Source organism: Manacus candei, unplaced genomic scaffold, assembly GCF_025592945.1.
Source record: "Manacus candei isolate 608988 ecotype Guabito, Panama unplaced genomic scaffold, ASM2559294v1 h1tg000067l, whole genome shotgun sequence".
NCBI classification, from domain to species: domain Eukaryota; kingdom Metazoa; phylum Chordata; class Aves; order Passeriformes; family Pipridae; genus Manacus; species Manacus candei.
In genome coordinates this window covers 4,196,026-4,268,114 of record NW_026138115.1, presented here as the reverse complement: position 1 = coordinate 4,268,114, position 72,089 = coordinate 4,196,026, and the positions used below count along the sequence as shown (strand labels likewise).

General features: G+C 41.1%; 1 protein-coding gene across 1 annotated transcript; it reads left to right on the top strand.

Moving 5' to 3' along the window:
• Positions 1-27,133: 27,133 nt before the first annotated feature.
• On the top strand, positions 27,134-38,316 carry CALM1 (calmodulin 1). Its single transcript, XM_051806657.1, has 6 exons — positions 27,134-27,334; positions 30,333-30,363; positions 31,320-31,463; positions 33,475-33,581; positions 35,057-35,192; positions 35,423-38,316. Exons 1-6 carry the CDS (start codon positions 27,332-27,334, stop codon positions 35,449-35,451), a joined length of 450 nt encoding a protein of 149 aa, XP_051662617.1. The 5' UTR covers positions 27,134-27,331; the 3' UTR covers positions 35,452-38,316.
• The last annotated feature ends 33,773 nt before the right edge of the window (positions 38,317-72,089 follow it).

Here is a 72,089-nt window from a genome sequence, read left to right as displayed (position 1 = left end):
AGGTAATTATATTGTATAATACTGTAATTACATTTGATGTATCATATTTTACCCTCAAAGTACTTATTTTGCAGGTCAGTATGTATATGCTTTCTAGAGAATTTTATACAGAGATTTTGAAAATTACCTTATAAAAAATGCAATTCTACCACCTTCTTCTTACAATGTAATAAACAGTACCTGAGTAAAATCTTGGCAGTTTAAATTATTAAGAGAACAAGAATATAAAATTACATGAAAGAAGTGCAAACATTTTTCCCTCAACAGATAAAATTAAACAGAACTAAACACATATAAGTTGATCTTATTCAGAGATGCATTACTGCTAATATTTTTACCAGTGCTGTCAGGCCATCTTTCTAATGCTTTAATAAAGCTGGTGGTTTATTTACTGATCCAAGTTCTATCTGTAAAATCTTCACTTATGAAAAGCTTTCTGGGTTATCAAATGCTTGTTGGATAGATCAGTTATTACACGTATGTTTGTGATGGACATATGTAATAAAGACAACTGGTTTAGTTCAGATATACACTCTGATGTTACATTTCAAAAATCTAAAGGAGATTTTTGCACTTGATTTTTCAGGCTGCATGGCAGCACTGGCCTTGAACTTCCAGCTAAAACCATGGTCAGACTGGCTCAGTCGGCATGTATGAAATAGGTATACACCATTCCATTATTCAAAACAGAAACAGCAACAAAATTAATGTGAAAAATCTGTTTCAAAGCCATACTCTAGACAGGCCTATTAGGTGTTTAGACATAAACCTCAGACTTGTAAAGTATTATAACTTCTGCTATACATGCATGTATGCATGTGTGAATATAGATCTGTATTTCCGTATAGATTCCAAAAAAATTAGGGCCTTGATATTGTTCCCAGTACATTTACTGGAAATTTAGCAGTGACTAAAACTACGTCCAGAAGAGGAAGGAGGTATTTTGCAGACATAAACAGGGCATTTTGTTTGCTAGAAAGGCCCCCTAGCATTTTATACAAGCCTTCTCAGGATGAAGACTAGAGAATATTAAGAAATTCAGAACGATCAGAATTTACTATATATATATCCAGACCCATGCAATTTTATCCAGTTTCTTTTTGCAGAGGAACAGAGGCAAGGAGTTTTAGTCCTGAAAAAACACAAACCAAGTCAATCAAACCCACCCCTATTTTTGGCCTATTTTTATATTTTGTATCCTGTAGTTCAACCATCTTTCTTTTTAAAACAACACAGGAATAGATCCTCCTATAAGAAAAGTTCATTTGACATACTTCTTATTTTCTCAAATCGAAAGAAAACATTCAACTTACTGCAACGTGTTGAGGTAACTTTGTGGCTTCATCGTGCAGCCACTGCCTTCCAGTTACTGTAACGAGGTGGTTTTTTTGGTGTCTTAGGATCATAGGATCAGATGTTTTAATTCGAGGAAGAGGTAGGATTCTTAATGAACCTTTCAAAATGCAGCCTCTGAAACAGCATGCTTAAATAGTCAGTATTTAAAAAATAGACTACACTAACAATCAGGATTTTCCATTTGCTATTGTATTAAGCAATGCTTCTCCATTTTCCATTGTATATAGCAATTCTTCTGGATTTTCCCTTGATTTCATGATTTCTTATGTAAAATTCATGCTACTTTCTCATTAGATTTTTCCCCCAAATAAAGTTTATCTCATCATTTATGCCTAGTCTCTAAACTTTTGTGAACATATGCCTGGAAGGGATGGTCTGAGTCACTGAGTTCAGCCTTCTCTGCAGAAAACCTTACCACATAAGTCTATTCATAAATTCAATTTTGAAATTTGTTGGGCTTTTCTACCCAGAACTCCTGTTGAGAGACAGGTCCAGAACCACGACGTTCCAATGCTTAGACGCATCCTGACTTCCTCCTTAATTACGTTCATGTTTATATCCATCTGTTTCTGGGCCAGCATTTTCCTGTGGCTTAAAATAACTCCCTGCTTCATGAGGGTGCTAACCTGGATGTAATCTACACACAGACAATAATCATATGCCACTCAGCCTTTCTGCCATTAAGCAATTTTAAAATTTTGCTTGCTCAGTCCACTGATTTTTTTACACTTTTCTCAGTTCATATTCTGAACTGGAATTGTACACAATATTCCAGAGATGGTGGTACTTCTCATTCTCTACTGGTAATATTCTATAGCCCTGAATTTATCATTTAGTTGGATGAATTATACTAGTGGCTCATGACAACATGATCAGTAATTACAATTGGGCATTTCCAAACAATTGCTTCCCTTGGATGAATCCCTCTATTATACCAGAAAATCTTGTTATTAATCCCTAAGGACATGGCCTTGTATTCTGTATTAAATTTAACTTTACTTCCATTTCTGCAGGCTGTTAGGTCACCTGTTTTATAGAATTGAAATTTTTTATATGTCTTCTTGTGAGCAAGGCCTTTGTTTTTGCCATCAGGAAGTTTAATTATTTTTGTGCCATTGCCTTTGTTCAGTAATATTGGCCAAATGTCGGTATAAGGAGCTCAAGTTGAATTCTCTCTCTGGTCTCATAGTCACCTTTCCAGCATAGATCTACTGTCATCCCTCTTTTAGCCACTTTTTTATCTAACTTACATTTCTTGTGCTATTTCCCATTTCACCTCATAATCTCACAAGTACTACATTGTCAAATGCTTTACTGAGATAAATATCAACTGGATCTACCAGGTTTCCATCCATAAAAATTCTACTTCCATTAAAATACACTCAGGGTTTACCTTTAGTAAACCTGAACTGCATTTTATACCACCTTCCATTTATATCCATAGTGTTCATTATTTTCAAATTCTGTTTTAAAGCTTTGTGTGTGGTTGTAGACTAACAGAATAAATGCAAATATATCAAATGTTTATAAAAATAAAAGTGAAGCTTGCTATATAGCACCACAATAGCACAGATGGATTAAAATCTCTACCACAAGCCATAAAACTGTGTGCCCTAGTTCTTTCACTAGTCAGTAATGCTTCCCCCTTTGAGCATGTTGAGCTCTCCTAGTTTAGCTTCCATGCCACAGTTCTTATTACTTTGTGTATATTCTCTTCTGGCTTTGACTTTACTTTCTAGATCTTTGTCTGTTCTGAAAGGTGCAAAAATTACTCGCTGGGCTAGGGAATGCAGCTAGATTATACAAAACCTTTAGGGCTCCCCCTTCTTTATGTGCTAGTTGCAATGTGCTACTTAGATCACTAAATAGTCTTGCTTTTTGTTTCACTCTTTTTCGAGATCTAGCTCTGGGTTAGGTTTGGCAAATCTCCTCCAGTCCTGCACCTCCAAGTCTCCAAATTATAACTTTCTTCATTCATTCATTTCCCTTCTCCATTCTATACAGACCTTTTCCTTGTTTTAACTCTGATGTTGGGGGTGGTTACTCAACCTACTTCCATACTTGGAATGTGAATTCCAGGCAGTTTTTGTATCTGAGTTAGATAAATTCCAGATCTCTGTCATGTTTAAGCCTCTGATTTATTCAGTCCATTCAAATACCACGTCTAATCCATCGACATTTGTTCTTATAGTATTAAAAAAGCCCTCTAAAACTTTAATTGTTGGAACAGCTTTGTTTATTCTTCCATTCCATTTGGATTTTTCAACCAGGTGGGAATGGAGAGGGAACTGCTCTGTTTTTACTTTAACACAGCTTTCTCCCCATCATTACTACCTATGTAAAATTAGTTTAAAATAGCATCAGTTTGTGGTCAGAAAAAAACCAAACAACAATGCTCTGGTTGTCACTTGAACAAGTATCTGCACTGTAGTGGCATTATTAGCCCATGTTTTCCACTGTACAGCTGCATTTTTTAATTTCTCTTCAACTTTCTCAGAAATCTCCCTCATCCCTATGTTTCACCAACAACTGAGCTGTGATGCTGGTAGATTTTCCTTTCTCCAATTTTCATTTCTGCTGCAAAATTACATTAATTCAGCTGCCAACAAGACCGCAAACTTTCCTCCAGTTTTTTAGAAAATTTCAATTTGTAAATAGTATCACATAGGTATCCATTATTGGTATTGAAAAGTTTTATTACCAGACAATTTGTATAATGTTTGAGTTGTATGCAATGTCACCTCTCTGACAGAATGCTGACTGCTGTCACTAGACAACTGATATGACAGGCATTGAAGCCAGTTGATAAATACACAGTTAAAAAAAACTCCTACAATATAATGACCTGGAATCCTGCTGTCCTCAACTATTACACTGTTCTTTCAGCACACTGAAGATTATTATGCCTATAAAAAACCCAACCTAATATACCTAAATTAGGGATGGCATCACTAAGTCACAATACTATATAAACTGGGACTAAGCAATTATATATTTATTAAAATCAAATCCTCAATGTTACTAGCAGTGGAAGTCCTTTTATGCAGACCGAAATTATTCTGCTGAAGTGCTGTTATTTTTGATCTAAAAAGCAACAGTATGCTGCACAACCTTGAAAAGAGGAGAATGCTTTGTAAGCTCTATAACAGCATTATGAAATTTAATTTTCATGTAGAAAGGAAAGGACATTAATTTTATTTTTATGGTCCTTCCTCAAAGGTATGACCGTGATTCTTCCATGTACTTCTTTTTCACCTTACTTGTCCCTCAGTGTTCTGCTACACCCATTAAATTATATAAAAGCAGATGTTTTGGGTCAGAATGCCGGAAAAAAAAAAAAACAGTTGCACATACATTAAATGTATTAGGAGGAAAAGTAAGGATGATGGCAATTCAAACCTAGTTCTTAGTGCAAGAAGAAGAATAGCCTAAGCCAGAATAATTGAAATGCCCATGTAAGAGTGAAAATAAATAAATAAATAAATATGTATGTGTCTATACAATTTTATATTCCATAGCTTATTTTATACACACATACAGGAGTGGAGCACTTTGAAATTTACAAATTTCCAAGAAAATTGAGTATTTAAAAAAATCCACTACTCAGTCTGTACCACAAACGTGAACATGTACAATGTTATCAAACTGTTTGCAGACATTCCCATGTCAGTAGAAGGGTACTAGAAGATCTGAAGGCCCTTCCAAGCTGTCCCATGAATTCTGCCTCCCTCTAGAATTCTCTCTCTCACAACCACTATTCCCCACCCAGACGCGCAAAAAAAACAGATGACGACCCTTTGTCAAAAAGCTTGCAGCATAGATCTGTCTCTCATATATACTTACTCCCTTTTTGGTACCCAAACTCAGGGTGATCATCACCACATATCACCATCTGTTCACAGTGGCCAGGCATATATTGTTCTTTTTCCAGTCTCTCAGTATTGCACAACAATCACTTACGTCACTGTCCATCCCAAATACTCTTTTCTCCCTTAATAAATGTTACTTTCTTTTTTAATTTCCCACAGAGTCTTCATCACTTTCTCTTAGATCATCAATTTTGTTCAAAGCTGTTGGGCTTTCATGAACCCTGACCTGATTTCCACAACTGCAGCCATTATCTGAAATACTTTCTACCCATCTGGCTATAAGGTTTCTTTTGGTCAGAGGACATCTTACCTATTTTCATGACTTCACTTTTGGACATATCACTGGGAGGGAACCAAAGCATCACTAAGACAAAGGAAAAACAACCTTCACATCAGTCCAGGCTAGACCTCAACAGCATGCAAAAGATGCATTATGTGTGGTTCAGATGGGTGAGGAGATTTGATAAACACATGGAGTGTGAAAGATTACCTTTTCCTTATTCATTAGTATCTACCAGTCTGTCTGAGATTATGTTCTGCTTCTCAAATACTGTGTGCATCTCTGCAAAACAGCAAGGTGGGAGGTAGCCATAGTAACCTTGATGGATAAGACCTCTCTAATCATCTAATCATTCTTGAGAGGTCAAGCAGTGGAAACCAAAACCCAAGGCCAACAAATAAAAAGAAGTGTTACAGAGCTCGTAATGAGTGACTCCATGAACAAAGAAGCCCGAAGACTGATTTCTACAACCAGTGCTGCTTGTTTAAAAAATGTTTTCTGCTATGATTGAAATAATCGGGAATACTCTTCCTCAAATTCTTCTAAGTCAATATGTCAATACATTGTCAATACACAAGTCAATATATCATTCTGATATAGCATTTTATCAGAATGATATATTGCTTATATCAATATAAGCATTCTGAAGACCCCTCTCTAATAACACAATCCCAGTTACATTTTTGAGGTACTGGAGTTATTCTAGAATTTATTTTTCACTGTAGATTAAACACTATATATCTTTCATATTTGATTTATTGTCTGGTCTCACTTGTTAACAGATTTAGGATAAAAAAGTGGTATAGCCAGCCTAAAGCATTTCTTACTCACTCAGATGGAAAAGGAGTGCAAGCAAAACCTCCCATTCTCATTTACATTTGTTTGTTATATTAACATACAAAATATAGAAACAGCTTTCTTCTGTAAGGCCCAATCCCATGTCTAGTGTGATCTGCTGTAGCTTTCCCTCTGCACATTTCTTACAGGTAGCACATTCCCTGAAGGACTCTCTGACATTGCACAAGGCCTTAGAAAACTACTGCTCTAACTATGGTCCAGGTTGGTTTAAACTAAGACAACAGGACATAGCAATTGTTTCCCCTAAAATATTAATTGCTCATGGAAAACAATACTTGGATAATAAAGCTTAGGCACACAGTTCATATTATTTTATCAGTCTTGCATTATTGATTTTCCCATTTCCCAAAGAAGCATTTCCAGTTTTCAACCACCACTGGATTCTTTGCCACTGTCCATTGTTAAAAGAAATTTGCAGAGAAAAAAAATAATCTTATCTACTGGTCCAAACCACACTAACAATTTGCTAGAAGCTGGAGAGTTTCTGAGAGATGAAATATCAGAAAATGTAAGCTAATGTGTCTAGCTTAAAGCAAAAATTGGGCATATCTGACCCACAGCACAAATCCAGAAACAAGTCTGTATAGGACATGGTAGATACCTCTCACCATATTTTGTTGCTGAACTTCTGAATACAGAGAGTCCTTCTATTAGACTAGAAGGACAGCAATGGCATCTACCTCTCATCTCAACATCTCCTAACATCTGCTTAACCATCTGATAGATTACTGGTGCAGTGTGGGGTCTGGTTGTATTTCTAAAAAATGAAGCCCCAGTTCCCATTCCACTGAAATTAACATGAGCTCCTCTGCACCTCCATTCAAACACATGAATTCCTCACATACACCTGATGGATCTTGTTTTCAAAATTATCTTGCTTCTGATTACAGATTTGAAGAAAATTAGTTTGTTTTGCTATTTAAGATTTTGTGAGGGAGCAGGTTAAAATATAAAAGGCAGGAAACATTAACCTTTATCCTGCTAAAGGTTAAATACCTCTGGAAACCTATGAGGTTTGATCCCAGAACTTGATAGGACCAAGGTTGTTCATGATTTAAAACACTAGATCAGAAAAAGAATTAAAAGTTCAATTTAGTACTGTCTCCTTTCCTCTTCAAACAAGTGAAAAGTTTTTCATTGAGGTAAAAGCTTTATTGAGAAAAAAGTATTGGGGAAATTACACAATAAAATCCCAGTACTCCAAATGCTATTACTCCTCTTGATCAAAAGTCACCAGAGAAAGAATTGTCCAGTCGTTTCATTATTATCCACATTAGATATAAGTTGTTCTTTGTATAATTTAGCCTAGCAATTACATTAGGTTACTATTCCAAACTAGAAATCATATATATATAAAAAATACAGAAAATCCATATAGAAGTATATAGGAATCCATATAGAAGTATATAGGAATCCAGATAACACAAAAATACATACCTGACCATATTTACACAATTAATCAATGACTAAGAAATTATTATTAGTGTTCATCAGTGTATCCAGAACAACTTCACTAAAGTATAGCCAACCATGGTAGACAATCTTGTACTGGAAGAAATAAAACATTGCAGCTGTAATTCCCAGGAATCATAACCATTGATTCCTGATATTTAGGACTGTTCAAAGTCCTAAAATCCAAACAACATTGAAATAGTATTCTACCACCTTTGCTATCAAAAGGGTGCCAGTGAGTTTTAGAATTAAGTCCTTCTCTTGAGCTAAGTATATCGCTGTTTTAATGAAGAAAGCACACCATATGCTTAAATCAAAAACTTCTGGCACCTTCACACTGAAAGGAGAAGCTGCACTCCACATCAAACTATTTTATGGCCTTTGGCAGAAGGATACAGCAGCCTCATATGAACTGTGGAATCTCTTAACACTGTCAAAGCAGCCTTCATTTAGGAAGAGCTGCATAAAGCAAGCTCTACTAGGCTCATCCGAGTTCATTTATAGAACACTCTACCTTGCATGTGTGAGTTGATATCCCATATTTGTTAGCAAAAAAACCAGCAATGCTATACTAGAAAGGAAAAAACCTCACATTATAGAAGTACTTGAACAGCCATAATCTTTAATGGAAGCCCTGTATTAGAGTACCACTACTGATATATGAACCCTGAAGACTTCAAGACCTTGTCTGTAAAGTATCCTATTTTAAAATGCTAAGATCAGTTTTTCTCTGGCTGCTAGAAGTAATTACTTTTTATTGCTATTTGGTAAATAACTATTTGAAAAAGGTAAATTACTAGGACTAGCAGTCATAGACAAGCCCAGAGAGAAGGACATTCAGATAATCAGGACAATATGTTTAGTGAATTCTCAGGAATGGGAAGGGGTACATGTAGAAACTAAAGAGGAAAGGGAGGGAGGAAAGCAGGAAGAAAAGCTGGAGTTAGAAAATGCCAATAACATAAATTAATAGTTTCCTGGTGATAGAATTTGTCCTTCTCAAGTAAAGAGAAACAGAGCATTTACAGGTGATTTCTGTTGATCGGGGATCTCCTTCCCTGGGATTGGCAGCTGTGTTTTGATAGCCAGATTATGTGGGAGATTCCTCCAGCAGCAGATTCTGACATCTTTTTTCCATGTCAAGAAAAGAGCCTGACAGTCATCAGTATCGTTGCTTGTCAAAAGGGAATCTGTTTGTTCCTTGGCAAAGTGCCTCCTCTCTATTTATTCCCTTTGTTTGGATTTTTCCTTTTCAGTGATGTTTTCTGCACACAGGGATTCTCACCCTCCCGAGGAAAACCATGGTTAGACCTTCGCCTAGAAGGTATTTCTGAAGCCTCATGACCATCAGGCTCCCTCCTTCCCCTCAAGCGGAGTGGAGCAAGAGAGGCAGATGCAAGGATAAGCAGGCACTTCTCTGCAATTTCTGGCCCTGTCACATCAGAGCGGGGGGGGCAGACGGCCCCCGTGGCCACTTTATTTGTAGCCTTTTCTTCACTGAAGTCGGCGAAAGAGATACCTGGCAAACCCAATGCTCTATTGTTTCTCATTCCCAACAAGCCATGAAGTGCACAGTGGTACACGGCTCAGTGAAGCAATCTAGTGTTTCAGAGATTAAAAACCAACCACCCTGCATCCAGCATAGGTATCAGCTGAGGCCCATCACTGTACAAATGTCTCTTGCAAAACTGTGCCTAGCTTGGAAACAATACATGCACCTTCACACAGAGCCAGAGATCATAAATTCTGGCAAACCAAAGTTGCCTCTGTGAAGAAACAGCTGAAGCTTTTCCTCACCATGTCCCCAGAATCAGGAGTGACAGACAGCATGCTGCAGTCACACCTCACCGCTTCCCCTCAGAACAGTTCAAACTCATCTGGGCTTCAGGCCAGCTGCAGCCGCCTTCATGTGCAGACAGCTGAAATGATCCCCAGCAGGCGGGATTATGGGAGGCCTCTTAGGTCAGGTGAATACGATACATATGCATGGATCCAGTTTGGATATCTGACCCAACAAACTCTCCTACAGGGAACTAGGGAGATAGCATTGAAACATCAGCAGCAAGCATCCTGGCCAGTTTCTGGAGGAAAGTATGGGAGCAGAATGAAAAGGCCAAAATGTCATAGGTGACACCACCAGTGAGGCATTTACACTATAAAGTATTACTTGCAAAAGAAAACAGGAAACATTACAATTAGGAGTAGGATGTTGAGAAGCATTCCATCTTTGGCTCAGCTCCAGCCTGGTTGAGCTGGATGACACAGAGGATGCAGCTAAAGTTACAAGGCAACTCTTTCTTGGTTGTCTGTTACAGTGCTAACTGCTTACAAGCACAGTTGTTTCCTACAAACTACGACAAAATAATCACCTCTCAGTCTGGAAATACATTTTAGTGCTACATAGTAGCTTTGTAACTGTATTATTTGCATTGCACCATAAACATGTTTATGATTTTGGATTATTTAAAAGAACATAGTTTGCCACAGAAAAACACACTAACTTACAAGTGAGCACAAGTATTTTTACTCCAGTGTAATGGCTATCACTTTGCCTTTAACAGATCATCAAAAATTCACAAGTAACTATTTTCATTCCTTGCAAATAGTCAGATAAGATCCACAGCTTCATTAAATTGAGTTAGCTTCAGGACTTGCAGTTCTATGTGTTTTGCCTGCCCTATATAAGCAAAGCCAATGAAAGCCAAACAGGCTGTTGGCCTGTTCCTACATTGCAATCTTGTGCAATATTATATTCCCTGGAAGTGTCAATTCTCTTTGGCCCAAAGAGTCACCCAGATTCCCACATCTTTAAGGTTGCTTCCATTAGGAAAAGAAATAGATGAAATTTGATATGATCCCTGTTTTTTTCTTGGAATAATGGGCACTACATCCTGATTTATGGAGCACAAAGAAATTCACATGAATAGGAACAATTTATTTACCTGTAGTTCCCAGACTCTCTGTAGGGACCTGTATTATAAAAGTCTTCCTTCCAGCCTTTCTGGTGCCACACAGACAGAATTAGAGCAGCTTTCTAAGTCCTCAGAAAATCAGCTGAACTCTTTGACCCTACTTTGTCTGCACCTGCACGTAACTCACGATGAGTACAACATTTTCTACTGTCCATTATCTAAATCAAAGTAATTTGTAATTGTTTCTTATGGTCTCTGAATGGAAAGTGTCTCTCAGGGCCACTACTTTGAACAAAATGGTTGAACTGTCCAAAGCCCAACACAATTAGCATGCTCTTCAGACTTCATTTTTTCATATTGTCAAACAGATCCCTTTGGAATTGCACAGAATCTCATAGCTTAGCCAGATATCGCAGGCAATCCCATGTGGCCATCCACTGAAGCCAAGAGATTTACTGCAGGGATGGTTTTGGCATCACAGCACTTTGAACTGATTTCCCTTAAGCAATAAATCAGCACAAATGTACAAATCTAACTGTGTTTGAAGGTTCTGTTTTGCAGCCATCTGTGCAGGCTTTTATTTTGAAACAGGAGTAAAACAAATGCTGGACTAAATGATACTCATTAATATATGCGTTAAGGTAAAAAAAAATACACATAATTAGAAAAGCTGAAAATAACTACAAAAAACTGTTTTGCATTATTAGAACACCCAGAAAACATTATGTTTGAGTAAAACATTAAGCATTCACCTTAAGACAGGTTGACACTGCAACTTAACTCCAGAATCCCAATATGATATCTTAAGCTAAAAGATACAGCCAGCTGAAGGCAGTCTGCTGTGTGTTGATTTCTCAGACAAAACATGAGAGCTGAAATGTTTCCCCTTTTGTAATGGTACATAAAATCTTGCATCCTTTTGGTAAAAGAAATAATGTACTTGATTACTGTTTGCCAAATCAATTAGTGAAAATATGGTGAAACATATTGCTACAGAAACCCACTGAGGTCAAGAACCGAGTGAATTCTAAAAATTTACATGAATAACAAACTACCTGGAGCTGCAGTTGTTCACAATAATTCTGGAAGACTTCTTAGATTTCATGCTTCAAACTTAAGAAAATCTCTTACTTTAACAGTTTAGAATACAATCTTTCATGGGGACAGATTGTTTCCTCTTACCTTTAGCAAGTACTTCATAAAGGACCTGATCTTGCCATACCTGTAGAAAGATACTGACCCAGTCTAATCTCCACTTTGATGCAGAACAGTGTTTTCAACCTCTAAGCTTCCTGTGATGATCTGCTGTTTGGGAGGTGCAGAAAGCAGAGAGGATGCCAATTTCAGTTACTTTTTTGCTATTTTGCTTTATCAGTAAAAACCATTTTAAGGATAAGGTACATAAATAATGACACCACTTTATAAATTTTTTTCTCAACATAGCAACTTAACTATATTTTAATCTCTGCAGTCAGATTTTTTTTTAAAATGCAGCTTTGCACAAAAACTGGATTCACATTCTGCTTTCACCTGTGTTTGGAGCCAGCTTTTGACCAATATAAGCAGGGAAACACAGTGAGGGTTTAAGCACTAAAGTGGTCTCTGATTCAAACAAGATCAATAATCCTGTTAATTAGAGACATTATTTTTGCCTTTTAAACACTCTTTAAACTGCAAAGAAGAACACAAATGAATATACACGAGCTGTGGAGCAATCATCACCACAAAAGTAGTTCTAAGCAGTCACTAACCATTCACACTGCAAAATCTCCCTGTATCTCCAGTATGCTCTGGCATACAGCAGTTTCTCTGAAACCTGGAAGCTCCTCTACCCCTGGAGTTGTGTATGATCAGCAGCTAACACCAGCCAGCTGATGAGCAGTGACTTGCTGCTGTCTACGTTGGCAGCTCTTGGTTCTCCACCGTCATTGCCCTCACTGTAAAAGCCTAGCCAGAGCCACTTTTTCCAAGACTCTGGAAGCAAGACAAGTTAGGAAATGTGATGTGAATGTCTTTTAACAGCCCTTGGTTCCCAGCATAGTAGATACATGCTCTTCAGTGGGTGTGTTAGCTACACAAGCTGTGGTCTTTATGATCCTTATACAACAGCAAGAGAAACCACAGTTTGCATTTACTTGGGGTGGAAGACAATACACCTTTTATTGCCCACCCCAAGGTTTTAGCCATGGCCTCACCTTTGCTCGTGCCATGTTAGCTAAACAGCTAAGAATCAATCATCCTCCCACCCAAAGTAACAATTTTACAGTATATAGATCATAGAATCACAGAATCAACTGGCTAGGAAAAGACCACCGAGATCATCAAGATCATACTGTAACTAGAGGACATGATGAGGAAATGGCTCACTAAAGTATGAATGCTATTGCTCAGCATTTCCTAGAATTAAATATTGGTGTTCTTGACTTTAAACAGCAGGGACCAAGTCCTAGAATGACTGCAAGCTGGCTACCAACAGCTTTAAAAACTTCCATATGAGACTGGCAAGGTACCTGGCACCTTCAGGGACACAGTAATGTATTGCTGTGGTCCCCATTACTAATCTCCAAAACCATATCACAAAAAGCCAGTTGTGCTTTATCTTGTCATTTACTTCAATTAACTGGTATATATCAGGTTAACCAAATTGGGTAGCCACTGAAAATAGTCAAAGACAAACCTTAGAACCAATGTTCCCTGACTCAGTGAGAGGCAAATTCAATGGAGGATGGCTTAAAACTATTTAATATAATATTGAGGGTTATATAATGTAGCTACAAAGGAGTTAATATTCCAATTGTTAGTTAGGAATTTGTCAGATGAGTGCCGCTCATATAAAAATCATACCCTTATGCCAATTTCCTGTCATTCCTAAAGTCTTTAATAAAAAGATATGGATAGTTACAGTAACAGGAGATTGTTTGCATTGTAATAGCAAGACATCAATGAACTTAGTAAACAGTACACTTACTGGCTACTACACTGAGGAGGCATCTGTCCTACCATGCCTAGAGCTCCAGAATTATGCAGTATGAAACACTCCTCTGGTATCTGCATCTGGTAGCATGTCTACAGTGAGATCATCAGCAAATTTGCAGATGACACTAAGCTGGGGGCGAGTGTCGATCAGCTGGAAGGCAGGAGGGCTCTGCAGAGGAACCTGGATAGGTTGGAGAGATGGTCTGATTCCAGCGGGATGAGGTTCAACAAGGGCAAGTGCCGGGTCCTGCACTTTGGCCACAACAACTCCATGCAGCGCTACAGGCTGGGCACAGAGTGGCTGGAGAGCAGCCAGGCAGAGAGGGACCTGGGAGTTTGGATTGACAGGAAGCTGAACATGAGCCAGCAGTGTGCCCAGGTGGCCAAGAAAGCATCCTGGCCTGTATCAGGAACAGTGTGGCCAACAGGTCCAAGGAAGTGATTCTTCCCCTGTACTCAGCGCTGGTGAGGCCACACCTGGAGTGCTGTGTCCAGTTCTGGGCCCCTCAGTTCAGGAAGGATATTGAAGTGCTGGAGCAGGTCTAGAGGAGAGCAACTAAGCTGATGAAGGGACTCAAGCACAAGTGCTATGAGGAGAGGCTGAGGGAGCTGGGGCTGTTAAGCCTGGGGAAGAGGAGGCTCAGGGGAGACCTCATCACTCTCTACAACTACCTGCAAGGAGGTTGTAACCAGGTGGGGGTTGGTCTCTTCTCCCAGGCGGCTATCAGTAAGACAAGAAGGCATGGTCTTATGCTGTCCCAGGGGAGGTTTAGGTTAGACATTAGAAAGAATTTCTTTACAGAGAGGGTAATCAGACATTGGAATGGGCTGCCCAGGGAAGTGGTGGATTCTCCGTCCCTGGAGGTTTTTAAGATGAGACTGGATGTGGCACTCAGTGCCATGGTCTAGCAACCGCAGCGGTAGTGGATCAAGGGTTGGACTTGATGATTTCAGAGGTCCCTCCCAACCCAGATGATTCTATGATTCTATGATTCTATGCTATGAGACATGTATATGGCAATGAGTTTGAATGTGTGTTTGCATCCACCTTCAAAACTATCCACTTTGAAGATAATGTAAATTCTGGACCTGGAAATATTTGCTGCTGTCATTTGATATACAGTTTTTGACCAAATGACCAAATACAGGCTAACTTCTTGTTGACTGAAAAAAGATGTCTTATTTTGTACTGTTTAAGATGCAGTCACACATGGCCTGACCTTTGAGACACAAGATGACTATCTCAAACAAAATGCCAAGGTTGCCCAACATCTGTCTGAAACTGAAAAATCTTTAGATGAAAGACAAATAAAAATTGGTATATGACAATACTGAAGTGATTCAAGGAGTAAAAACCAATTATGCTATGACTTTTATTGTGGTGGTAAGTAGTACTTCACCTCATCAAATTCAGTTGATAGCAACCTAAATGGCAGTTTTTGCTCAGCTACTTTTCCCAGCAAGAATATCAGGGTAGATGTGAATATTTGCAAAGGGTACTAAATTAAGAAAGTATAATGTGGAGTATTTTCCAGTACAGGTAAAACTTGGTAGAATCAGACATTGTGCTAGGTGTTTAGATTCCAGGCACTACTAGATTTTCCAGCAGCTGGTAAAACTCTGCAAAACTTCACTGAATGCTGGACAATTTGCTTATCTTAAGTGTTCCACTACAACATCTAACGGTATCACAGCCATTTAGATTAATTACTTTCCTAACTCACCTCAAACTTTTCAAATGCAAAGTAATAAGGTCTTCCTGAGGAATCCTTTTCACCTAAAAATAAATTTGCACCAGCTAAAGAGAAAATAATGTAAAATAATACTTGATGTACTAATTATAACACTCTTGTGTTCTTGTGCATTTGTTCTTGTGCATTTGTTCTTGTGCATTTGTTCTTGGCTGACCCAAAAGTCACTTATCAAGTTTATCTGACATGAGCTTTTATAAAAATAGAAAATAAAAACAAACAAAAGAGTATCATTTTAGCAACTTTAATAGCTTCGCCAAACTTTAATCACTTGGGTTGAAAATTTCCATGATAATTGTCTGCCTTGGCCTGTACAAACTTAATTCAAAATTGCTCATAATCATACTCTAATAATAACAGCTACAGAAAAGTCCTTAGAGGAATTAACAATTTTGTCTTTAGAATAGGGCTTGACTAGCTTACAGCAAATACAGCACAGTCACACTCCAAACAAAGAGACTAAAGCAAAATTCTGAACAGCTACTCACTAACAGCACCATCTAACCTGAATGCTGAATCAGACAGATCAGACAGTGGTCCCCCAAAAAACTAGGGCATGATGATGTTGCTCAAGGCAGCCATATAATGTAAACAACCAACTTCAACTTTAATGGTTCCCAGCTTTTATATGCTTGAACTTGCAATGCAATGCCTTTATTTGACTGTGTGTTTACATGCATACACCTGCATGCACACATAAATGCAACAAATACACAAATCGAACAGAAACAATGCATTCAAATGCTGTGAGTTTTAAAAGAAAACACACATTGCCTGTAAAGGAGAAATTCAAACTATTCATCTAATATGAACACATAGTTCCACATTCTGTTATTTGGCAGTACCATTCAGGCTCCATAAGATGGCAGACCTGCATACATTTACCAGATGTTGGTGTAATGACATATCTGTAAATACACTGCTTTTAAAATGGTTGCTTTAAATGGATGGGGCATGTTTTCAGTCAGAATGTTTTGAATGTGATATATTTAGAACTGTAACGAACTCTGTTCCACATTGCCTTTGACATACTCTCTGATGGCTTTGGACATGGCCTACACATAAAAAAATAAAATGTAGCATCATCACTCTGAGCTGTGGAAAGTACCGTAACTTGATTAGTGTCACTCTTTCTAATAAACATGTAATTGGTATTTATTTCCATTGATTCATTCTAGAACTTTTGGTCAAAGTAAGCTAATTCTTAGAATATTATTGCTCCCCTGAACACACCAGAGCTCTTGAGGTTATCTTTTTAACAGGCTGCTTTACGGGAGACTGTCTGGAGTAACAATGATTTTCTTGTGAACCCTGAAATTGATATATTTATTTCCCATTGAATGATGATGTCACTTCTAAAAGCTTTTTTCAGGTTCTCTGAAATTAATGTAGTTCTATTATGTGTACAGTCATTATAGTAAATTAATACAACAAATTTGTTTTATGAGTCATATAAGGTTGTTCTGGAGAATACTCTGGAGAATTCTGGAGAATAGTCCAGAGCAAGGTGATGCCTTTACCCCTTTACCAGTGCTTTATACCAATTTCCTTTCCATTTGTTAAGATCTCAAGCTGTTTTAGATTTAAGGTTTTCAAACATAATTTTTTTCAAAACCGTTATCACACTTTAAATCACCAGGTAAGAAACGAAATGATCTTTGCAATCTCACTTTTGTGTTTCACTTTAGCAAACTCGCACTCATTAATGTTATAATTACACAGGCATATAATTTTCCCATAAAGGGTTCATTGCACTTGTTCCACTTGGCTAGGATTACAAGAAGAAGAGGCTAGATTGTGTTTAGTATTTTTAGAGAGTTCTTTGGAAAAAAGACAGTAAGAAGTGTTCATGCCAGCAGGAAAACAGTTTGTACTAGGTAAGGCTGCGAAAAGGAAATCACAATAATTTAAAAATAAAAACAGTTCTACTTCCTAGTAAGCAAATGGAATAAGGAAAATATATTACCAAGGACTCAAAATCCCTCCACTAGAGCATCAGGAACATTATCCTGAAAACTGTATTTAGGAAGAGAACTTTCACGAGAGTCAAGAAATCGAGCTGTAATGTTCATGTGCAAGTTTGCAATTTTTTCATATATAAACATACTCTTTAATGATTGCTTAGCAGTGAAACCTTATTTAAAACACTGCTCCCTGACACATTCACAGGCTTCTTGCTGACTCACTCTTCAAGAATGGGACTTTGAAAAAGAGCAATGAAAACACTCCAGCAGCAGAAATACTGAAGAATTTAGATAATGAGTGTCTGTAACCTACTTCTACCTTTAGACGGTTACTATATCAAACTTCACAGATGCGCCAGGAAGTTCTTGCTGGTTTAAAAACCCCATCGTTTTTAAAGCAGTCCTGTAAGCTTCTTAGTGGCGCAGAGGTGGCTTTATTTGTTTGCTTTATCAATGCTTTATCTAAAAAAAACCCCATACAAGCGTTTATGGTACCTCTGCAGCTCCCTATGGAACCGGGCTGGAGCAGGTTCTGGCCAGGCCCAAGGGGACCACAAGTCCCAGAGGGATGCACACGAACCTCGTATACATCGGCGCAGCTTCGCGGTTCGGGGCTAATTTTGCAGAAGCATCTCTTTGTGTTGAAAGATTCTGCAGCGTTTCAGCAAGATATTTCGGCGCTCAGTCATCACTCCGCCGAGCACATCCTCCCCCAGCTGCCACTCAAGCTGTCACTTGGAGCAGCGGTCCAAGAGACGCTCCTCACACCGCCAGGGGCAGGGCACAATAAGCAAGTTTGTACTGCCACGTTTTGCACCTCTGGCACCCTGTGTTGTGGAAAAGGAATGAGAAAAGAGGCTTTTGACTTTCTGCTGCTTTTTGATATAGAAACACAGCTCTAAAGAGGTCACTGACTGGGGAACAGCTTCTTCCTGCCAGCACTGACTCACGAGCCAAGCAGTTGCTAGCTGCAGCGGCACGAGGAGGCGGGAAATCTAGCGCTGGGCCTGCCGATGCTGCCGGGAAGGGCCTGAAGCCCTGCGGAGCTCCCCAGCCCCCGCGGGCGGTGCGGGCAGGGCCGGCGGCAGGCGGCCATTCCCGACCATTCCCTGCGGGGCCGCGGCCGCCCCCCGGCCGCGCGCTGGCACACGCACCCCAGCATCCCCACTTGACGCATTGCAGGTACCGCGCGGCCAATCAGTGGCCGCGACTCTTACCAGATAACCATTGCGGAGCCCCGTCAGCCAATCAGGCGCGCCTTCACAAAGTGCTGCCTCAGAAGCCACAGCACCGCTTCCGTCGGATGCCGCCGTGCCAGCGAGCGGTAGCCTTCCGCGAAAGGATATAGGTCCCGCCGCCAGCCAACGGGTCGCTGGCGGGAGCTGCCCGTGGAGGGAGGGAGGAAGGGAGGAAGGGAGCTCGAATCGGATCGGATCGGATCGGACCGGACGCCTCAGCGCTGCCTCTCCCTCGCTGGCGTTTCAGGACCTGTCAGGGTGCGGGGTGCAGCTGCCTTCCCCCGAGCCCGGCACAGAGCGCTCCCGCTGCGGCCCCGCTGCCCGCGGGAAAGGGGGAGAAAAAACAGTGTCCCTCGGGAGGCTCTGGGAAAGCGGAGCGTTCTGTGCTGTGCCACCTGGGGCTCTGCTGTTGGTTGTAACATTAATCGCCATCAGCAGTTCCTGCGTGGAGAGCGGGAGAGTCACCAGCGCCGATCCGATCCGAGCCAAAGCCTCACTTCAGGCGAACCCTGAAGTGCCTCCAGAGGAGCTGCAGAGCTGCCTGTGCCAAGTCGGCAAATGGCATCTGCGGGAGGCACAGCTGCGAGCCCTGCAGTGGCTCTCGCTTAATTGCGAATGTCGCCACAGCCTTTGGGAGCGCCGGCAGGACCCGCAGTGCTCAGCGGGGAGAGGTGCAGCCCCAGCGAGGTCTTGCCAAATAACTTAGATCTTCCGTGGCGAACTGAAGCCCCCGGCATATCGACAGTTATTCCTCTATATCCTGCCTTTGGGGTACCTGGCTAAAAATCCACCCCCTTCCCCAGACCCACTGACCAAGAATAAATACACTTCACTTAGAAGCGCAGGTTCGGGTGTTGCTGTGTTTTCGTGCCAACGCAATGCTGCCGTGCGAGATCGCTCTCCAAAGGATGTTCCCTGGCCCCCACTGCAGACGGGGGGATTGGTGCAAGGATGTCAGGACAGATGAAATTCAACCAATAACATTGTTTTTCAAGAATTAAGCTAGATGACTACTTGGCACCCATGGACCCATCACAGAACAGAGTTCGAGGTTTTTTGGATTTTGGGTTTTTTTGCACAAGCTTGTGGGCCAGCAGTACGTCCCTGAGGAGAGAACAAGATGAGACAAACTAAAGAAAGAAGTGGGAGGAGGAGTAGGAAGATATCTATGTTTCAGTGATTTAACCCCATAATAATAATAACAAAATAGTCTATTTTGAGTCTTTTGCTTTTTGCTTATTTGATGCTGAATATATTGTTCAGTTATATTTTAGTTGAGAAGATTGGTGCTCTGTAAGCCCCTAAAATAGAATATGGAGATAGAGACAGCAGAAGCAGAATGGTTGCCAAAATGAAATGATCTGGAGTGCTGAGCACTGCATCAGCCCACACACTGGCCCACCCCGAGGACAGTGATGCAGAGGAGTCTTAGATGGTGCTCCCTGCTTGGAAAAATGATGTCAGTATTGGCAGACCCGAGACTAAACCAAAAGCTAACCAAAATAAACTCATTAAATGTGCTTCTGTATAGCATAAAGAACCCATTCTCTGTGCAGTGCACCTTTGTGTTAGGCTTGTGCTCTTTAATAACAGTGCTGCTGACAGCTTCACAGCCAGCACATAACAGTGCACTTACTAAATATAAGTACTTCATTAGCATCTAACATACTTCTGCTACCACAAAAATAACAACAAATAGCCATACTATGGGGAAGGTCAATGGTGCTTGCCAGGAAAGGTGTGTGCACAAAGTGCTGCATGCCTGGGACAGACTGGATTTTAGACATGTTCTTATTCCACAGAAGCCGATAGCCCCAGAATAAGGCAGGCAGAACAGAGGTTTAATTAGGTAGCTGATGTGAACTGTACCCTCCCAAAAAGGAGGGGAAGAATATCAGGCCCCATGGGACAGCTCTACTTTTCAGGTTTATAAAGAAAGACTTTTTCTTGATACCATTTCTGGAATTTCAACAATGATGGAAGGTGCTTTAGGATGGAGACACAAGCATACTCTAAGGGTCAGACATTTTAAGAGGCTGAACTTCACAGGCACTAGTGACCCCAAAACTAAAAACCTACAGTTCTAGACAAAGAACTGAATCAAAGAGAAACCTTAAGGGGGATATCAGAACCTGTATTCTGGAGGCATCAGTTGTTCCTGTTGTTTAAAATATTTTGTTCACTAAAAGAGATGAACCCTCAGAAGAGGACTTCCTAGGTACTGCCATGGAAGGTTCCCAGGGGAGAGGCAGTCCACTGGCTCTCTGACAATTAGCTACAGAGATTGGAATTTATTTTTACAGTTTCTGGGAACTGATACTAGAAATGCATCTTCTCTTCAAGGTTGTTGAAAACCAGGATTTTTTTCTTCCCCAAAATGGTGATGAGGCAGTTGTTTCATTATGAGGTGGGTTTAGTACTCATGCATGCACAAACAACATAACGTAGCTGGCCGAAGTGTAATGATTCCATAGTTTTCTTCCTGCATATAAGGCAAATGAAGAAGAGTGGCACCTGGCAATGATGCTGGCTTCCAGCATCACTGGTTTGGGATGTATGTATAATACATTCCACCTCAGGCCAGCTCTGTAGCATAGTGGGTTAGAATAGTGGATGTCTCTTAGATACCAGTATTTGACATCCATTTAACTCAGGTGGTTTTGATCTTGTAGCTTTTTATCTTATCCTAAGATAAGATTCTTATCCCAAACTGATGAAAACTCCTTGATTTCAGTGTGCGAGAGAAGGGAAGAATAAATTCCTAACTGCTGCAAATTAACATGGATTTGTTGACTTCAGGGCATGTTTACAGTTGCTGAAAATCTGTTCTAGAAACTATGATTCTGATTTAAAATTATGATCACCCTTGAACCGCGTGTGTGGAGTTGTTGAATTTTTTACCTCTAGCTGTAGCATGAAGACTTACGACAGCTCCACCTGACCCAAAGAAATTTTATTTAACATAGACCTACTACAAAATTACACTTAGTCCATTAGAGGATGTATCTGTGTATTTTACCTACCTATCTGCGTACATCATATATATTCTTATATATTTATTTGTTAAATTTATCTGGGATTTTTATTGCAAAATTGATGTCCTACTTTGCCCCATGGGAGTATTCAGATGAAAATGAGTTACTCATGGACAAAGGAGAGGTGTAAAAAACAATGCAAACAGCTCATTTAATAATTTCTGTTATGTAAAAAAGCAATCTTGAGTGTCTTTGAAGATTTTTTTTTCTGTGTCAAATAGGACAAACTGAAAGGAGAAACAACGTAACTGGAGTTGAACAAACTGATTCTCAGCCTTTTTTCAGGACTTAAATTCTGAAAGCTATTTGTTTACCATTGTTTATTATACCATTTTAAGCTATATGTTGGTTCAAAATCTGTAGCTAACAGCAACAGCTGTTCAGCTTTTATCAGTTCTAATGCAGAAATTTGGACCCATAAAGTAAACCAGTTTTTGGCCCACTCATTTTTCTAGCATATTCTAAAGAAATAAATGCAAACTCAAGCCATTCCTAATAGGGTGAATCTGATAAAAAATTAGTTTGTTTCTTATATTGTATCACTTAAAATTTAGAGGAATCCATCTACTGAAATTAGAAGCAGAATTTTTCTTATCATTAGAATGACTGTTCCCATATGCATCTTTCTATACAGAATATTTTCAAATATATTTATGGTAAAAATATATGACTTTTCTTTGACAGATATATTAGTTGGAGTCATCATCAGGAAATATTGTCCATGTGCATGTGTCTATCAGTGAAGAAGCAAGACCTAAGTATGCTTGACAGTGTTATGTAAAATACGAAATACTTAGCAAACACACACATAAATATCCTTTTCTGCATTTGGTTATTGAAAAATAGTGGATATAGTTTGGCTTTTATCTGTAATAACACTAACGGTAACAAAACATAGAAAAATGGAACGAGTAACTTGTTTATACCATGAATCATCCAATGTTTACCTTTCTGTGAAACTGGCAATTACAAAAACTGGGAAGGAAAATCCTGTTTTCACATACTCCAGTGTTTCTAGAGAACTCTTCATAGGACTATGAAGAAAGGTTGGGGTTTTTTAAGACTGTGAGGAAAAGTTTTGTTCTTTTTAAATTTATTTTACATTTCAAGTGTTAAAAAAAAGAGTAGGAAAAGGCACTTTGATTTAAAAGAATTGTTTTGTGATGTTTAATCTGCAAGATGTATGACTGAGGATATGTGTGGGAGCAGGTTTGTAATTCCCATCTTTCCAAGCCTTTTTTAAGATAGGATCTTTAAAGTTTCCAATTCCAAATACTCTAAGTTTAGAACATGAAACTTTTCAAATTATTGGGCCTCAAGGATGCCAATTTACATAGCTACATGGAAAAGGTTTCGCTGATTTAATTACAATATATAAATAATTTAGTTCTAACTAATGGTTAAATCAGTTTTATATCACCATCTAAAACTTTACGAGGCAACAGACTCTCAGTGTAGGTAACAACCACTGATTATTCAATTACATAGATGGCCTTCTAGCACTAAATGCTCAGTGAAAATCCATAATTGTATGTGATTCTGATGTACACCAGTTGGAATGAGACAAATGTAAAGAAATCACAAGCATGTAAAAGATTGGGGAGTTTGGTTGGGGTTTTTTTCCTCTCTCATAAAAGGAACAGTTATGTACAGGAACATGTATTTGTCCATTTAAAAATGCTCCAAGGTCTGGAACTTTGAATGTTAAGATGAAAGCAATTTTTATTTTCACATCTTGTATAAATGTGGTAAAAATCAATTCTGTTCTAGGTTTTTGTTTCAATGGAGTTCCACCCACTTATTTGCAACCTGTGAAGCTCACAGAGTATTTTATAAGAATACTTGCTTAGATTTTCACAGCTGCCCATGGCATTTAGAAACATTAATTTTTGTGGAAAACACTCTCCCCAAAAAACATTGCTTATATGAAGAGAATTTTATGGAAAGTGTAAAAACCCTATTTTCTGATATACCATCAGAATTCCAGTTGACTTGAAAAGCAGTACAACGAACTTAAACCTAGTTTGGGTAGCTCACATATATAACTGGTATTTTTATAGGTGTGAAAACTAATCATTAATTTTTTTTCCAGTTGCAGAGATGATGCATGCACATATATACTTGATTTTGGCTTCTTGTGCATCTGACTTACTATAAAATGGTTATCTGTGCTTATCGCCATAATATCAGCCTCCCAGCCATGCATTAAATGATATGACAAGCTTCTGTTCATCTATTTTTACATCCATTCTCTCAGGACAGATGTCTGTGAAATGTTCTGATTTATTTTGTTGGGGTTTTTTTAAACTTATGTATACTTAATATGAGAAAACAATTGATACATGTGTGACCGTGTTCTTCAGTGCTTATGTTAACAAAGCCAAAGCAGAAAAGTACACCTTGTATGTAAGTAGAGGGATTTATTATTTTTTCGTGTTCTCAACAGAAATCCTCCTGATATCTTATGCTGCTCCCAAAGAATGGACATCCTGAAACAAAGACCAACACTATAAACTTACTCTCACATTAAGGCAAAACTTAGGAATACTAGGTAGAATGGTTGCAAGTCTTCTGCTGCAACTAATACATTTATAAAATAGTATTTTCTTACTATTACAACTCAAACACAAGTCAACAAGACTATACTTACAGAGTAATTTAGAACAGTAAAGCTATCCAGGCAAAATTCATCTTAACAGCTATTGCATAGCCCTCTGTTCATAGAAAAGCTCTGTAGCAATGAGATGGCCAAGTTGTATAGTGTCAGGCACAAGCACTGAGTAATTCCATGGCCCAGTCCAGCTCCCACTGAGATTCAGGAGATTTTGAATGAGACTGTAGAAGATCCTGGAAAATCATTTGACATTTTATGTCATTGAAATGACAGGGGAATTTCTTGCCTGCCCACAACTGAATGTAAATTTAAGGGAACAAAGAATACTGATCAAGATCTAGCTGTATAATTGAGTGAAAGCAAATTTACAAGTAGCAGGCAGATGCCAGTTTAGATGATTTTAATTTTTACATTAAATAAGCAGCAAAACATTAGTGTTCTGCTTTATTTACATTTATCACTGCCATCTGTCAAATTAGGAAAAAAATTCCCCTTAGTCAGAGTGGTATTTTGGAACATGAGCTGTGAAATATTTTCAAATACAGAATGATGCAATTTAACAGAAACTACTGCAGAACCTAACCGTAGCACCTTAATTGATCATCCTGAAACTTTTCTTAAATAAAACAAGATAACTATATTCCAAACTACTTTAAAAGTAACTTTTTTTTTCAAATTCCATTTTTAATATAAACTAATTATTAATATGAACCATAAAGAGTTAGGAAAAATAGACACAAAAGGTTAAAAAAAAAGAAAAACGCGCAGCAATCCTTCTACTCAAAGGCCCTGTTAATCTTTGGCAACATTCATTGAATGTGACTGAGGGGCTTTCTACTTTGCATTTCTAAGTTTCATCACGTATGTCCAAACACAGTAATGCTGATAGTTTATAAGAGAATCTACATAAATTTTAATTACTTGTCTCATAGTCTCTTCTCAACAGATAAATTTTATCCCTTCGCTTTTTAACAAGTGAAGGTTTGGATCAATGGAAGAACATATTACATGCACTTAAAATTAACTTTAAAGAGACTGAAATAAGGCACCCACATTCTGTCACATTTAAATGTTGGTAAGAATATTCTCCTGATAATACCTTCAACCTTCCATGTTAAAAATATTTTGGCCAAAGACCATGAGACTGCATTCGCTATTTATCTTTGCAAGATAACTGTGCAAATTTATTAGCCCAATATTTATGTAGAATTCAGTGTTTTAATAATAAGATCTTCTTGTGTAAAACCAGCACAATGAGGTGAACAATTTGGACATGAACACTGTTCTTCACACATCCCTGTGAGACTCGGGGAGTTCCAAGATTCTCTTACCCAAGCAAATGCTCACACCAATCAAACATTGTACCATGTTTTCCAGAAAGAAATTAAGCGAGGAAAATGAGGGCTTAAAATTGTTTGTCTGGTTTGAAAAAAAAAAAAAAAAGATCAATTTGCATGTTCTTGCATAGCAAAAAAATAAAAATAAAAAATTCAGCATCACTACTTAGTAGTTAAAAAAAAAAAATTAAGCATCTTAAAAATAGGAGGCCAGGCATTCTGCATCTAAACTGGAAGCTGTCTATAAACCTATCATTTGCAAACTAGCCAGCTGCAAATCGTTTTTCTGACACTGTTTCATATCCTAGTTCCTACACAGATGTTAGAATGATTTGGGGACCAAACTAGGACACATTAAATGTGCTATTTTGTTTGCTATGAGAAATCCTTCTAGATTGCAAACAGGTAACTGTTGAGTTTGCCAACCTATCAGTGCTTTCCAGAAAGGCAAGCAAATAAATTTTAACTTCAGTGGCAGAGCTATTGAAATTGTTAAACAAACAGAACCAAACTGATTTTGGCTTTATTTCAAACACTGAAAGTATGCACTATTTTTCAAAATCAGAAAAACAGGCAAATGAATTTTAGATTTCGTGCTATACTGCAAGCAGGCTTATTAGAATTATGACCTCATTGAAAATACTGCTAGCCTCCCAATCCAGAGAGAGTCCCAAACTAAAACCTTCAGCTAAAAATATCTTGAACTACAAGGAATCTCAAAATCTAAGGGAATTTGTCCTGAATGGAACCAAAATCCTAGATTCCAATGTGGGTCCATGTTTGTTTGTGCTTCCATACCTATTAAAGGAAGTACATTTTGAATGCTACAGTATTTACTTGGGCTGTTACCAGTTGGTGGACAAAATCCTCAAGCCTAGACCTGCCAGAGAAGAAATGAAGAAAACACTTGACATCAGGACACGCTTTTGCTGCCTCTCACTTGCAGGCTCCTGCCGTTCTGATGAGAAGGGGCTGAAACGACACCTCAGTTGTAAGCCATCTGATTCTGGCTTGAATTTTACTGTCATCTGCATTTTGGCGCTTGACAAAAGCCCTGTGATTAATAAAAAGGCAGCTGTGCTTGCTTCAACATTTCAGTTCTACAGTCGCTGTAGCGGCCGCCTTGTCACCGAAAAGAAATTAACGTTATTAACGCTTCTCCCCGTCCCCGCGCCATCACCCTTTCCAGGTGTCGCTCCGGGCTCCCGGGGGAGCGCGGGCCCGCACCACCGGCAGGGATGCTGGCTAGAGAATAAAAAAGCACCAACTCGGCCGAGATACCCTCGCTCCGCTGCTCCCAGCCCGCAGAGCGGCGGGAACCCGGCGGTGAGGGAGCTCCCCGCCGGCTGCGCAGGCACTAGCGTTCAGCGGGGAAGGGCCACTGGCGGGGCCGGGCTGCCCTCGCCCCTCCGGGCGCGCTCGGCCGCGGGGCTGCGGGAGCGGCCCCTCCGGCAGAGGGGCGGGGCCGGGCCGCGGAGGGGGCAGGGCCGCCCGCCGCAGTCACCTCGCACATACCGCGCCGGGAGGAGGGAAAAGGGCCCCGCTCCGGCGGAGGGATACAGCCCCACGTATATAGCGGGACGGCGCAGGCTCACAGCCCCAGCACTCTGCGAGCCGCGCCGGGAGGAGGCAGCAGCCGCCGCCGCCGCTCGTGGTCGCGCAGTTCGTGCAGCCGCCGCCGGGCCCGCCATGGTAGGGGCTCGCTCGCTTCGCTGGGCGCGGCACGGGGCGGCCGGGCTGGTGCGGGGGCAGGCGCGCAGGGGGCTCGATGCGGAGTCGGGGACTGTGGGGTTGGAAGAGCCGGGCTGTCCCCGGGGAGGAGCGGGGAATGGGGTGGGGGGAGCCCCGCGGGAGCCCTTCCCACCCGGATCCCCGCGGGGCGAGCGGGCTGGTGGTTGCGGACGCCTCCCCTCCACCTTCCCGCCGCGTTTCGCGGGATCGCCGCGGGGCTGCGGCCCTTACTCATCCGCCGCTTCCTTCCCGTTTCCTCGGGCCTGCCGTGTTGGCGCCCCGGCCCCGCGCCCTCCCGCCCCGCCTCGCCTCCCCTCCCCTGCGGAAAGGGCCGGGCGCGTCTCCCCGGGGCCGCGGCCCCAGCGCCGGGCAGGGCGCGTTGCGGGGCGGGGCGCGGGTCTGCGGGCGAGGATCCCGCTCGGCTCCGGCACCAGCTGCACTGCGCAGGGAGCGGGGGGGCGGCCGGGGGAGGGCACCGCGCTGCAGCTACTGCGCCCCCCCGTCCCCCAAAAAAAAAACGCAACGGCGGCGGCGAAGCCCATCGCTGTCTGCATTACATCATGTCTCCTCCTCTTCCTCCCGGCCCCCGCGCACCCCCCGGCCGCGGGGGACCGGGGCGCAGTGCGCGTTGCTCGGTTGGAAGCGGCCCAGGGCCCGCATGGGGGCTCGGAGGAGGGGGTGCAGCCTCCCCTCTCCCCGGGGGCTGCGGGGGAAGAGCCGCTGCCTCCGCTACCCGGGGGAGGAAGGGGGATGGGGAGGGAGCCCAGACGCCCTCGCGGCTGAAGGATGAGGACGTGGTGTGGCCCCCGGCTGGAGAGGGAGGGAGGGGAATCGGGGACGCACTGCAGCAGTGGGTGGCTGCTGGCCGGGAAGGGCGCCTGTTGCGCCGGCGGGCTGCGAGCCTCCCGCCCCGCCGGGCCGGCGGTGCCGCCGGAACGCAGCGCAAAGCATCCTCCGGGCGCTGCGGGGCCAGCCCGCGCTCCTCGCAGGAGAGAGCTAGAGGAAGGGCTGGGGTTTTCCCGGTGACTTTTCGCTTCCGATGAGAGCGGCGATACAGTTGCAGGCTGACCTCTAATCGCTTTTTAGCAATCTGGGTGTTCCTCGGCTCTGTCTCTGCATCTCCCCTTCCCGTAGGAGAAGGCTGACATCACCAGGACAGGATCTGATGACTTGGCTGGGTGGGGTGATGGCTCCAGCCCTGGGTACCTTTGTCTTGTAGCTGGAGCGAGCGGCAGTGGCCGTGCCTGTTGCTCGGGAAGGTGAACCCTTGGCGGTGTAGAGTCGGGTTGCGTGCCTCGGGCATCGCCGGGTGTGCGAAGGTTTTGAGGGGTTTTGTTTGGGTTTTTTTCTGTGTTTGTTTTTTAAATTTGAAATGCGATTTTTAGAAACGTTCAACGAGCTCCGACTAATGGGGCAGTGAGCTGGTGCTGTGGGCTGGAGGTTTTTTGCCGAGGTGTGGCTCTGTTTCCTGTTCTGCAGGGCACTGAGTCTGTTATGTAAATTCCTTAGATAATCTTTAAGTAAAACCTCGCATTTTCTGGAAAATCGCAAAGAGTGCAGGAAGTCGAACTGGATTTTGAACACAAGCCTTCTGCTGTTATTAAAGAAGATTTATTAAATTTGAACTCTGTCTTTAGCTGGTACTGTTTCTACCCTTTCCTCCCTCACTCAACACACTGTGCATATAGGGAATTCTTTAGTCGTTACATACAGACATAAAACCAAACAAACACCACCACCCCACCCTGCAACATCTAAGTACAGGTGAAATCTGTGTGTTTCCCTTTACATAGAGAGCAGATTTTCAACCCTGCCCTATTCTCCTGTGCGTGAGCTTAGCAGATTGTGTAGCTGATTAATTCTCTGTTGGATTTGTTGCTCTTTACTGCAGTTAAGTGCTTTTATACTTAAATAATAGTATTTTTTGACAATAAAGGTACCTGCTTTCTCTGATGGACAAAATTCTCTGTTCTGTTGGTAAGAAGTCCAATAAAATGAGTTTAAGAGGAGTTAGTGCCTTGTATTCTCCAATATCTGTGATTAGGTGTGTAAAACCCCCCTTTTCCCCCCTTTCTTAATTACTAGAAAAAGGCATATTTTTCCATAAAGAACTGGTTAGCTCCTTTGAGTCCAAACAGTGGAGCTTTTTGTGATACTCTATCCATAGATAAGGGAGAGGCTTCTGGAAGGATGTGACTAGCACAGTTAAGCTCTGGAAAGCCTGTTTGATTGCCCGCAGGGCTGTATACCTCTGGATGCCGCAGTGGCCTCTTGATGTACAGAAGGTCATAAGCAGGTATTTGAAAACTTACCACCTAAAATTATGTATAAAACAACCCGTATATCACGATGAAGCACCTTAAACTGTTTGGCTGAGGGGGAAAAATATGATGCATGAAAACTGTCATTTTCTTTGTCAGAGGTGGCAAAAATCTGCGTAATACTGAGTTGTAGTTCCTCCTAATATTCCAGCAGAGCCCTTTCTGTGGAGCTCACCAGGGTCGGTGGTTGCTGCGGTGAGGCGGGGAGGGCGGGCAGGGCTGGAGCGGTGGGCGGCCTGTCAGCCCACGCGTGTGCAGATCCCCCCACGCACTGCTGGGGCACTGTACTGCCGGGAGTGACTGTGATGCCAAACCCCAAACACATGTCATTAAGGATTTCATGCCTCTCTGACCAATTGCAAGGAGCTTGCCTGTGTCCTTCACTGGACCAAATTGGATTCACTGAGTTGCAGGATGGCATGGCTGCTGCTTCATATGCAGGTCTGAAAGAAGTTAGCTTATATGCATTTGGAAACAGCTGCATGGTGTAGGTGAGTGGAGTCTCCTTGCAGAGGCAGAATTCCAGGGTTTGCAAGTGGCTTGTGAAGATAATGATAAATCACTGCTGAAATTTAAAGGAAGTGGCTTGACACAGCTAGAGATGAACAGTATTCTAAAATGTTCTATTCTTCGTGTAGGCTGATCAACTGACTGAAGAACAGATTGCTGGTAAGTGTTTTGATGAGAATTTTTTTTTTTTTTTTGCTAACTCTTGTGACTAAAAGAAAATAAATTATCTCAAACATAATGGAAAAAAACATTTTTGACAATTTTACGTCTGTTACTAACACTGTTCTGAAAAGCACTCACTTGAAACCAAACTAGAAAAACAAACAAAAATGTTCTGGAATATTACTGGTTCATTGCCTCTTCATTTAGAGTGCTTGTTCCTTGGACTACAGATAATGATTTTTTTTTTTTTAGACTTTCAAACTTGAGCCAAGTACTTCTAGATTTCCTGCAAACAGAAATAATTGCTAGACTCAAATGCACTGCTTGGAGTCAAAGCAGACCTAGGTACTCTTTAATGAAGTGAAGATAAACTAGAAGTGAAATGGCAACAAATAAATCTCATATGTGTTTATTGCACATTATTATAAGCCAGTGTCTTTTAAATGAAACTTTTAATAGACTACCTGTAATTCAGACTAGTTAGGGAGAAGGAGCGTTATTTGACCTTTTGTAGACCAGTCACCCACTTCTGGCTGACACTAATTCCTGTTGTCTGCTGCCTTAAAAATAGGTGGTAAATGACAACACTTTTGTTCCTATAAGTCTGTTAATGGTAAAGGGAACCCCTTTCACTTACTGCAAACAGCTGCTGTTTATGGAGCAACTGTGCCTCAGGCAAGATGCAGATGCATGGAAATGCGTTATGGAGTTGTAATGCAGATAATAGCCACATGAAATAAGTTTGAATATACTGTGCAAATTGTGTTGGTACTATAAGTAATTTTTTTATTGGTATTTGAGTGTGTTCATTCTCTCAATACATGAACAGTTAGATAAAATGAGAAAATATTTCTTAGAATTTTACCAGATCTTGTCAGTGGAGTGTGTTTTTCATATGTGATTTTTCTCATGCTCGTGATGTTACTAAACACTGGGACTGTTTCTGCCTCTAGAATTCAAGGAAGCCTTTTCCCTATTTGACAAAGATGGTGATGGTACTATCACAACAAAAGAACTGGGGACTGTCATGAGGTCACTGGGTCAAAATCCAACAGAAGCAGAATTGCAGGATATGATCAATGAGGTAGATGCTGATGGTAAGTGTTGGAAAGGTGCTGTGATCATCTTAAATATATATGACCTCCACACCTGGGCTTAGACTGCATAGGGAAGACTGTGACGTTGACCTCTTAAAGCAGTTCCAAAATGCTTGATAGAATCTAAACTCAGAAGGTAGTCAAAGATGCTAGCAGCATTAGTGGGACTGCAAAAAGGGGGGGATGGGCAAAGTTATGCTATTTGTCTTTAATATTTTATGGGTCACAGGCTTCCTATTGCTATCTGGCTTTCCCTGACCTGATGTTAACCTGTTTTTCCATCCATCTTTTCTGTACGTGTTTTTTTCAGCCCATGTTGCTCTTGATAACTTTACTAATATTTGTGGTAAGACTGGTAGGAATGGAATAGTGTTTTCAATTCTTGGAAGTTTAGCACAACAGGAAGAGACTATATAGTCTCTGTAATGTATTAGACCCCCTAATAGATGGGGGTATAGGGGAAGAAAACCCTTCCCACATCAAGACTAACAAAATTATTTTAAATGCATGCCAGAAAGGGTCACTACAAACATTTTGTTTCTGAAACTCCACATGGGCTAACTGTTATAAAAAGGAAAAGTGCTTTTCAACTATGTCAAGCGTTTGGTCTCATGTTGGTTGTGACAGTGATTTTTCTTTAACATCTTTGTAAAAGAAGAGTGAAAGTGTATTGGCAAGAGTATAAATTATCTGAGTATCAGGATATGTTATTTAAACTACTTTCTTAAAAGTGCAAATTGTCCTTAATTGATAAGTCTTTGCAAATAATGAAAAACTTCAGGGTTTGCAGTGGTACATAGAGGATGTGTATAGTGACTTCTCTAGGCTGCAGAGCACAAGGCTATTCTGGTAGATTTAAAACAAAAGGAGACTGAGGACTTCAGATAAGTATGCCTGCTCATCTGTTTAAATTTGGTTTAGGGCAGAATGCTTTGCTGTTATTCTACATGTTCTTTGAGGATTTTTCAAAGCTGAGTATGAGATGTACTCATATTCAACTGGTACATAAAGCTGACCATGATAATAAATAGCTGTGTATGTCTCAGGCTAGAATCCTTAGGATGTGAGAGTTTTCTTAAACTGCATTTATTTAGCTGCCTTGCTGTGTTTACACTATGAGTTTGAATACTTCTTTCAAGCAATGGGTAGCTCTTAGTTGCACAGGATTTAATTCAGTTTTGTGAACTATTTAATATGCCTTTTTGGCATTTAAAGCTGAATCCTCACTATGCAAATCTAGTTTTTTCACCATACTGATTTTCTCCTAGCTTTGAGCAGCTTGAAATTTACATTGTTACTTTTCATTCAAAGCTTAAAAATCTTAGGGGTGAGGCCTGGATGTTAAACAAGGATTTTCAGTTTTGCTGTCAAATACCTATAAGAACACCTACAGCTAAGATTATTGGTATTAACGAATAGTGGCAACTTTTCTCTTGTCATTGGAATTTGCAGATCCTTGTTGCCCCCTTAAAATGGTGCATTGCTTTTGTGGTGTACAGTTTGGGTTGATAAGGCAGTTGATTTTTAGAAAGAAACAACTATTTGTGTGCAGTTTAGTGAAGTGTAGTTCTCCAAAATTTTAGATAACCTGGATTTGTAGTGCCAGCTTTATTATACATTTCCTTCTGGAGTATTCCATAGCAATTGAGAGATTCTAAAGAAATGAAAAGATTAATTTCTGTGGGAGTGATTTGAAGTAAAGATGAGTCTTATCTTTTAAGACTGGAGCATCAGACTGACATTTTACTTGCAGCCTGGGTGGCAAATGGTATGGCTTGACCTGGAGAGAAGGCAACAGTTGATTTCATTGTGCTGAAACAGTGGCTGCTGTGGCTACTGCACACTGTAATACAAAAAAAGGCAGTGGTAGCAATTTAGAGAGAAGAACCAGTTCTTCTATAAGTATAGTTAACAGAGGATCTGTCAATCTTGGCTAAGTAAGATGCCAGATTTTTTTTTATAATAGAGAACAGCATGGAAGTTTAATTTCTGGAAGTTTCTTTTTATTAAGGCAATGGCACTATCGACTTCCCTGAATTTTTAACCATGATGGCCAGAAAAATGAAGGACACAGACAGCGAGGAAGAAATCCGTGAGGCATTCCGAGTCTTTGACAAGGTATTAATAAAAGTACAACTACTCTTTAGAAGCAATAATGTTTATATTTTCCTCAGTGTTTTCTCTCTTCTTATCTAGGAGGAGAAGAAGTCCTCTAGTTAGAAGCAGAGGAATTAGAAACAGAGTAGGGACTGTTCTGAAAATAGAACTAGGACTGTTCAGGCTGGTTCTGCCTGCTTTACACAACAAATCTAAGCTTAAGGCTCATCTATGAGGAAAACTTTTTGGCTTTTCCTTAGGAACAGAGTGGAATTTAATGCTTGGGGAATGTTGGGGGTTTTTTTGAGGGGTGTGGGTGGAGGATTTTTCTGTACCTTTGGACTTTGGGGGGTGGAGTGGGGAAACATTTGCATGGATGCACAAGGTTTTTTACTATTTTATGGAAGCTTTTAAAGTCAAGATGATATCATCAGTATTTAGAGGGACATGAAGTGTTGCATGTTTTGTTTTCAACATGTGAACTTTGAAGTTGCTTTCATAAAAACTTATAGAGGTCAGCTTCCTCCACCTTGTTTAAGGGTACTTGAGCATATGTCAGTTTTCCAGAACAAGGGTTCCCCCTTTGGATTGTTAGGATATGACATGTTATAAGGGAATTGTGTTGAGTAGTGGGGCTGGTGCAGCTGCGAAGCTGATGCACACACATGTGTGGAAGAAGGCCTTACTACTACTTTTTATAGAAAAAAGTGTTAGTTTCTAGTACTTAGCTGAAAATGTGCTAGAAGTTACTTGATTAGTACTTCATCTACCCTGTGGGGTTCTTTCTGCAGACTAGATTAGTGTTTAAAGCCACTGAGGTAGGTTATCTGCTGGTGATGGCCATGTCCTGCTCTCAGATAATGTATTCTTCCAGTATATGGGATTTCTGAAGTGACTGAGGATGAGATTAGGTTTAGGTATTGCTAATGGGGACACTAGCTTAGAAGTGTCATTCCCCCTTTTTTATTTTCCCCACAAAACTTTGCACAACTCCTTATGAATAAAGTTTAAATACTTTCTTTGATTTCATTCTATATTATCTTATCCAAGAAGCCTGACATAACACTATCTCTACAACCAGAGTGCAGGTGGCTAACACAGAAGAGAAAGCTGACTTTATTCCTGGTGGCGAAATGGGTCTCTCTTTGGCCTTGCTTAGGCAGCAGAGACTAAACAAAAACTTTGTTTCTTTTTGTTTCTGTGTTTATTTATGAAAGCTCTTTAAGAGCATTAAAAATACCTTATCACAAGGACAAGTCAGGCATGTAGTTGTTATTACAGCACAGTAATTGTATAGAAGGATATGGTGTCATGCATGCCTCATAAGGCAGTGGGACTTGTACATACTGCAGTATGTACAGTGTGCCAGGTCTGTACATCTGTCCCAGGTGCCATGAGGCTAATTCAGAAGCAGTTTCTGGAAACTTAGATGTAGTTTCCGAGTTAATCAATGTTGGGATTGTCGTTCATGGTCTTGTGCAACTCTTCTCTCATAGGATGGCAATGGCTATATCAGTGCAGCAGAACTACGTCATGTTATGACAAACTTAGGAGAAAAGCTAACAGACGAAGAAGTAGACGAAATGATCAGAGAAGCAGACATTGATGGGGATGGGCAAGTCAACTATGAAGGTAAAAAGATGCTTGTCTTGACTCAAAACCATTACTCAGACTGAGGAAGGCCTGTTGTATAAGGCATTAATTTTTAATACTTGAGACACTGGTTTTTTTGCTTGTCCACTTTTGTGGACAAAACCTTGGATGCAGTGAAAGGTGCTTTTTTATGCCAATTGTATTTAAGACATTTTTGAGTTGAAGTACTCTAGAGACACTAAATCACAGTGACTTTTTTATCTTTTCAGAATTCGTACAGATGATGACTGCAAAGTGAAGAGACCTCCTTTACACCTTTTTTCCTCTAGAAGAATCAAATTGAATCTTTTACTTACCTCTTGCAAAAAAAATGTTCATTTATTCATTCTGTTTCTGTATAGCAAAACTGAATGTCAAATTACCTTCTGTCCACAAACTGCATGTAATGGTTGGTGGTCCTGTCCCCAAAAGATGAAGTTAAACATCAGTTTTACAATATAAATAATTGTACTACCTTGAAAATAAAAAAAAAAGGAAGCACTTAGTGAACTCAAAAGTTCCATTTGCTAATGACTATTACACTGTTTGGGCTGGCCAGTTTTTCATGCATGCAGCTTGACAATTGAGCACAGTCAGACATGTGTATTAAAAGGAAAAAAACAACCTAAAGGATCCACTCTTTTGTTCAATAGTGGATTCTAGTTCAATTTGTAGTGTAAATTGTCATAGCTGGTTTACTTTAAAATTGGTTTATACCTCAGGATGGTATGCAGCAAAATGGTTGAAGGATGCAAAACTTAAAGAAAATGCCCTAAAGGTTGAATGGTTCTCCTGTACGTAGCAGTGTGCTCCAAAAATACGATGATCTTAACTATGGATGGCATGTCTGTGTTAAAATACTGGTTTAACATTGTCTGCATTGCACTATAGTGAAACGGGTGTCAGGCTGTTACCGTTCACAAAATTTTTAAAAGAAACCTTCACCAAGGGAGCATCTTTGGACTCTCATGTTTTTAAAACCTTCTGTACCATGACTTGGAGCTGGCGGAGTAGCCTGTGGACTTCAGCACAACTATCAACATTGCTGTTCAAGATATTACAATTTATGTCCATTCCAAGTTGTAAATGCTAGTCTTTTTTTTCCAATAAAAGACCATTAACTTAAAGGTGGTGTTAAATGCTTTGTAAAGTTAAAATATATATATATAATTGAGATAATAAACCAAAAAAGCAGTAGGAGGGAAGTGTTTCTATGAATGACTTGCTGCTAAATTATAATGCACATGTATGCAATAAGTTATCCCCTATCTTTTCAAGATGGCAAGAACTGACCTCCTGTAACCCAAGACCTTTGCTATAAATAAATGAACTTGTGCTTGCCTTTCATATTACGACAATGTTAATTTAGTTGGTCTCAAAGTCGTGTAATGCTGACTCGTCAACTATCAGCACAGAAGTAACACCTCATTTCACTACAGTGGAGAGCTCTGAGCATGCATGTCAATACTGGGGAAACATGTATAGGTTGCTTATTCTTTTTGACAGGTTATAGAAACTAGTTGGAGAATTTAAACAGCATGGACTTCATAGATATCTATGATTCTCAAACATGCCAAAAATGCATTTATCTACCCACAGAAAGAAAACAAAAGGACATTTTACAGTATGTACTAAAAAAACCAAACTAAGCCTTTTTGGAAACTGGGGCTATTATGTCTTGACTTCTCAAACACTTGCATGAATTTTGTGGGGTGGAGAAGAGGACTAGGGTTAATTTAAAAACGATCTTGTTACTTCTGCTTTGCATGCACTAGCAGTGCTTAGTCATTCCAGTTCTCTGAATAAGTGTTCTCTGATCCTTCAGCTTACCCATGAATGAGTGGCAAAGCAGCCGTGTGCAGTCTTCTTTGTCTGAAAGAAGAATGCTTTTTCTCTTTTTTTTCTTTTCTTTTTTTTTTTAGCAGCAGAGCCTCCATGTGGAAGGCTTTTATGCTTGGGAGGGAGGGATTACTGCATAATCACTTGACTGTAAGTTTGTTTCCAAATGTAACTAGAGTTGCAAACCTTAATTGCTTAATTGCCTTTGGTTTTGGAGAGTATTGATACTATCTCTTGGAAGAGATGCAAGTCTCCATTCATCCTGTCTAACTGAGGTGCCTGTGTTAAGAATTTGGTTGCTTGAAATACAGCTTTGCTCAGTGAGGGGTCGAGAGACACCTCCAGAAGGCAATTGAGACTATCTGCCTTCACTGATATTTTTATTCTTTTCCTGGGGGGTGGGGGGAGACCTGGGTGACTAGGGACCCAGACACCTTAACAAAGTGCCTAAAGGTTAGATGGGCTGAATGCAGGCAATTGTTTAGATATCATTTGTTGCAAAGGCTGATTGCTGTGGCTGCTGTCTTAGCAAACTGGCCACATGATGGGAATGTCTGACTACCATTTGAAAGTGGAGTCTTGCATAGCAGCTGCAAACTGCTACTTCAGTAGTGCTTGAGAATGGCTGCACTGATTCTGTAGACCAGCTTTTAAAGAGAACATACTCAAGAGACAGGCAAGGTAGGAGCAATGGTTGCAGCTCTGAACTAATTACTTCTGCCTGAGTGTGCAGAGATCTTGTCTAGTAGGTAAATGCTTCTTACCATCTATCTGTCATTCTCTCACGGTTGGTAGGGTAGTTCATTTAAGAACAGCTGCTTTTAGCTTATTCAGTGTGCCCTGTGCTTGCTAGCAAACAGACCTCATCCTGCAAGAGGTTCTTGGCTTGATTAGAAATTGTCTGGCAGTGTGCAGTGTTGGTATGCCCTGTAACTGAATCTGCCTGGAGGTATCTAATTATTAACTGACTTCAGTACCACATCAACCTCGAGTAAATGTATCCTCTGTACAGGACTTTAGCTCTGTTCCCTTCTGCATAGTGAATATCTAGAAAATGAAATGGTGTCATCGAGGTCTTTTTTATTTTCTTTTTTACTTTTTTTTCCTGTGAGCGTGTGTGTGTGGCTTTGGCTTTTTCCAAATGTGAAAGTGTGGGCTGGATACACTTGGTGCATGGCTTAGAAACATGGGACTGGAAAGAACTTCCTGGGTCATCAGATCCAGTCCCCTGCTATTGCAGGCAACCGTGTCATATAATCCTTTTAATAAACTGATCAAGCTTAAACACCTGCTTGTAAGTGGCTTGTTTTCATGGAAGTTCTGTAACTCATGTTGCTCTTAACTGATGCAAGTAATATATGAAATATGAAGTTAATCAAAAGGTCCTCCAGCTTAGCTTTAGGTTTATCATTACATTTATCTAACTGACTTTCTTGAACCTGTTATTCTTTGCACAACACTCAGGAAAGTGTTGAATCTTTACACTCCCTTGCTATGAATAAGAGTTGGTGTGCTTGCTTATTTTTTTTAAATGGAAAAGATGGATGTCTGGCTTGTTGAAACCTGTTAGATATGTTAATTGTCAAGGCAAGAAACAATTGAGTTACTTGTATTTGATACATAAATTTAAGGTTAGAGTATACATAACCATTTTTAAAACACATCAACTTGCAGTGTAGTTTTATATTTAATACTGAAATTGTACTGCTAAAGTTTAAACTGCTGTTAATCATATTCCTCTTCTGATCATAATGAAAAAATAAAGGGTAAGAAAATGCTTAACATAGATTATTCATTATCATGCTTATTTTATTAATAATTTAGGCATTGAAACGTCTCCAGGTACGGGGCATCTGTTTGGTGGAGTGGGCTGGAGCAAGGGGTGGGGAGGGTTACTGATGTAGAAAATTCTTACCCCCCCCAGTCATTTGTCACACAGACATAAAAAACTGTTCAAGAAATTTATTGATGCATTAAATGCACGTGTGGGTGTGTGATCTGTGGGCAGTGCACATTGCTGAGGCTGCCAGCCCCTGCACCCTGTCCAGGCAAGTGCAGAGTGGGGTCTGAATGTATCTTGGTCCCTTGCAGCACGTGTGTGAAAGCAGATCCTTGTTCCCAGGATCCATCCTAAGCTAAAACCACAGTCTTGGGGTTTAGAAATGTCAGAGTTAATACAGCTTGCTTTTCCCCTACCATGAAACTAGCACACTTGTCTTACTGCAATCCAATGAGGGTTTGGGGTTTTTTCTTTAGTGGTGGTTTCTTTTGGTTTGTGGTTTTTTGGGGGGCGGGGGGGGGTGGTTTCTGTTTGTTTGGGTTTGGTTTTGGTTTTTTGTTTTAGTATTTTTTTTTTCAATTTAATGACTAAGTTAAATGGGACAGATAGGACTGTGGCAGAACCACAGCATGTTCTTTTGACACACAGACATATATCTGTCAAGTGAAGAGAACCAGTGAAGGCTGATGCCATGTTTTTCCTGACTGACATTTAGGAGACCAAATAGGATACTTGCAAATCGAGCAGGTGAACCTTTAAAATCAGTAAGACAAACACATATAAAGTTGTGTGGGGATTTTTACGTAACAGGATTGCAATTCCAAAATAATGATGATGGGTGTTTTTTTTTAAATCCAAATACAAGATTTTGAACTAATGAATTAGATGATGAATTGTGTGAAGAACTGGAGTTCCAAAGATTCTTGGTGTTGTTTGCTATAGAAAATTTGTATGAAGGCTCAAGTACTTAACAGATTTTATACATTCTAGGAACCCCTATCAGTGAGTATCCTAGGGAAGCATCCAGAGGATGTTTGAAAGAGTTGATAATTTCTTTGATAGTAATAAATCAGTTTTCAAACTGAAGTGGCCAAATATTCCAATAAATGGCAGAGCTGCTAATTAGGTAGACACTAAGAGGACGTCTTACAGTCCCATGGATGATTAAGCACAGCTGTTACCTAGCAGTAAATGAGTGTATTGCTCTCCATCCTACTAGTGACTGTAAACAGGAGCAGAGCATGCTTTACAGCACAGCCCGTCCAGGCACCAAACTACTGAACTCCAGGAGAAACAAAACAAAACATTTGATACAAAAAAGAGTGTATTGCAGCAGGGGGTTAAATTTCTCCCACGTCCCTGTGGAGTCTGAGATGCTGAGTGACACCAGCACCATATAGCAATGCTACAGAAACAAAGTTGAGGAGCAGGTCTCCCAGCATTGCCACCAGTGACCCCAATAAATAGGTTGCAAGTTGTCCTTTCCAACATCCCTATAAATGCTGGACAAAGCTAGCCCTACCTGGCACTGAGTACCACAGCCTCGTTTGTGGTGTCTTCTTGTTCTCTCTGATCTTTCCTAGAAGCTTCATTGGCTGGGAAATCTTGCATAGACCTCCTCTGAAGAGCTGCTTCTGTTTCAGTTGCCTTAGAAGTCAGCATCCACAGAAATACTGAAAGAATTATTCATAGTGCAGTCTTTTCCTGACAGAAACAACTCCTAAGATAGTGGTTGAAGTACAATATGAAAACTGTGCCAATCGCCTAAAATTAATCAACATTATTTCTGAATTTTTTTTATTTATAGGTCTCTGAATATGATGTATTTGAAAAATAGATTCTTGAACAAAAGTCACGCTTGCCCCACCATTTACAGCATTTAAAGTGAACACAATATTTGAATAGGACCCAACTGAATCAACTGAGAAATCCATAAAAAGGCATTAAACATCATTCCCCATTTTACTAGTTTGCAGTGGGATTGCCAATAACAATGCTGACAATGTAATAAGTATTCGAAAAAAGGGTATGGTGAGAGAAGTGGATAGAGTGAGAGCAAAAAGAATACTTGTGCATGGGACTTCTTTGTAGTCTTGTCTTGCAGAGTATTTGTTGCCCATAAAGCTATAAATATTTGATTGTGAGCTCCCTGGGCATTAAGTTTTCTAGAAGTGGTGCTGTTGCTCAGTTAGGAAAAAAAATGGTCTTAGGGCTACAAACTCAAGTACTCAAAATGAAAAAAAAAAAACCAAAGAGGTAATGTTATCCATGAAAGCCCAGTTTGGCCTTTGCAAATGCGATTGCCAAACTTTATGACACTGTCTAAAATGCCCACGGCATCTTTGCATCAATGTATTAAATATTTCATTGCAACTTTCTTTTTGAATGCATTATTCCATACCCTAGTCACTACCTACTACCCAGCTCTTGTTCCAAAGTCAGAACTACTAGTTTCTTCAATTTTTCCTATGACGCTGAAGTATCTGAGTGCTTCACAAATACTGCTTTCTTTTAAGGACACACACTGCATTAAGGACATACTTCATCCTCATCGAACAGAAGGAGCTGAGGTGCAGGCACTGGAGTCCAAAGCAGTATTTCTGAGAGCTCAATCTGATACATTTTCATTTGTCAGAATCATAATCATATCTTATGTGTGGTACAAAGACATCTCGTCAGTAACAGTGTCCTTCAAGTCTGCACATCAGTCCAAGTCTCTGGGTCAGGCCATTGTTGTCCAGCATGCTTAGAGGATGTGACTGCCTGTAGACAACTGAGTTTGAGTGGTCAACCCCACCTCACACAAGGGCTCCATGCAGAGACCACAAGTGCTTGTTTTCCAGGGCAACAACAGCCTGCTGTGTCCGGCAGGTCAGCTTTCTTCTTTCAGCCCCTGTAACTCTCACTACGTATTGCCTGGTTTATGCAAAAAAAGAAAGAAACCCCATCAACTATGCAGTATTTCTTTCATTGCACCACACCAATTCATGCCCAGAACAGCAGGGAAGAGAAAGAACTGAAATAAACAGGGCGATTTCATGCTAAGACCACAAAATGTGAGGGTAAAAGGAAAACAGGGGAAAAAAGTGGCAAAAAAATCCCAATTCCAGCACTTCTAACTTAGAGGCATAACTTTGAGCTTCTGTTGCTCAAAGTTTCAATTCTGTAATTTACTACTGAGTGAAAGCAGAACTATACCCCAGCACAGGAAATTCTCTTGTGTGGCATCATGGTGACGCCCCAGTGAGTCATCATCTGAGCTGCTGCCATTGGGTTCAGAACAGACCTCTGTGACTTCTTGAGGTAACAGAGGGACAGCAAGCAAAGCTCTTCTGCTTCCTTAGCCAACCCAAAATAGGGAAAGAGTGCTTTGCCCACAGGTTTGCAGAGGAAAGGTGGATTTGGGACTGTGAGAGCAGCTCAGGGCTCTGCGGGAGGCTTTAATGGCCTTATGCTTTTCCACCCATCCCCTGTAACCATGACCCCATACCTCCTGTCCTCTGCCTGTTCTGCCCACTCCCTTCCTCTCCGTTTTATTCTCTACCCATATCAGGCCCAGCTTGTATCTCTCAGACCTTTCTAGGTTTCCTTCCACAGTCCTTGCCCCTTTTTCATCTCCACTGTGGTGGGTTGACCCTAATGGGCAGCTCAGCCCCACCAGCCACTTGCTCGCTCCCCTCTCCAGTGGATTGGGGTAGAGAATTAGAAGGATAAAAGTGAGAAAACTCTTGGGTTGAGATAAAGAGAATTAAATCAGGAAAGTAGAAGCCACATGCATAAACAAAGCAAAAGAAGAAACTAATTCACTACTCCCTATGGGCAGGCAGGTGTACAACCATCCCCAGGAAAGCAGGGCTCCATCCCACATAACTATTATTTGGGAAGACAAACACCATAACTCCAAACATCCCCCCTTCCTTCTTATTCCCCCAGCTTTTATTGCTGAGCATGATGCCATATGGTATGGAATGTCATAGAATCATAAAATGGTTTGGGTTGAAAGGGACCTAAAAGATTGTTTAGTTCCAAGCCCCTTATCACGGGAAGGGATATCTCCCACTAGACGAGGTTGCTCAATGACCCATCCAACCTGGCCTTGAATGCTGCCAGGGATGGGGCATCCACAAATTCTATGGGCAGTTCCCTTTGGAGAGTTGAAGTCAGCTGTCCTGGCTGTGTTCCCTCCCAGTCTCTTGTGCACCCCCAGCCTGATCACTGGTGGAGTGGGGTGAGAGGCAGAAAAGTCTTGATGTCATGCAAGCACTGCTCAGCAATAGCTAAAACATCCCTGTGCTATCAACACTTTTTGTGTCACAAATCCAAAACCCAGGACCATACAAGCAACTATGAAGAAAATAAACTCTACCCCAGCCCAAGCCAGTGCATCAGCCCATCTATTTCACTCTCTAATAAGGGCTGCCAATGATATATCTTCCAGATCTCCATTCCCACAAGCACTGACTTTTTGTCCTAACCTGCTGATTTCTCACCAAGCCACTTTCTCCTCTGTGTTGCCTAAGACACGGTGATCCCTCAGGTCAGGGTGCAGAAGAAAATCTTCCTGTGCTCTGCTCAGGCCCCAGGTTGCAGATGTGGATCTAAGCCTTACCTGGCTTGCAGCAGCAGAGAAGTGTGGTTGCAAAAAAAAAAGGTACAGCACAGATTTCCCTGAGCTTCAAGCTGGGGATACTTGGTCTGGGAGGAGGTGAGCTGTTGGAAGCCTACCTAGGCTGTGAGTTCTGGCTGTGAGGGTATATGGCATTGCCTCACCACTTTCCTGAAATCCTGCTTTCATATTAGAAGAGTTACTACTTTTGTAAACACAAAGTGCACCACTCTTGTACCTTCTTGCATTCAAGAAGAGCTTTGCTGTCCGCTTCTGCCCAGAATCATAGTAGATGCCAGCTTAAGCAGTCACTTCATCCACCACTGACATCCAACCATCTTAAGCCTAAAATATGGCAGATTTTTAAGGGATAGTCTTTGCCCACGGTTTGTTCCCAGCAGAGATCAATGTGTTAAGTTTTGCATTTAGGGCCTTTATTTGGTGCAGAGTTATCTGTATGTCTGAGATGGGCAGGAAAGTGGTACCAGGAACAGACTCTCCCAAGACACTGAGAAGCCTCCAGCCCTCTTCTAACACTCCTCCTCTCTCTTTCCTTCTTACCTCCATCCTTATCTCCTCCTGATCTTCATCTCTTCTTAAACTTCATGAGTCACAATTTACCTATTCTACAAAGAGCACCTCACTGAGCCTAATTCTGTTAATAGGCAGCTTTAGATTAGGAGATCAGTTACTATTTGCTAACTACTGCAGGAGTACCCACACAGAAAGAGTACAAGTAGGAAGCTCTCAACTGCAGAAGTATGCCTGCACAAAAAGCACATAAAGTTTGATTGCACTGATATTAAATTGTGGTAATCTGAATTTTTATAAAGCGGTATTTATAATAATGTCATTTTAGTACCCTTTACTTAGACACATTAGACCTGATTCCATACAGTAGGTAGTTACTATTTGGGGAAAAATAACCTTCCTTCTCTGATGTGGCAAAAAGCTTCTTCATATAGAAGATATTGCCACTTGTGAAAATGTATAAATGAAAAAGTAATATCTAATAAAATATATATAGCTAGGTACCTTTTTCAGACTTTTGCAGTACATTGCTTATTGTGAAATAATGGAATGTTGTTTAGTGTTTCTCATTTTAATAGGATAGGGAAGAATTCAGATTCTTAATCACGATAATGTCCATCACATGTAAGCGACTTCACACTGCCAGTCAAATGATGCTATTATTTCAAGGATGAAGTATGGAGCTAATCTGTTTGCAAGCTGTTAATTACTAAAGCAATACTGAATCTCACAGGCAGCTTTAGATCCTAAGCTATTACCACAGCTTAGGTCATGGAATCTGCTTGTATGGCAATGTAGGTATTTTTAGTGATTTACAACTTGTAAGGTATTGTCTTGACCAAATTCCAGATGAAATCAATACAATAACAAATGGAACAGGCATTAAGGTCATGTAGCTGAATTGGTGAGAAAATTGAACCAATTTTTTAGGGCTATTGCTGGCTGCACACTGTTGACTACTGGTTGGGGAATTTATTTAATATCTTCAATTTTACTCTGTTAGATTGGCAAAGTCCTTTTACCTGCAGATTTTCTAATGAAATGGAGTATACTTCCTGCTGAGTGAATAGGTTGCTGTTAAATATTTCAGTCTGGTATTTGACCCATTTTGCAAATTTATCACCTTACAGCAAATTTTATCCCAATTTTATGTTTCCAAATAAGAAAACTCCATCACTCTTTTCAGCAAAAGCCAACAAAAGCACCACTCTGTGATCATTTTGTTCTGTTCCTGCACTGACAGCTCAGTGCCCATGAACTCTGGCAATTAGGCATGATTAGCTGAACAAGGCAGATTCATCATTAGCTCAGAATTTCTTTGATTCTGGCAATTTAGGTCAGACAAAGTTTTACAAAATGAGAGTTTTGTGTTTTAATTTAATTTTTTATTATACCCTCTATAAAAAGAGAAGAAAGGTTTAAAAGGAAAAAGGTGTTACTGATATAAACAGAAGGCAGAAAAGCTGGACTGATGAAGTTAGGGGAGGAATAAAAGATAACTGTTTGGCAAAGCACTCACACAGAAGAACTCAGCTAAGGATGATGAGAGATTTCTGTAGAGCAAGCTCTGGGAGAATCCCTGCAGAGAAAAGAGGCAAGTGGGGGGCGAAGTGTGTGAGGGAAGATCTAAAATAGATGAAAAAAGGTGAAACATGCAAATGGCCTTGGGAATGCAACCTAGTACAAATTATAGCAGCCCTGCTGCAGAAGCAAAGCTGACACAGCCTGCATTAAGCTCCCAGATTCCCTGCACAGGTTAGGGGGGAAGAACCAAAGCACAGAAGATTCAGGGAGTGTTTAACAGGGACCTGTTTAATGTGGACATTGGGGAAAAACTATGAAGAGGTGACAACCAGGCTTGCTGCTGGTAAGCTGTTCCACCAGACAAGCTTTGTCTGGTGACATGCCCATTCCCACTTCTCTGGAAGGCAAGCAGCTGAGGACCACATGGTCACTGTCACCAGATATCACTGTGATCAGCCCTGGGATCATGCCTTACACCCTGAAGTCTCCAAGTTTTAACTACTTCATTCTGGGATGCTGAAAGGCATCTCCATTGCGAGGGAGGGCAATGCTCCAAGCCTGCGGGTAGCAAGGGCTGTGCAGGCATTGCCACCCCGGACAACTGTCTTCTGTGATACAGGGGACAGCTTCTCTCCATCCCTGCACAGCTTCCCACCTTGCACAGAATGAGTGACCACTACTCGGTGCCGAGGAAAACAACTTTCATGAGCAAGTGCCTCTCTCATCTCTGACTCTCCCTGGAAAGGGAGAAGCTCCATCCTAAATCTTTGCCCCAGCAATGCTGGTTTCATGACTGAAGTTGTCCAGGGAGGCTGGTGCTTAGGCCTGAGCACCCTCTCCATCAGGAAACAGATTTGCAATCTGATATGGGACTATATTGGGTGTAAATGTTGAAGCCAAGGAGATTACAGGCATTTCCAAGAACTCTGAAAACAATTTTCAGCACCGTAAGTAACAGCTGAGTAAGGGTTTGGGGAACTGTGACTTGGGAAGAGTGGGATGCAATCCTTTGTGTTTCCAGTTCCAGCCGTGACTAGAGGTGGCTTGGCTTTCTGCCTAGTCTTCAAAGCTGACTGTCTCCTGTGCTGCAATCCATGTTACCAAACTGGGTACTGTTTTTTAGGGTGTTTTCTCTATCTCCAGTTATTGCCCACACGCAGTTCTCCTCAACTTTTAAAATACTAGCAGAACACAGTTAGGACTGAAACCTTACAAGGGGCTAAGCTTGAGTGTGAACTAGTTGATTGAAAACTGTCAGATGAGAGCTTAAAGCATATATGGAACAGTTGTGAATTGTTTAAAAGAGAGTACTGTATTTTCTAGCTCCTTTCTTCAATAGGGCTGTAGCCCTATTTTTTTATATCATCCCACCAGTTTTAAAATTACTGAAATAGAGACTACAAAGAAGGTATAGCAGGTCCCAAATTAACACTTAGTGGCAAAATCAAATGCAAACACTTTCCTCATTTTCAGTAGTTTAGGAAATGGTCTAGAAAAAGAAATATGGTACAGCCAAGTTCATCAGTTCAGATGTGACCAGCAAGAAGTTAACAGGAGTTATTGCTACCAAATACCTGCACTGTCTCCAGAGGAGACATCCTTATAATGTTACCTTACCAATGGTTATTGATTTCCCTTTCACAGGTGCTGCTATGTCAGGGGACCTACTCAATCTCCCAGTCTGGTGATACTCCAGCTGCTGAAGAGATGTCCTCATTTTCGATGGGCTGAGGACACACAGCTGTGAAGTTTAGGGTCATGCCTTTGCAGGCCACCCTTCAGGGGGAGTCCAAGACTCAGTGTGTTGCAGCAGTGACCAACCAGAGAGGGCTGGCCAAGTGTCCTCATTGTCACCTCTTGCAGAGGGGCAGGGACTCGCTGCTGTGGTGGCACATGTGCCAGCCTGCTGGAGACTCAGGTTCAGGTACCTGCTGGGTGCCTACTCCTTCCTGGGCAGGTTTTGTAGCTGTGCCAAGCATTCTGCTGCTCCTGCAGCGCTGGCAGCTGATGGATCTGGCCTAAACCAGCCATGAGAGCGCCACACAATGGTCCAGCTGCTGGGGATTACATCTTTAAAGTCCATTCTGGCAGCTCCACAGGGCTGGGCTGGAAAAAGAGATTTGTTTTTATTGTTGATATGATTACTCTAGAAAACAGACTGGTGCGAGCTCCCCACTCTCTGATTTTATTGTCCTTCACAAGGAAGTCAGCCATGGAGCTGGTTCCTTTCCACCCAGCTGAAACCTCCCTGTGCCCACGGGAGCAGAGCAGCCACTGGGTCAGATCCTGTGGCCAGCTGAGAGCTGACCCGAGCTCAGCACTTGCAGCTCACTAGCCCATGACACCTGAATGCCTGGCCCAGGGAAATGTGACATTTGCATGTTGGCAGATGGGAGGGACTGGAGGAAACTGGTCTCAGCTCAGTGGTTCCCAATGTTGCCTCCTGGGAAATAAACACAGGGAAGGAAACATCTTACAGATGGGTGCTGGTTGTATGCAGCTAGCTGAATAAAACATTGGCAGCTGAACCACCCAAACCATTTGGCAAATTCAGGTTTAAACTTTGTTAGTGGCCTCTCGTTAATCAAATGAAACAATCCCATTCCCCTCTCACCCCCAAACACAGCATGTCTGATATTCAAATGCAGAGAGAAATTTCACACCTTTAAACCTCTCCACCCCCAGCTGTTTATATTGTATCAGTCATACTGTTCCTGGTTTTTTCCTTTCTGAATCAATATGCACATCTTTAATACTTTTATGATTGGTCTCTATAAATATTATCAGGAAAACAAATGCCAGAAAAGAAAGGTCATTTAAATCAGGGGACAATTCTAGAAGCACAAATGGGTAGGGGAGTCTCAGGGTAAACCTGCCTTGGGAAGGTGTCCTTGCATCAGAAGAGCACAGCTCTGAAGCCACCACTCTGCAATTAGCCACTGGAGGAACAAAATGGCTAATTTTTGTGCAAGACTTACCAAAGGGAACAGGCAATGTGATGACCTGAATTTCCAAACACCAAACCCAAGCCTATCTCCTATCTTCATAATGGCGCTTGCAGAGGGGCTAAATAGCCAGGACTGTCTATTTTAGTATATTTCAGGAAGAGTTTTATCACAAAATTGGTGTTTTCCCATTGTCCAGTTAGTCTCCCTGTTCCTAACTGAAAAGTTTTCTCATTCTTTGATTTGAATTTGGCTATAGTTTTTAAATACTGTTTAGCAATTATAGATCCTGCTCATTATGCCCACAGCAAAAAAAGCAGAAGAGGAGCTTTCAATCAAATCTATCAAATTCTGGCTATCTTATGCAGCTCCCTTGTATTTTTTTCCCCCTTGTTAAAAACCCCTGAGTGTTTTGCAGTGATACTATTAGGGAACTGCCTGCTTGCATACAAACAGCATTGCCACATTATTTCCATATGTCCAAGTGATTAACTCAGCTTCTACCTGTCTTCATTTTATCTTGTTTTAGATAACTAACAGAGTTTCTTAAGTGTGTACTCAGGTCAATGAGCTCAAGAGCTATTGCACAAAGAGGAGGACTTACTGGGAAATAATAAGAGCTCAATAAGGATTTATGAGTCTCTCTCTGGTGAGGTTGAAAGCTGATCTGAGGCAATAGTGACAGGTATGTTATTATCATACGCCAAATATTTAATATTTTGCTGGAACAAGTTTGATAGTGACAGTTGACTTCCCCCAGGGCAAGTGGCCTCTTATGAACGTTATCTTCACTGTCAGCCTTGTTGGATGTCTTGAAGGACAAGCTGAGAACTAATTGGGAGTTGGATAGCAAAGGGCTCATGCATAGGGATGAGTCCTGGGCCATGGATAGGTGGGATAAGGAAAGCTGGTGTCACGACTTCCAGGCTGTATCTGTTACTGGGTAATTAGAAGATTTCGATCTTCAGGGGTGCACAAACTCTGTTATCCAGACAGTCATTCTCTGAATTATTCACAACTCATTTAAAAAGATAAGGAAATGAAATATAAGATGTATGCACATAAATCATTGTGAGATCTTTCCAGTACTTGCTGTGGTCAAGAATGAAACTCAGCTTCCATTACAATCTCCTTTTCTTACACCTTTCTAAATTAGAAAATAAAATAAAAATAGAAACAGCAACTTCGAAGCAAATATATTTGGTTTGGTCACTCTCCAAGATTAATATTTAGGGGAAGTTCGACTGTCAGCTTTATGCCTTCACCCATAAGTGGCTTTTTTTCCTTTAAAAAGAAAATAAACAAAGAAATTAAATGGAAAGTGTTCAAGTGGACAAATGCCAGGATATGTGAAAGGGAAGTTTCTAATCACCTCATTGTCCAACACTAGGGTTAATATAAAGTTAAATAAAATATTTTCTCTAGTTTAACTCATACCTTGCAGAGTATCCAGGGTTCAGGTTTTCAAAGTCAACAATATCTCAGTTGAAAAGAGAACCGAATGACAACTATTTTGGAAAAAAAATCCGACCTCGTTCTTAGGTATTCAAGGCTTCCCCTGATGATTAGAGGAGGTATCACTCTCCCACCAGTTTGCCCCTCTGAGTAGGGTTGCTTAGATGGCATTGGTTGTGCAGTTGGAGTTTTCAAAATTTTCTCAATGTGATTAGGTAGTATACAGTGCTGTGCTGAAAAAAAGGAATTGTGCACTCACAAAAAAAAAACCCGATCCATTAGAACAATACATGTATTAATACAAAATTTCAATGAGTATTTAATATTACCAGAATGTCACTTTGAGTTACAGTTGCATTATACATGCAATCCCATTGAACTTAATCGAGGGAAAAACTCACTACTTCTCTTTTCTTTAACAAATTGTTCATTAAGTGGTTGTGAGTTCTCTACTGAACTATGTGGCACTTGAAAAGACCAGTATCTTCATTGCTCATTTACGATTTCTGCTGAAAGTTTCCATAAGAGTTGCAATTTTGCCCTATGTTAACAAATGTACGAGTGGAATTACCCTGTTTTGGGCCACATTTACTCTGCATCAACAGTTTCCATGTTTTGTTTTAATTTTATTTCTGCTCCTTCAGGCCAGTTTTCTAATGAGTTTCTCTGTGTGAGGTGCAGGGGTGTAGGTGTCGGGGTGCTGCAGGCAATACAGTGCTAATCTGTAAATCCAGTGCCTACTTTGATGATGTTAGAGGATGCCAGGTCACAGACCAAATGAATTTAACATATTTCCTGTGCAATAATCTCCTCACAGTGAAATGCATGTGTGTGTCTGCAAGTGTTTTGGTGCTATTAAGAAATTGGTTAATTAAAATAAGAAAAACAACTTTAATTGGGTACTATAAAAGTGTTCATAACAATGAAGAAGGCTCAGGGTCTGAGGTTTGGCTCAGGTCCTAAAGACAGTTCACAAAGCTCTGTGGATAGCTTAGTAAATTCCTAGGCATCAGCAGTATTTGTAGGCAACAAGATTGGTGGATTTAATGTATGTACATATTTTATGGTATGGAAATATTGCAAAATCATTTCACATGGTCTGATCCTCATGGTACTGATATGATGCCTTCATTGATGACTTGAATGGGTGCACCTTTTTTAACCCAGTGAAATAGTGAAGATGTTCACTAGTTTTTGGACTGGCTCTTACAAATACAGTATCCATTTGGCTATAATTTGTTAACAGGTGATGTGGACACTGAGTACTTGGAACTTCCCTGATGAAGTAGATATTACCAGGTGCTCAGTAATCCTATGAGATGCTGAGATATTTCTAATGAAGCCAGCGAGAGGCAGAGTGTCAGCCTCTGGCTGGCTTGAGGCTTTGCAGAACACAAACTAGATCCTATCAGCTTCTCCCCACTCTTGCTGAAAATGGTTGCTCTTTCGTGCTGGCTGGTTATTGCTCTGCTTTATTATAGCTTATGACGAACTAACAGAGTAATAAAAGTCAGGGGGTTTTGTAATCATATTGGAGTAGTGATTTAACAGGACATCATATTTTTCCGGGGAGATTTTACAAAGCTTGTTTTAGCCATTTGGAATGAAAACACACAAAGCAGTGCAGTCACAGTACCCAGTTAAAGATTATTGGAACAAATATGCAATGTCATATATAATAGAGTGGATGGCTTATTTATTTGCAATAAAATACTGAAGAATTGCTCCAATTAGAGTGATGTTTGTCCAGACCATCTTTGTTGGACTTGTAAAGAAACTACTGTGCTCTTCTTGCTGTTCTTTTCTGGGTTTTACTTGCTTTCCTCACACTTCCTTAATCTCCTGGCTTGCTTACTTTCATGGCTACTGCAAAATATGCAATTTAAGAAAAGGCCTACAAACTGGGCTGTTGTGTTTGTTACTATGCATTTGTATAAAAAAAAAAAAAAGAAAAAAGAAAAAGGCAGTATTTGAAAATGCCTTTTTGAAATATTCTGAGTTTGATGTCTGATGACCATGGAGGTTTCTGAGGGCCTGTCTAAATGAGGTGGGAGAAACAGGAGGACACACACTTTTTTCTCCACTCTTTACTTACACAGAAAACATCAGGGTTCGAGTTCTGTCTGTGTCTTGCAATCTCTTTCTGGACATGAACATTGTGTGCAAGACCATAACAGGAAAAGATGGCATGGTCTTGAATCTGAAGACAGGTCTTAAGAAGATAATAGTCCTCGGAGATGCTGTTCTGTTGGCAGCCAATCTAGTCCTTGGTGTGCAGACCTGGATCTTGGTGACTCTTCCACATTCCTCCTGTCTGCAGCACTTGTTTTTACTGCCAGTTTCCTGGCATGCAGTGGTATGAACTGCAGCAGCAGTGGAGGTCCTTGCTCTGTTTCTTAGTGTGGATTTCAGATTTCAGTCCCGTAGCAAAAGCAATGCCAGGAGTTTTCTGGAAGTTGCGCAAACTCAGGGGCTGGTAGTGTTTGTCAGGAGAGGACATGAACCTGGGAGGTGCCCCCCACGTGCCTCATCACTCAGGACCTGCCCATTCCATGTAAATCATGGCAGAGTTGAGATTTAATTTCACTTTCTTCACATAAATTTTACTTAGATTTAAAGCTTATAGCTAACTCTACCTCTTTCTGCTTTGCAGAATACAGGATGAACATAACATGTTCCCTAAAACACTGGGTGATGATCTGGAGGGCTGCAAAAACTCATGAGCTATACAAATAATAACTGTAAACCTCCTGAGAGTCCTGGTAATATTTTAACCAGTCATCCTTCTTCAGGTTAGAGAAAAAAACTGTATCACCCTGTGTCTGCACCCATAGCACTAGTATGATTCATCACTCTTTCCTTCTTTCTCAGAAGATGCCTGAACAGCCGTTTGGTCCTCATATGGCCTTTTGCAGAACTGAACTGGGCATCTTTTCAGAATTACAGAGGAAAATGTTCACACCATAATCACAAAATGGAAGAAGTTGGGGGGTTTTTTGGGTACTTGGGCATATGCATTTGTTTGCTGCAATGTATTTCCAGCTTAATTGGTGGATATAGTCCTCACAAAAGGGTTAATGACTTCTCTGCAGTTGCTAGGTAATGCTGTCTTGTCATTGGGACCACTTACTAGCTAGTGACAGCCTTTCTGATGATGTAATGCTTAAAAAGTCATTGTGGAGTGCATTAAATTGCCTTTTTATTTTTCTTGTTTCCTTTAGAAAGCTAGGAAATGAAACATAAAATGATATTATGGCTGCATGGATAAATCAACCAAAAGCCAGAAAATACAGAAGCTGAACATTAGTCCAAGGAGACATCTTCAGCTCTAAGAGAGTGAGCTCTTTTGCTAATGTATTGTACTACAGCTTTTGGTAAAAACTGCTGTTGCTTCATAGTTCTTGGACCAAAGTAGATCAAAATGATGAGTTCAAGGTCACTACAATACTAAGTATGGAAATATCAAATACATTATATTACAGTTAAAAACTCCTTTGCTTGCTATCATTTTATGTTTTTTTTTTTATTTCTGTTTAATTTAGCAATTAGAGCCCCTCTTGTAAAACAACAAGCACTATTTGGATTCAGATTACTTTTGGGCGCAGACCAAACTTCTCAAACCCACATGCAGATCAAGGTGCAGCCAGAACCCATGCAGTCAGGTCAGTTCCCAAGGTGCGTTCTTTGGGTATCAGACCTGAAGTAATTGCTAACTTGTTCCTAGGTAACAGGAAAACACTTTAAAGTGAATACAACTATTCAATAAACATTTCATTCTCATTTCTATTCATTTCACTCAGCCAAGTGGTCCAACTCCATGACTCTCCTCTCCTAATCTGGGAAATACCAAAGGAGAGATCTGAGTCTCAGTCCCTTAAAATCCTCAGAGTTTGTGAGAGCCCACTGTGGCACACCCCACCTGTGCTTGCTCTCTCAGCTTCCTGGGACCCTTTCCTCCATTTCCTGCTCATTCCTGGCCTCCTGTGGACCAGGGCTGCTTTGCTGATATCTGTCCTAAGGCTGCACACCCCCAAACAAAGCTGCTTTGAAGTGAGTACAGTGCAGGCTCAGCAAGTAGTCCCAGATCAGCATTCCAGTTCTTCCTCCACATAGCATTTTCTTTTTCTCCATGAGCATCTCAGATTTGAAAATAGTGTTCGGAGTCCTGGGGTGATTACAAAGTGTCTGACTATCTTTTCATGCAAGCAGAGCAAATCCACTCATGGATGCCATCCCCAAGACAGGACCTTATATGACAGCAGTCATATAATGGAGAATCTGGTATTTATATGGCTGGCACCAAACAAATGGAGAGAGAGAGGCACAGTTAAACACCGGGTTCTTTCTTTCATCTCTTTGCATGATCATTTTTGAACCCTTTGGTAACTAGGAGAAACTGCATTCTCACTCAAACTTACATAAATGTGCTGAGCTCAGCCTGGATGCAGCTGAGAGTGGCTATCTTAACCAGCAACAGTGGCAACCCAGCATCTTTGTACTTCCCATTTTTCAAATTAAAAGGTCCTATTTCAGGCTTTCCTTATGTATACTCCTACAGTGGACACATGAAAGGAGACCAATTGCTCTCTGACTGAGATGTGTGTGGGATTTGGTGTCAGGAGAGAACAAGAAACCTGCAGGCTTCAGCACCCAGCTTTTGTGTGCTGCTGACAAAACTAGCAGGAATAAAATATGCATGCTGAAAGGGGAAATAATTGTTTCCTTACATGAGCCCCTCTCTGGGTTTTAGGACATGCAGTCATAATAATAGTGGACATTACACAGAAAACAATACACAGGATGAGATCATTCTTGTAGTCAGGTTCAGGACAGGCATTATTTACCAGAACTGCAGAGTGCAGAGACTGTTTGCAGGGCAATTCTCTCCTATGACAGATCATTCAAATGCTCGAGGAAAGTACAGTGACTGCTGATAAAAAAAAAGTGGCAGTAGGAAAATAACTGACTACAGATTGTGAACCACTTTAGATAGATAGATTTGATTATGCTGAGTTTTAGCCTGTATGTAGGTAGCTATACTTGCCGATACCATCCAAGGAGTCTTTCTGCTGTGCCTTTTGCAACCAGACTTGTCTATCTCGCATTGGCCTCTTCAGCCACCAGCGCGCTTGTAACGAATGTGGGTAGAGCCCTTCCCAAATCTTCGTTTGCAAAGCCCAGCCATGATGATGAGGTAGCTATACTATGATAAGGATGATGAAGTATCCCCATAGCTGAGAATGGCATTACCAGTCACATTTTATTCCATTTGATGAGATAGGAGATTTCATCCTACTCACTCATTTTTCTCAACTCAAAAAACATAATCCCCGTATACAAATACCTGGTGTAATGCATCATCCCAGCCTAGGGAGCATGCACTGTTTTGAAGTTGTCCTGTTTTCACTCATGTTTCTCCCCACACAGGGCAGGTGGTAGGTAAATGCCTGTTGCAGTGCTGAACAGCACCAGCATGGAGGGCTGAGAGACAGATGCTTATGAGGTGAAGTCTGGTCTACTGATTTGCTCATTTCTCCATTTCTGAACCCATCGTTAACAGCAGAGCCATGTCTGATGCATGGGAAGCATTTGAGAGTTACAGAAGCACTTTAAGGGAAGAAGGTTTAGCTCTACGAATCAAGGCCATCAGAGATAATCCCAGGTTCTCTCATTGTTTTCCACTTAAGTAACAAAAACACAACAATAGACTGAAACAGGATGGTAAAAGATTGCACTACATTACTACTGAAACTGAACTATCACTCTGGTACTACTTAAAAATAAAAATAAAAAAAATAAATAAAAAAAAAATCAGTGCTCCTTGCAATCATCAGTTACACCATCATACTCTTATAATCATGCTGGCTGAGCTTCCTGCCTGTGATGCCGGCAATCGCTGCTGCCCTGCCTTCCGGAGAAAGAACACAAGAACACAGCATGCCAGCAGTCTGCCTGTCCTCCTCCAAGTATAAATCTTGGCACGAACTGTAGCCCAAAATTATTCACCTGGTCTATGATGCATCTAACTGCAGTTAACTACAGCCACCCGAGTACTGCCCGGGGCAGTCCTGGCAGTGCTGCTCACAGTGAGCAGCATTTCCTCTTCAGTTTCCTTTGGCTTGGGAGAGGCAGAACATTGTCCTCATTCACTGGCTTTGCTGGAGCAAACTCAGACTTTGCTTTAGCTGGTACAAGAAGTACACAGATCAAACCAAATAGTGGAATAAACATGTATTTCCAGGCTCCATTTTCTAAGTGTATCTGAGCTTAGGTCAGTGTCTGTCCAAGATCTTTCCCCACACTTTGTGGCTTCTTCATGGATCTACGAATCTTCCCACTTCTTGCAATCATTTCCTTTGACCATGGCTTATTCTGCAAGTGACAAGGTTTTAGCTACATAAAAGCCTTCTCCAAAGCTTCCTTTTTTTCCCCTACATGCGCCCTGCCAGGTTAATGAGTTCTAGCAACAACACCTGGTTTTTGTGTTCAGCTTCTGACCTGGCAGTTTCTGACCTCTGCTGTGACCAAAATATGTGCCTGGTTTTACTTCCCAGGCAGTCCTTCAAGAGCCCTCGATGCCCCAACACAGACATGTGTGAATCAGAGAAACCCATGGTTTTGGGCAGAAAGGGGAGATTGAGGGACCTGTGGGGAGCTCTGCTCCATCTTCCTTCACCTAGCATTGTCCAGACCTAATCCTGGACTGAGGATGTGTGTTTTGTCCTCCACCCAAACTCTCTCACAGCAGCTTTGTCTGCAGGATTGGGTTCCTGTCAAGTCATTTCTATTCTGTCCATGCACTGGGGCATTCTCATCAAAAGGCTGCAAATGTTTGTTCATGCCTCTCCCCTCCTCAATAAATCTGCAATTTGAGAAGCAGATTTCATTTTGCTGATTTTTTTGAACTGTTTATTATACTGGATTTCTAAGGCACTTACACTTGGCTCGGTGATTCCTCAAAAAGAGAATGGTCTCTATTGTAGTTAACCCTGTAAAACATCTAATGAATAATTAAATAGCATGTTGTCTGTAATTCAGCTTTGTCAGTTTGGTCAGTCAATTGCTGGTTTGCTGCTCCTATCAGACAAAAACCTTGCTGTGAAGCTTGTTTAAAATTCAGCATTTGCTAATTAGCATTGTTCCAAATGTAATTCTAAGTGCCACTTCTTCAGGCAATTCAGGAGAGCAATGTAGAACTTTGGTGTCTCTATGGAGACCATCTATAATTTAAAAGACAGAAACAACAGTTTAATGCCTTGTAATACCTAAAAAAATCACCAGTAGCTCTTTCCAAAATACCCCCAAAATGCCAGTAAAGAAAGGATTGGGCCCTGCTAATATACAAAGCCAATTTTTTGAAGACCGCTGAATTGTGATAGAGATGATTCAGTGAAACTACTTGAGGGCTAAGTTAAAGCACCAGGATTAGTCTCAGGGGGTTAAATTAAATACTGAATAAATATTTAAAATGTAAAAGATCAAATCATTAGGCGCATGTGCCAGTTGTAGGAAAGTAAAAGTATTTTGTTGGATTTATGTACAGAAAGACCAAGAAATTAATTCAACAGCCCTGCTAGCCATCTGGCTCACAGGACCATAAGCCATGACTGATCTTGATTTCCAAGGCAGAAGTGAAGCGAGTTAAATCACCCACACCAGGCATCTTGCCTCCAGCAACGCCATCCAGCACTTCAGAGAAAAACAACACTAGGCACAACACAAAGGCAGGATCTCCTGCACATAACCAGTGACTGCACAGGTGAGCTCTGGTGGATGAGCAATGCAGAGTGTGTGTACAAAGCTGAGCCTTGTCCTGTGCAGAAGTGTTATGGCTGATCGAAGCCCAGGGCTGAAGCTGGTGGTGCTGCAGCCTGCTGAGGAGAGGAGAGCTCACTACCTTGCAGCAGGGCATCAGAATAAACGCATCTCCCAGGGTTCTTCAGGCTTGCAGACAGCTCACCGACTCCTTGGAAACTCTAAAATCATGGACAGAGAACAGTGCTGGGTATGATGCGGGAAAAATACACAGAGAGCAAAAGCCATGCTCCCTACAGCCAAGGAGCAGAGTAAAGGTGAAAGCAGATAGGGCAGAGGAGAAGGTTCCAACAACCATGAAAGAGCCCTCTCCTGGTCCAGACCTATGCTTTGCACTGGGCAGCTTCAGGGAGCTTCCTTGCCTGATGGCATGTCATGAAATCAGCAGGAAGGGTGGGAAAGGGAAACTAGGAAAGGCAGAAGAGACAGGAGAGAGCCTGGGTGAGGAGCACAGCCCTTCTCAAAGTTGGGGTGGAGGCACTAGATATGAGGATGGATAAGCCCCATACCACAGTAAATGGGGAAAACACAACACTTTGCAAGGCCCAGCACTGTACCAGCAGACTTTGGGCAAAAATGCTGTGTGCCCTGAATTTTGCAGATAAAATGGAACACAATGAGTACAAATCTCACCATGCAACCTGTGGGAAGACATAGGAATAAAGGTAGGATACTCTGCCTGAAAAAAGTCAGTGCAAGTTAAAGAAAACTTCTAAAGCTATGGTCTTTATTGCTCAGATGTCTCTATACCTTTTTCAAGGTTGCCTTGCAGTTGAGAGCTTCTGCTCTCCTAGAGGGAAATATCCCAAAATAAATAACACTATCTTCTCCAATGGTGCATTATAATCAGAGTAGGAGTTTTTAAAAAGCCAAGCGGAAATGTGTGGTCTAATTTCTAGCTGATCTGCTTGGAGATCAGTTTTCTTACATCCTTAGAGGTATTTTAATATAGTAGGATTTCTTATTATACCTTGTTAGATCACAGGAAAGATTCACTACTCAAATTTGTTAAGGAGTACATTTTACCGTATTCATTGTCTTATTTCCTTTGCCCCTTTGGCAATAATGTTCATTAGTGTCTATAAAATAGACATTTAATGAGATGTTTATTTCATTTAATTAAACTATAATATTTTTTGCATGGAGTACAGTATCTGCTTAGTCTTTTTTTCTGCATTAGATACAAGTTAACTACATAACTGAATATTAACAGTGAAGAGGGATTTTGCTCTTTAATACAAATAATTTTGGTTTTTTTCCTTATTATTCACTCACTGTTCTGGCTGATGTCAGTGGAAGGACACACATAGGAAAAACATCGTGAAACAACTCAATGCACTTCATATTTCACATGCAGCAGCATTTTTTTTGGAAGAAACTAGTGCTTTTTTACACATCAGCTTTAGTTTTTAGGTGGTTTAAGGGATTTCTTGTCTTGCAACATCTTCATTTGGAGCACTAGGGTATTTGCAGCCATAGGATGAAAGAAATGCTTTGGTAAGGGCAGTTTTCACAAGTTCTACTTGGCATATAGAACCATAGAATGGCTTGGGTTGGAAGAGACCTTAAAGATCATCTAGATCCAACTTTCGGCATGTGGGCAGGGAGACCTTTCCCTAGACCAGGTTGCTCAGGGCCTCATCCGATCTGGTGGCTCATTCCACTGCTGTGCTTGCCAGCTTGATGCTCAGATCACTCATTTTTGTTTCCTTTTTCACCTTTATCTTTTTGCTGTCCCAGTATGCACTCTTGCTATATGTGACCAGTTATCAGAGCCTTCAGCATTCATGTTGAAATACTGTCTTCATGGAAGCTGTTGGCAGGCACTGAGGTCCCATTCCTTCCAGGTGGTAGATGCTGGTCCAACCAATGAACTGTGCACTCTGCAACTGTCCAGTGTCTGCAAAAGCACATAAAGGGTGCAGTTCTGCAATCAAAAGTCCCTCTGCTCTAGCAAAGCTTAAACCAATGGTCCATGCTGCCAACACATAGGTTTGAGTTTTGCATCACAACTGTGAGCTAAAGAGAGTGCATAGTTGGGAGCTCCATATCTACAAAGCAAGCAGTGTATCAGGGCACAGCTGGTCATGCCGAGCCAAACAGCAGTAGGGTTGGATCAAGCCAGCTGTATTTTGCCCAGAGCCTTACCCCCAAATATTACCCTTTCTTAATTAGCCAACATTTAGTCTGAAATTATGCCTCATCAACATGGCCATATTCCCGTTGAACTTTTTTATTTTCTGGTGGGTTAACATTACTTGACTGGGGAAAACAAACAAACAAACAAACAAACAAAACCAACCAAAAAACCAGATACCTCCTTTCACCCCTAGCTCCAGTAAGGAAGCATTTCATGGATCAACACATGGATCATTTCATGGATCTGGAATCAGCTGGATTTTTTACCACAAAGGCCTGGAGCCAAAGATGCTCCACCTTTCTAATCATGTATATCCATTTTGAAAACAAAAAATTATTCCCCTTCATTCTATTTACTTTCCTTCTGTCTGCTGGCATAAATAGACACACAACTTATGTCAAGAGTCTGTGTGATGCCTTCTGACCCACTGGATTGCACTTCAGATATCTGCTTCAGACCTCTTTTATAATATCATGTCTCTTCCACTTCAGACTCGGTCAGCTATTATTGTGTTAAGAATAGTAGAAGTGGTTTTAAAAATGTAATAAATTAAACCCCACCATTTCTTATGTGTCTCTTCTTCCTTTCCAATGATATTGTTTGGGTAATACATCATAAAAAATACCTCACTACAGTGATTTATAGTATTAATCTATCATGCGAGCACTATGTTTTTGGTGATATATTAGAACAATGCATCATTAAAACATCATTGATGTAGATATATATTACTCAGCTACTGACTGGCTAGAAACAAAACATATATATGGGGGCACAGATGAGTTTAATGTATTAAATCAAAAGTGCATGGATTTGAATCTAAAATAATAATAGCCAAATGCTGTTAAGAATGGTGTGAGGTCATATATTAATAGGTATAATGAAAGACTCCACAAGACATTTCAATTTAAAAAAAATAAATGCTGTTTTAATGAAGTAGTGGAAGCTGTCTTTCTGCCACCCACATTGTTTTCCTGTTCCAGAATGGGCCAGAGAGGAAAGTAAAAGGCAGAATGAAAAGATATAGGGCAATAGTCCAAAGGCATCACTGCCTCCCACGGCTTTGAAGGGAAATAGGAAAAATAATAAAAACAAATTAAAAAAAATTAAAAGGAAAAAAGTAGTACCATTCTGTCAGGATTTGCTGAGAGCTTTGGGTCTTTCTAATATCCCTGGCTTTGAAGTTAAAAACCGGTCTCTGATCTTAAATAAACTGAAATGAGGTGGACCATGGGTGTGGGCACTAATAAAAAGAATGAAAGAGAAACATGACTGTATGTGATTTATTAGTTTCTAGCAATTTATGTGACTTGGTCTTGGAGTATTTGTTAAATTCCATGCCTTTCTCTAGAATTATTTCCTTTACCCAGATGAAAATATGGGGTCACATCTGTTGAGGGAAAACTGTGTTGCCCTTCACAGACTATTTCCATTTGCGCCAGAACACTATGCACCTGCTGTTACTGGACATTGTTGGCTCTTCCTAGCTCCCCATTGTTTGGAAGTATTCAGGAAATACTCAGGGGGCTGGGGAGAAGCCATTGCGTTCTCCTATATGAGGCCTTTTTGCTCCCAAGTGTAAGCTAAAGGCAGAAGCTGTGTTACAAACCTCTGTCTGCTCTGGTTCCTTTGAGGGGATGTTTTTGGTTTTGTAGGTATTCTCAATGACCTGAAAGCTAACTTCTCTTTTTAATCATCTGCTTTTCATTTTACATGGTAAGAATACTCTACAGGGTTAGTAATTTCCTTTCATAACCCACCTTTGAACCGTAGCAAAATTAACTAATTTTTCAGAAGCTTATTACAGCAAAGCAAAACAACGGCTTTATGCAAGCCCAAGGAATATATTGTTGTCAGAGCTGGGATTGCAGTTAGTAGGTTCCCTCCATGTTTTCCTAGAGTTTAAATCATATTTATCTTCCAGAACTTCCAGCTGTCCTTCATATTTGTTAACCATGTTTAATCAGTCTGATTTCTTGTATTACCACATTAGCAGCATAACCAAATTTTCACTGCCCACTCCCATAGCACAGCAGATCCATCTCAATTATATACAGTATCCCAGAATCAGAGAATAATTTAGGTTGGAAAAGACCTCTAAGATCATCAGGTCCAACCATTAACCCAGCTCTGCTAAGTCCACCAATAAACCATGTCCATAAGTGCCACATCTACATGTCTTTTAAATACCTCTATTGATGGTGACTTCTTCACTTCTCTGGACAGTCTGTTCCAATGCTTGACAGCCCTTTCAGTGAGGAAATTATTCCCAACCTATCTTTATTTCTAAAGAGCAATGTAGATGATTATCCCACAAAGAAGCATTCTGTGGACAGGGTTTGGAAAAGATAATCCAAACTCCAGAGTAATCTCTAAGGTGCAGATGTACCATGATATGCAAAATGAGAAAGTTATCCACTAATATTAGACTGAAATCAGGATATGTTGTGGCTCACAAATGTTGTGGTGATGAAACCACAAATTATTCAGCTATGTTAACAGAGGGAGAGAGACACAGGAGCTGGGAGCAGCAGGTTCAGCAGCACAAGGAAACCACTTGGTAGCCATTTTGTAATGGTGAGGGAGGAAGGGAGTGTGTTTCTGATGCCTGAGAAACTATTTTCCACGGAAAGACCTTTCCCTGTATACAGCCTTGATTACATCCTGCACTCCACCAAGGCATTCCACATTGTCAGGCATTGGGTCATCATGCACCCTATAACTTCCAATAATTAATTTCCCTTTCCACAGAAAGACTGTGTTACATCAATGAATATCACTGACACACTGAGGTGGCAGTGAATGTCCTGGTTCTGCTGCTAGTGATGCAATGTAGGACCCAAAAAACAAACTACCTTCTGGGTATTATCTGGGAACATGATGTTGATGTAAAAAATCAGTAGCACAGGGCACAGGGCAAGCTCATCTGTTCTTTTTGCAGTTTGGGCCATATTTTTTCTGTGGCTTTCAGCAAGTCCTCAGGTTTTCCGAGCCCAGACTGTAAAATAAGCCTTGCAGTCTTTTGTTGTGTCCCACATAAGGGACCATTAAAGATTGATTCATTCTTGTTCGAAAATTGCTGTGAAGATGAAAACTGCAGCATAAATTCTGCCTATTGTTCCAGTGGCCTCCTGATTTCAAAGGCTGCCAGGGTTAAAATGGTAGGAGACTGATTTAAGTGGAAATCAAGACGTGGTGTGGCTGATGGAGGAGTCAGACAGAACATGTTCACCAGCAGCAACCTGAGAGGGAATGATACACAGAGAGATGATACATAGAGCTCTTCAATACCATAAAGACACACATAAAAAAAATCTCATTACTGCCTTTTGCACTGTCTAGCCACTGTTCCTACAACTCTATTGGGCTCTGGCAGTAGTGAGAAACATATTAATGAAACAGAACAGTATCTGTGAAGGATATTGTGTCAGGTTGTATGATGAGATACACAGACATCCTTTGGAGTTTACCAAGAATAAGACAATAATATCCATGCTCAGGATAAAATCCCAGCCTTTGCAAGTAGATAGCATCAGAGAGGCAAAGAGGTGGGAAGAGAAGCTCACACTGTGACTCACAGTGGCTCTGACAGAGTGCATGAAAGGAGCTGGCTTTGTCAATGCCTTTCATAAAACCTTTCTTTCGAGGTAAGAAAAGAGGCGAATACCAAAGCAATGGATACCAACATACCTGCCTCAATAAAAGCCAGAGCACAAGCCCATGAACCCACCCCACAAGGGGAGCGCAGCTGCTTATTGCTGCAGACAGGAAAGCTGGTGCAGGAAAGAGTCCAGAGACTTTCACTCAGATTTTGTCTCTAAGAAATGGAACAGCAAAATTAACAGGGTTAATTAATAACCTTGAAAATTCATCATTAATTAAAAAATGGCACTGATTCATTGAAGTCCAGGCATACTGGCACTCACAGTGTGAATGATGATGCTCGAGACAGAGCCCTAATCTCACCTAATTGAACACACTGTGGATCTGGGCAGCCTCAGTGGCAGCACAGAAATGAGCCCAGGAATGGGAATGGCTCCCAGTGGCATGCTTGCCACTGCTGCCTGAGAGCTAAAAACCACTGGGGCAGCCCGAAAACAGGAGCTGCACTTGGGAGCTGACTGAAATCCAGTGATGTCTGTAGAAAGAGCACCATAAAGCAAAATATATTCTAACTCCTGTGTTACAGTGTTATTACCCTCACTTCTCTGCTTCGTGGCTGTGTCTGTTGAGGTAACCCATGACAGGACCCATTGCTCTAGGTGCCATACATGCCTGTGATGCCAGCCTGGCTCCGCAGCTCGGGGCTGGACTCAACCCTGTCCAGCAGCCTGGGTCTGTATCAACCCAGAGGCCCAGAATAAAATGGAAACAACATAAAAACATGTGGAAAAATGCCATCCAAAGGGCAAGAAGCTTCAAAATATTCAGTAGGTTATCTGACTCAGCAGTTTCCTGCTGAGTGCAGGCTGCCATGCAGTGACACGGTATATAGGAGCAGCCTTTCCAACATACAAGGAAAGCAAAGACTTCGTGGTGTACGTGGGAGAAAGCAACCCAGGATGCTCCTGTAACCTACAAAGATGCCATTGTGGTACCTGCAATAGCCCTTTCCCTCCAGCACATTTGAAGGATCAACAATAATTAATTAAAACATTGCCCTTCTACCCCGCATTTCGGTGGTGGCATTTTATAAGCATTGCTAAACAAAGCTTCCCAATCCCCCTGGGAGGTAAGAGTGATTGCTATCCATGTTTCATGGCTGGATAAGCAAAGTTCTGAGGAGATTGCTCCTAGCCTTGTCCAAACGGGCAGGGGGAGAGGCAAGGACCATAAAACCTCTCCTTTCCTCTTACATGGCCTTTCCTAGCCCAGCTGTCACCCCAGGAAAGAGCCTAGCAGTTCTGGGATATCTGCCTGTCACTATGGCACAAGAACTTTCCAAGAGGGATGGAACTGTGTGTCTCATCACACATGTGCCAGCAGCAAAGGGACCATTCACTAGGACAGAGAAAGCAGTACATGTCAACTGACAGATAATTCGCGCAACACCAGCAGGGAATTTTTTGTGGCCAAGGATTGGTACCCAGGACTCTCAGGGATGGCTTCTCCCCTGCCAGCAAGATTGCATGACTTGGGGATAGCTGAAATGAACAGTCTGTAAGTGAGTAGGCCAAGCTTTTTATCATCTAAAAAAGGGAGATCATTGGGGTCAAGACATTGGAGTGACTGTTCATAACCAAACTGTCTTATTAGATTTCTAGCTCCAATTTTGGGCCCAGATGTTGTAGCATATAAAAGCTGACACAAATTTATGATAGAAAAGTTGCCTTTGGGTTCTCTAGTGTCCATCGTCAGCAGTGCATGCAGTCATTTAATGTTTCCTCTAGGCATCCAGAATAAACACTGCTTTTATGTAACATACCTACACACATGCACATATGTGCAGGAGGATCTGGGAACAGTTTCACTAAATTCTGTGTGGAGAAATTAATCTACCTGAATGTCATGTTGAATTTCATTGTGCTCATGTCACCACACATCTGGCACAGCTGTGGCCCTCTCTGGCAGACTGACAGCCTGTGACTCCACAGCAGCTACATGGAAAAGGCTTTCTGTTTGCAATGCTGCCTTCTGCAGCCCTCTCCCCTAAGAGGCTTTACATGATATAATACACACCACTGTTTCAGTTGCTCCTGCTTTTTCATCCAGCAAGATAAATTAATATGAAGATCCACTTGCCTTCGCCTGACCACAGCCTCTTCCATGTGTAGTGAAGATAAAGACTCAGGCAAGTCACTCATCTCAAAAAACATCTAGGAAAGCATTCACACTATTTTAAAAATCCCTGCCTGACACTGTGGGGGCAATTCCCACAAAACAAACCTATAAACAAAGTAAACAAATACAATACCACTGAGAATCAGGCAAAGAAAGCAACAGTGATGCTTGCTATTCCACAAACACTTCAAAATCCAAAACAAACGAACTAAAATTGTTTTCCTAGTTGTCTTTTTATCCTTTTCCCTAGGCCTTTTCCATAAGATACCTAGTGGAAATTCAAGCAATAGTTTTATATAAATAAATCCATAGCATTCAAAAGAGACTGATCTCTTTCTCTAGATGCTCAAACACTGCAACAGTCTATATGGTGTTTGAAAACCATGTGGGAAGGAGATCATTCTCTCTTAAATTCAATAGGGTTTTAGAATCACATTTATTCACTTCTATAGAGTTTTTCCATATGGGATTTCAGAGCCTTTTATACTAGAAAGTGCCCCCTTTTCTCCTCTTCTCTCCTTCTTTTGTGCTTGTTCTTTCATCAGCACAAAGCTGAAGTGAACAATAGTACACACTCAGCTTTACATCCCGCAACATCTAGGACTCTGAAGAACAAAGAACAAATACCCAACTGAGGGGCTAAAGATAGCAAATTCAGTGCAGTGGGTAACTGCAGCTCCAGTGGAAAGTTCTGGTGCTGGTAGAAGAAGGTTCATTTTAGGAGCCAAAACAGATGAGCACTGAAAGCCGGTTCTGATGTGGGCTGGCTATAAAATCCCAACTGAGTCACTCTGCCTCTACAAGCTGCATTTTCTACAGCTGCAAAATGGGGTTTTGGCCCAGGAGCCTGGGTAGTGGTTTTATAAGGCATTATAATGGACTGTAAGAAATATAAACAAGTAACTGTATTTTTTCATGTGGGAGGGCAGGAGCAAAGACCAAAGAGAAAAAAGCAAATAGATTGAGTGGGAGTGTGGGGACAGGAGTTGGGTCAATGTATTAATGTGGTTTCCATCTTATTCTCATAAACAGCTTATAGCTGGGTGAATCTGCTTGTTGATCATTCTCTGCCTGATGAGTGTTTCCCCATACTGGTGCTCCAGTCCCTGCTCCATGCTGGAGGTTGCCCCTCACTGCCCTGCCTGCCCTCAGCATCTCCACCCTGCCAGGGCTTACTCTACTTGCTCCCACCTCAAGGCACCAAGCCCAGCCGGCTGCCCCCGCTTTGCTCCATGAGGACAGTTGGGGTTACTGTGGCTCTGCACCCTTTTGTCACTGCATCACCCTGTTTTCCCTCGGTCTGAAAACAGGGCTGGGGAAACACATCTCCTTCCCCAGCTGATTTGATACAGGAGGAGGAGGGAAATTGTTTTTCTCTCCCTGACTCAGATTCCCTCGGAGACCTCCGTGCAAGGCGGATGCCACCTGTGGGACCGGGAGAGCAGGGAGAGGGAGCAGGGTGGGTCAAAGCCCCTGTGTGGGGAAGACAAGATCTTGCATTTGTCCCCTCCTCACTGAATCTCTGTGAAATCATGTCCTTTCCTGCTGCTATAATCACTGATTATATGCCATTTGCCTGTTGTATTAAAGCTGCTTCCTTAATTAATATAATTTTAAAGGACGGTCTTGGCATGAAGGAGACAAGCTCTTTTGAAGTCCAATAAACACATTTTGTATGTGATCATCGTAAGCAACTCCTGCAGCTTTTCTATGGTGAGGAGGCAGAAAGCACCATGAGTTAATGAACGTTTTTTAACCACCTGATGCTGGTCAAAGCTTTAATCTATTAGGTTTAAGGCTGAGTGGAGGAGGGGAGGCAGAGCGCTCTGCCATGCTCCCCAGTACCACCGAAACTGTTAATCAGCCTGCTCTGCAGTCTACTGCGGAGTTTGCTTTATTAAAGCTCCCTGCTGCCTGCACACGTTCACTGGCACAGACATCGAGAGACAAGCAAACACTTACCCAAGTGCAGAGTACTCACTGCTGCATTGCAGAGTTTACTGGCATAAAATGATGGGGGTAGGTAATTGCAGGTGGAGGCTTGGGTCCTCCTTTAGCCTGCCTGCATCTGCAATCTCCTGGATTTCTGTAGTAGGGGATATGAGGAGGGCTGGGAGCAAAATATGCTTTTTAGAGCTCTCTTTCTAATTCCTAAATGCCTGGAGAGCTGGCACTGCTTGTACTAGTCTCAAATGTGGTCTATGCTGCTTAATGTCGTTTTTGTTCACAGTTATTCCATAAAACTAAAAATTAATTTCCTTTGAGGTACTTGAAGGGGTAAGCATAATTTTATTTATTATAGTTATAAACTAACCTTGCCTCTGCCTAGAGGCTCTCTCTTAGGTTGAGGATGCTGTTGTGCTGTTGAAATATTCAAATTAAAATCAGCCTCCTTTCAAGGACCTGGCAGCCTGAGTATTAGAGGCTTTCTGGTTTTCCTATGGGTTTTCTCATATAGAAGGTTGAACAGGATGAAGTCACTTTTGGAGGAACTTGTGGGTGATTAATTCAGTTCATTTCCTCTTTCCCACCAATCCCAACTGCAGGGTTATGCTTTTTTTCTTTTATTTTTTTCCTCTGTGCCAGCACAGAAATATTTGATTATTTATTGAAGTTTAATACCAAATAGCTGCTCTGTTCTGTAATATCTGTAACCAGATATCTGTAATATCTGTATCTGGATTTGTTGTTTTCAACAGACAGGTTTTTTTCAGGAAGAAAGCTGGTATTTGCTTAAGAATTGTTACATATTTCTAATCTGTAAATATACATATGGAAATTCAATTATAATAATTTTGTTCTTTGTGAGCAGCTGATTCAGAATTTCTTATTTCCCCTTGTATTTCTTAGGTATGTGTCTCAGCTGTTTTTTTTTTTTTTTAGTGAAACAAGGATGGTTCAGATTTCTTCTCCTTGCATGTTTCCTAGTGATACAGTACTGCAGTCTCTGCCTTGCTCAGTTTATGTCTAATTGCAGAGTATTTAGCAAAAGAATCCATGTGCAAGTTTTAGATTTGAAGTTAACCATCTATTATACTTGGCTTTATTAGCAGATGTCATCTGAACAGCAGAGACAGTCTAATAGGGAGAAACTAATATTCAAGCCTATATGAAGATAGGATTGCATCAGTCAGATTCAAGAACTTGTAGCCTGGGAGAATTTAGGAAAAAGGAAATTTTCTTTTTGTTGTAAAGCCGGGATGTTTCAGTGCAAGTGTGACATCTGTGGCAGCACTGGTTACTGACAGTCTTCTGGGACAAGCTGGCCAGAAGGATTGGGTATTGTGGGAATTAAATGTTCATATGGCAGCTTAACTGTTGAATGCACATGTTCTAAAGGAAAAACATGATTTACCTAAAGAGAACTACTGGGGCTTGATTTCTGGAGTTGTTGAAAAAACTCTCTTGACTCCCACAGAAATTGGTGGGAGCCTTGGGTACCAGAGGCTTCCAAAAACAAGGTCTTATTGTCAAGATGAAGATTGTGAAAGAGAAGCCTGGTATAATTTCATTATTATTTTAACCTTCCATATCCCAGTTTTCATACCAATAAAATGAGGATGACATTTTACTACCTTTAAGGAGTCGTGAGTGTTAACATAGTACAATCTTAGTAGTCCTGTAAGGAAGACATTGAGAAGTGACACTGTTTTTATGCTGCTAAATTGCTCAAAAATGGTCACTTTCTTATTGTTCAAATCTGACTTTAATTCACTTCCTCCAGTGACCCTTTCAGTGTTAATCCACCACACTGAAGTGTTGCAGTTTTAATTAAAAAGGAAATCTTTATCTCACTAAGCTTAGTCTGCCATCTGATCATGCAGTATGGTTTACAGACAGTATTATCTGTCTAATTTACATCATAAAACTGTGACTTAAGCAAGGCAGAACACATTGGCAATCCTCAGTAAATAATGCTGTTCTAACCAAAACTGGATATGTTTTAAGCAAAATTTGACTGTAAGAATGGAGATGCGAGTATGTGGCACATGGTGCTGCACACAAGGAGGGTTACAGGGACACAGAGAACTCAGTGGGATGCTTCATTAAAATAAAATCTCTAAACTCAGTTTGGAGCAGCTCCTGAAAATACATGCACCAGCTCAACCACGAGACAGGAATTTGAGGCAGGATTTACCAGATTAAATTATTTGGTTTATGATATAATGAGTGCTAGTGGTTCCTACTGATCTTTAAAATCTATGATCCTAAATACTGGCAGTGGTTATGTCCCACATCACTTGGAACTTCATAAATCATATAGCATGGTGAGCTGCAAAGTTATGAACTGTCCTGAGGGCCTGTATGTGGCAAATATTCACATTTGACTGGCTAATATCCCCAAATCTCACCCCAGCAGGTGATGAGATTAGCAGAAGTCAAGGACTTTAGCAAAATTCTCCTGTTAGTTGTTCTTATATTTGGGTCAAGGTAAAGCAGCTGTCCCAGGACAGGACAGACTTGAAGAAGAGCAGGAAAACCAGCCTCACTGCTCAGCTCTCAACAGCACTGGCACTTCAAGGTAGCAAACATGATTCAGGAGTCACTGAGCAAAAACAGAGCCCTACAACACTATTTTTCATATTACTGTCACGATTTTTAAAACATTGTGGGAGGAAAGCAGTGGGGGAAAGAAGAGGAGGGAGAAACCGGATCTTGTATTTCTTATTAGCAGAAGAAGGAGAGAGGTACAAGATCTGTATCACACTGTAAGCTCTTTACCTCAGAGGAAAGTGAACCCCATCGGGCAAGAATTAAATGTTAATGTATCAAATCATGTCCAAAAGCATATAAAACTCAAAGGACAGCTTATGATACCCTCTGAAAACAAGATCTAATTTAATTCATTTGCATATCTTGACACCCAATCCTGCAAATTGGCATTGGTGGGTTAATGCCCTGCTACCATTAGACTCCCTTTAACTTATTGGAAAACTGCTTTCAACAAACTGCAGGCACTGAATTGAAGCGTCTGGTCAGGGAAAACCAGATCAAACCACATCATCTTAACTGTGATCCATTTTGGGATGCAGAAGGGTGGCAGCAATCCTTGGTAGAAAGAAACAATAAACTGATTTTGCTGAGAACCTCATCAATCACTGGTCACAGTGACCCATGGATGATTAATCTCATTAAAAACTTCAGCCTCATGGCAAAAGTAATAGCAGAAACACTAAAAGTGTGCTAGATATGCTTTCACAAATTTGAATGGGTCTGGCTCATGTCCCTGAGAAGAACTCCATTTCCAAATTGGGCAAACTTTTCACTGACTCTAGTTGAACTTTGGCTATTTACTCTGTGTCAGATGCCATCTTTAAGACCTGTGGAAACTGTACAGAAGGTACCTGGCCTGCTATTGAGCCAAGTCCATATACTCAATTCAGGGAAGGAAGAGCTGAATCAGTGGGCATGAAACATTACCTCTTAATGCAGTGAGCTTTCTGACAACTAGCGTCTCTGCTGCCTCAGCTCTTTAAATGAGGGGATTGGTAAAGAGTCTGGGCAACATATCTGATTTTCTGAGTGTCTGTGAATCCAAGGGGTTTTCACTGTTTTGGAGGATTATATACGACTAACACTATAGTCAATTTTTCATGTTGGTCCTTTTTGCTGTCCTCTACCTACCTGTAGAGCTGCAAGAGCATGCATACAGTTGCCAAAACTGCTCCTGTGCACAGTACAGCTTGGAAAATTGTACATTTTCTTCTCATACCTTGTGAACACAATCCATGACACTGAGTGCATCCATGTTGTCCATCTGTAGTTAGATTTGGTACTTGGTCCTGGTCTTTCAGTCATCTACATGAAACTGTATCAACCCAATATCTGGGTTTAGCAAGCTAAATAGCTACCTCTCTTAAGACACTTGGATGCATTTGAGAGGGTGGGGCTCAAGGATCTGCACACCATGGACACTACCTACACAGACCTGGGCACATTCACTCCCTCCTCCCAAGAATGTTCTCCAGTTCCCATGGTCTTATGCACACAAATCTCACTCAGCTGTGCTCACCAGCCTACTAGCTGGCATGAAAACCTGGGGAATTCTACATCAATCCTCTCATTATTTGACCACTTGGGATTTTTACTGAACCTTGTGAATAAAATATCCAAACGTTTTTCAGGTGCAAAAAGTAGTTCAGGACTTCCATATTCAGCACTTTCAGGATCTCCACATACCACATAACTGAGGCCAGTTCATGCTATGGGTTTGGCCTGCAGTAGTAAGTAATTTGACTTCAGATTCATCAAAACAAAGGCTGTGCATTCAAAGAGCTGTGATACCAATCAGTATGCTGGAGCAGCTTGACACGGAGGCTCTGTGAAAAGCTACACCAGCTTGGAACTGCCGTAATAGCATGCTCCATGCTGCACTTTCACCTGGGACTTGAGCATCACACTGGGTCTGAGAGGTCTAGGACCTTGACAAGCCTTGAGACAGGAGAGACTCTCTGGGGCCATTCATTCAGCCCTTCCATCT

Coding starts and splice junctions, on each gene's coding strand:
- CALM1 (XM_051806657.1), top strand. Junction 30,364..31,319: donor GACTGAAGAACAGATTGCTG/GTAAGTGTTTTG, acceptor TTCTGCCTCTAG/AATTCAAGGAAGCCTTTTCC. Junction 33,582..35,056: donor CATTCCGAGTCTTTGACAAG/GTATTAATAAAA, acceptor CTTCTCTCATAG/GATGGCAATGGCTATATCAG.